At 33.7% G+C, this 72,089-nt stretch overlaps 5 protein-coding genes across 31 annotated transcripts in view; 2 read left to right on the top strand and 3 right to left on the bottom strand.

Moving 5' to 3' along the window:
* The window catches only part of LOC114265156 (lon protease homolog 1, mitochondrial-like), a 14,807-nt gene extending 12,513 nt beyond the window's left edge, over positions 1 to 2,294 (top strand). For 13 of the 17 annotated variants that reach the window (XR_014344622.1, XR_014344617.1, XR_014344614.1 and 10 more), the window contains one exon: positions 1 to 150. This exon is cut by the window's left edge and continues 145 nt beyond it. Coding sequence is in view for 1 of the 17 variants with exons in the window: in XM_082895432.1 (XP_082751558.1) it covers positions 1,974 to 2,030 (57 nt within the window). In the remaining 16 variants the exon portion in view is untranslated. Of the gene's footprint in view, positions 214 to 1,973 lie in introns of those variants that run through there. The other 4 variants (XR_014344624.1, XR_014344626.1, XR_014344618.1 and 1 more) reach the window with 2 other exon arrangements.
* Positions 2,295 to 30,564: 28,270 nt separating this feature from the next.
* Positions 30,565 to 38,014, top strand: LEJ2 (Cystathionine beta-synthase (CBS) family protein). Of its 2 annotated transcripts, none has more exons than XM_028205893.2 (8): positions 30,565 to 31,021; positions 33,148 to 33,235; positions 33,323 to 33,387; positions 33,496 to 33,544; positions 35,785 to 35,837; positions 37,241 to 37,356; positions 37,485 to 37,542; positions 37,666 to 38,014. In XM_028205893.2, the coding sequence occupies exons 1-8, from the start codon at positions 30,803 to 30,805 to the stop codon at positions 37,738 to 37,740; spliced, it is 723 nt and encodes a 240-aa protein (XP_028061694.2). In that variant the 5' UTR covers positions 30,565 to 30,802; the 3' UTR covers positions 37,741 to 38,014. The 2 variants fall into 2 exon arrangements, with proteins under 2 accessions (XP_028061694.2, XP_028061693.2); XM_028205892.2 differs by having other exon boundaries at positions 30,583 to 31,021; positions 35,785 to 35,864.
* Positions 38,015 to 41,679: 3,665 nt separating this feature from the next.
* LOC114265154 (ethylene-responsive transcription factor ERF008) lies at positions 41,680 to 42,927 on the bottom strand. Its single transcript, XM_028205891.2, has one exon. The coding sequence runs from the start codon at positions 42,348 to 42,350 to the stop codon at positions 41,898 to 41,900; it is 453 nt and encodes a 150-aa protein (XP_028061692.1). The 5' UTR covers positions 42,351 to 42,927; the 3' UTR covers positions 41,680 to 41,897.
* Positions 42,928 to 51,823: 8,896 nt separating this feature from the next.
* LOC114265153 (uncharacterized) lies at positions 51,824 to 62,375 on the bottom strand. Of its 10 annotated transcripts, none has more exons than XM_028205889.2 (10): positions 59,725 to 62,375; positions 58,379 to 58,441; positions 57,348 to 57,432; positions 57,189 to 57,260; positions 56,808 to 56,883; positions 56,529 to 56,577; positions 55,069 to 55,184; positions 54,910 to 54,979; positions 52,327 to 52,412; positions 51,824 to 52,213 (listed from the first exon to the last, which is right to left on the bottom strand). In XM_028205889.2, exons 1-10 carry the CDS (start codon positions 60,067 to 60,069, stop codon positions 52,168 to 52,170), a joined length of 1,008 nt encoding a protein of 335 aa, XP_028061690.1. In that variant the 5' UTR covers positions 60,070 to 62,375; the 3' UTR covers positions 51,824 to 52,167. The 10 variants fall into 10 exon arrangements, 8 of the variants coding, with proteins under 8 accessions (XP_028061690.1, XP_028061686.1, XP_082751506.1 ...); XM_028205885.2 differs by having other exon boundaries at positions 52,346 to 52,412; XM_082895380.1 differs by having other exon boundaries at positions 55,069 to 55,181.
* A 154-nt stretch (positions 62,376 to 62,529) lies between these two features.
* On the bottom strand, positions 62,530 to 67,639 carry LOC114265152 (SUMO-conjugating enzyme SCE1). Its single transcript, XM_028205884.2, has 5 exons — positions 67,320 to 67,639; positions 67,052 to 67,135; positions 63,507 to 63,659; positions 63,309 to 63,422; positions 62,530 to 62,815 (listed from the first exon to the last, which is right to left on the bottom strand). Exons 1-5 carry the CDS (start codon positions 67,512 to 67,514, stop codon positions 62,753 to 62,755), a joined length of 609 nt encoding a protein of 202 aa, XP_028061685.2. The 5' UTR covers positions 67,515 to 67,639; the 3' UTR covers positions 62,530 to 62,752.
* Positions 67,640 to 72,089: the final 4,450 nt, after the last annotated feature.

Below are 72,089 nucleotides of genomic sequence, written 5' to 3'. Positions count from 1 at the left end.
GATATTTGTCTTACAAGTGGAGGTTCTTATTTTTCCCAAGTGTTCTGCTGAAAACTAACAATTCATAGGGTAGTGTTTGGAATGTTTAGCTTCATCATCAATTAGTCTGGACCCAACTCTAAACCTAACAAGCTTCACCAAATTGCTTCATTGTTTCTTTGTCATATTTCTGCATGTTTGTGTAATTTTCATACTAAGATAGTTGGATGCCAAGACTCATGTTGACTTTTAGTCTTTTTTTTAGGTAACTATATGTACTTGTTCCCCAACGGAAACTGCATAATGCAATTGAGCTAGTAAAAACCCCATTAAAAAAGTTGGCTTTCCATTGGCTAGAAATTAAACATATCAAAATTTAATAATTAGATAATGTATACATAATTATAAAGCTTTAGGAGTGACGCTGGTAGTAAAGATATCTAAGCTTTCAAAGGGGGCATTGATTCCAGAAACTCAATTTGGGAAATTTAGGGAGCGTTTGGTAGAGTTTTGTAAATATGATTTGAGAGTAAGAGTTGTATTTTGAGTTTATGAGTTTTGAAATTATGATTTGAGTGTAGAAAATTTGTTTGGCTATGATTTTTGCATAGAGTATTGAATTTAGCTTGGAAAGTTTGATGTAGCATGTGAAGTAAGAAACTTTATTTGTTTATGAGTTTTCAAAACTTAATTTAAAAAGTTATAAATCATAATCAAACACATAACTCATAACTCATAACTCAATTGAAATTATTGATCAACATTTATAACCAAACTCTTTTTAAAATTCAATTCAGAAAATGAATTAATAATTTTTTTTTTCAATTAATTTTTTTTTGAAATAAAATTTTTTCAATTAATTTGATTTTTCAAATATTTTTTTAATATTAATTTTTTTCAATTACCTTTTTTTTTCAATTAATGTTTATTTCAATTACTTTTTTTCCAAATATTTTTTTTGAAATAATTTTTATTGCAATTATTTTATTTATATTCATTTATTTTTTCAATTAATGTTTTTTAGTTTATTTTCTTTTTCAATTATTTTTTTTTAATTAATTTCTTCCCAATTTTTTTTATAATATTTTTTTCAATTATAAAGTGTTTGATCCCATTGTCATAAAATAATAAAATATAAATATAAATACTTTTGACATGAATAAACATATTTTTTGGCGTTAAGATCCTCTAGAGTGAAACCCTAAAATGATCTTCTACGGTGAATGAGAGGCAGTTGACACATGTCCTACTCACCAACCAAGGGTTGAGATTTTTGGTGAGTAAATTGAAAAAAAAAATTCAAAATTCTGGGTTTCAGAGAATTAGAGAGAGAGAGAGAGAGAGAGAGAGAGAAAGAGAGAGAGAGAGAGAGAGAGAAAGAGAGAAGGGCTGAAAGAAGGAAAGAAGAGGATCCCCACCCCACCCCTAACGTGCTGTCGCTGTCGCTGCCACGTCGACGCCCTGCCCTCCATACTCCAAAGAATCACAATCGTCCATCACCCCTTCATCTTCCCTCTCCTCTTCTTCATTCTCTCTTCAGTTTTCTTTTCTTTTCTCTAAATCTGTGGTTTCTTTTTCTTTTTATTTTTTTGTATTTGTTTTTTATTTCAACAGATTCAAGTAAAAAACAGACAGATTCAAAAAAAAAAAAACCACAAAAATCTTTTGAAATATGCTTTAGAAATTAGAGAAAAAATAAGAAAAAAAATTTTTGTAAGTCATTTATCTTTCAAGAACAAATACGAAAAACAGTGCACAAAAAGCAAACTTAGAAAAGGATTTTTGTGTCCCTCAAGGTTGGTTTTCTTAGATCTGGGCTAAAAGAGACTTATTTATTTACTAACCTCTTTTGATCCTTTGGTATTTGAACAAATCTCCCCCAAAAAGAAATTTATTGTAGTTATTTTTCTAGGTTTTACTTGTTTTCGATAAAATCTTGATATGTTCATTGGTTTTGGTTAAGAAACATGTTGATTTTCTTGTTATTGTTTTAGGTTCTTTGTAAATTTTTGGTGTTAAGGAATGGTAGCTACAATGGATTCATGGAGTAGTAGCTCACTATTTCAGTTAGATTAAGAAAAGAAGAAGAATTTCAGTCAAATTCAGAAAATAAGGAGAAGAGAGGAGAAGGGTGAAACGACGCCGTTTTGGTGAGGGATTGATCTCAATCCTTGGTTTCATTAGTGAGACAGGTGTTGCGCCCTCATAAATTCACTCTATCAGATCACTCTACCATTTCACTCTAGAGGATCCCAACGCTATTTTTTTGTTTATGTGTATTAAATTTATACAATAAATATTATATTCAACCCAAACGCGTTTGTAATTTATATTTTTTAAAAAATAAATAAAACATAATTAATAACATTTTTGTAAATAGAAACCAAAAATATAAACATTACCAAACACTACCTAAACATTTATTTATTTGTTAAATTTTATCACTTTTATAAAAAAAATTTGTAAACCTATACCATTATGTTCACCTTCATTATTGTACTTACCTGTCCATTTTACTATCAATTGCACCTGTGAAAGAGTGAAACAGAGACCCATGAAGTGGAAGTACCATCAATAATGGTAGTGTGTAATGGGTTTGACATTGAAATTACCACATTACCTCTATTTCAGTAAGTACTAAATTCGTATGTTAGAAAAAAATAAATAAGACAACATGGTAATTTCACTCATATTCTGCAGATCCATCAGCTCTCTGCAAAATCTCAGTTGGTCAGCTTTGATAAAAGAAAAAAAAAAAAAAAAAAAAAAGCCAAAATAGTTGGTCAGCTTTGGATCAAAGGAAAAACAAAAATAAAAATAAAAACCCAAAACTCAGCAGTATATTTTTGACCATTTGTTTGACCGAAGCTCTTTATATCACTCTCTTAACCAACAATTCACTTCACAACTTTCAGCAACACCATCTTCATTCCAACAACTTCGTTGCTTCACAACTTTCACCATCTTCTTCACCGTCTTTGTTACTCTTTATATCAAAATACTGTCAATACCCGAACCATATAACCACTTCCTCCGCCACCTACCTCAATTAATTTCACATTTAATTAATTTCAAAAATTCAAAGGTTCCTTCAGATTTGTTCTGTAGAACTATTTTTGGAAAGTGCCTTCAGATCTGTTTTGTAGAACCGAACAATGCAACAAACCAGACGACCCGATGGTCAACCAGCGGGTCATCCGACAGGTCAACCAACCTCTCCTATTCCAGCTTCCAGCAGGTCTGAACCCGAGGCTGAGCTTTGGCTATCTGTTGCTTACCTTTTGCACACCATTTCATACATTTTGCTATTCATTTTGCATACATTTTTGTTACCTTTTGCTATTATTTGCTTACGTTCATAAGTCATGCCGAGAACAAAAAGAGCCAAACCAGAACATGGCCAAACCTCTAGCCCTCCACAACGCCAACAACAACAGACTTATCCAACAATTGATTTTCTTACGTATAATCATGAACAAGCTTATCCAAATTTTGCCAACCGACCAATTGTTACCAGGAGAAGGGTAAATCTACCTTCCCAATATGATCCTTTGTTGGTTGGCAGACTGGAGACGATGGGATGGCTACCTTTAACTAATTTACCATAAAAGGTATATCCATGTCTTGTGTATTTATTTTACCTTCACTTACGACCTACTGAGGGAGCAGTTGGAGAGAATAGTTTGACATCTTATGTGAAAGGTAAACTAATCACACTGAACCCCACAGTTTGGCACAAATTATTGGAATTCAATCAGGGGATTTGCAAAGTCATTTTCAAAGTGAGGCTGACCTAGTTAACATGGTTGGTGATGTAAGTGAGGTTTATATGACAATTTGTAAGAACCGATTTACCGGCACTAATTTACAAGCATGCCATTTAAAACCCCACCTTCGTATTCTTCATCGATGGATAGTCAAAAATGTCACTCCCAAAAAAGGACATTTTGGTACTGTTCCATTTTATAATGTTTATTTGTTATATTATTTTGAAATTGGATAAACATTAGATTTATGCTACATAATACTGAAGGAAATGGTGATTGCAAATCTTGGTACTCTCAGTGACCGGTCATTACCTTTTGGCTCTCTGTTAACCAAAATTTTCGAAGCTCATCATGTCAGCCTTGTAGATTGTAATAACCCCGACCCGCAATTAGCCACTAATCAGTAACTAAGGATGTTAATTTAGTGGATAAAATAAATTATGGGTTTATTATGTAATTTGCATGATCTTTGGCTTCCTATCTGGTACTTGTAGAAATATCTGTCGGGAATTTCGCTTTAATATGAAAATTGAAAGTCTTATCGGCATCCGAATTCGGAATTAGTTACATTAATATGTTATTTGGAATTTTTAGAATGCTATGGCAAATTTTATTAAAAATTGATTCAGTTTAGTAAAAATCGCATGTGATTAAATTGAGCCTTGATGGGAACTATTTTGGGTTAATTGAATTTCGTGCTAACCTGAATAAATTAAGGTCACTTATGTTTGATTTAAATAATGCATGATTGGTACCTAATCTAATCCTATTAATGATCCAAGATGTGATTGAGTGTATAATGTGTTAAGGCATTTTGTGGTGTTGAGTGTAAGGGATTAAAACCCTTGTGTGTGTGTGTTGGAAGTTTGCATGTGTGTGCACGTGTATTGTGCTCAAAGTGAGGTGTGTGTTGTGTATATTCAACTGAGTGAGGGAGTGTAGTAGTTTGCTCATTTGGTCCCTTGTGTTAGAGAGTTTAGCTAGAGAGTGAGAGAGTGAGCTCAAGAGTTTGAAGAAGAGGAAGAAGAAAACTTGGGAGATTCATCTCATGTTTCTGAAATCAAGCTTTGGGTAAGGATTCTATGTCTAAATTCTGTAGCTATTCCTCCATGCATCATGTATTAAGAAAATTATTGAATCATCTATTGGAATTTGAAATGAAGTTGGCCTTTGAGCAAGAAAGTGGCTTGTATGCATGTTTATGGAAGATTATACCTTTTCATTTGGGTTTTGGCCTTAAGGTCCTTGCATGCATGTGAGTTTTAAGCATATCCATGGTTTCAGAATTCATGAGTTTGTTGATCATCATTTGCATGTTTTGAGAAAATCAAGAACATAGTTTGAAAATCTTTCATGCAAGAGTTTTGATCTCAAAATTGGTAAATTCATGAGCTTTGAGCAAAAGAATTTGTAAACAACCACGTGTTCATGTTTTAGTAAAGTTTTCGAGCTTTAAAAACAAGCCATGAATGAGTGTAGCCATTGAAATCGCATTTTGAAGCTCAAGCTCTATTTTTGGAAACCCAGAATTTCACAGTCCGCTCGAGCGAGGAAACCTACCCTCGAGCAGAGAATGCGAGCCCTCAGTATTTTTTTTGCAGTCATGAGCGCTCCGCTCGAGCGACCAAAGTCGCGCTCGAGTGAACCCCTTTGTATATTGTTGAGCCGCTCGAGCGTTGGATTTGTAGCTCGAGCATAGATTGAGACCAACCAGTACTTTTTCTGAATTTACAATCCGCTCGAGCAAGAGAAGTCACGCTCAAGCAAACCCTCACATTTTGCATGTCCGCTCGAGCGGGGACCCTGTTTTCAGAAATTTGACTAAGTGATCCAATTCATGTTTTGGCATCCTCATCGCATCTTAGGTATTCCTAAGCCTTAATTAAGCCAAAGTGATGAAGTTTCGGATTAGTAACACACTAAGTAAAGAATGTACTAAGTTATGAGATTCAAGAGTGTGTTTTGATCGATGTGATAGGATAGATCAAGAACCAACATAATGAAAGCTAAGCTGTGATGGCCACATGAATGTGTAATAATAAGATACGCTCGTGTTATGTATTTTGTGGTTGTAGGTCAAGACTCGAGGGTTGATTGACCATTTACAGGAAACCACTATAAGTAACATTTCTGTAAAGATATGTTGATATGAATTATGTTCCAAATGTGATGTGTCAAGTTATGATTTCTTAAATGATATTGTTTATGTGAATGAATGTCCTATGATTGAAATCTATTATGGCATCCATAGATAGTCCCAAGTCATGGGGGACAGCATGTAAATGCGGGTCCATGACAAACATGTGATTACGAGATCTCGTTAGCCACTTCATTGTGGTGATATGTGTTTAATCGGTATCCGGAACCGATTACTCTAGTCAAAAAACATTATGTGATGTATTCTATGGGATGTACCATTACTATGTTTAGATACAAGAATGCTTATGCTATGATCTGTTTTATGCTTATGACATGTTTGAACTTCGTTCACTAACCTCTTTACATTGATGTTAATCACTGGGCTTTAGCTCACTGTGTGTGTATATATATATATATAGGTGGGCATTCTGGAGATCGAGCCTAAGGGCTTTTGTCTGGACCTGTGTCTTGCTGTCAGCCAACCATTGCGACTCACATGGAGGTTCCTAAAGTGTCATGTGTTAAAGTTCTACTGTTTCTGCATTTGAGGGTTCATTGTTTTATCGGCTGTACTTGAGATGTTTTGCTAAGTGTGTGGGTATAATCAGAAAATGATTTTTGGTTATGTATATGAAGTTTTAAATATCCTGTTTCATGTAAGTCTACACAGCTCATTGGACAACTATATTCATGTATTAGCTTCCGCTAGCTCCTTAATTTTGTTAATTTGTTCAGAGGCCTTCGATAATCCAAGGATTACTGGCCGGTTACGATGCTAAACCTATAGGGGCGGGTTTGGGTCGTGACATAGATGAAGTAGATGTGAAAATCTCTTCACCAATTTCAAAGTATACACTGACCCGAGCTGGTGGCACTGACAACTTATTGGGATCTATTAATGTTGCCAATGCACCAATAAGTGATGATCCCAAAGAACCCAATGACAATGCCATGCCACAAAATCAACAACCCCAATACTTGACTGATTATTTGGCGCTGGAACAAGAATGACACAATCAGCGCGTACAATGCAAACAACAAATGGAGAATCAGTTCAATGCATTGAGTAATAGGTTTGATGCATTTGCCGCCGCTCAAAACTCATTAATTCAACAATTTGGTGAGTTTTGTGTTGATACTGAAAGACGTGATAAAGTAACAACCAACCGCATTAATCAGATTGACCATCGAGTAACTCAGGTCTACCATGACTACTTTCTTCCACCTCCACCACCACCTGACAATGATGCTTAATTTGTTTTAATGAGCAAATTAAATGGTTGAAGCATGTTATGGTTTTTAGTTGTGTTGCAGATGTACGCATACTTTTTGTTCTTATTTGTTTATTTCCTTTTCTTTCTCTCTTAATTTTTTGGTTCATGGATGTCTTTAACCATGTTGTCGTTGTAATGTACTGATGTCTATTGTTATTTTGTAAATGATGCACCTATTTGTTTATTTTAGTTTGTTTGTATTTTATTTTCGTGTTTTTCTTTTTCATAACCAACTCTTTTCAAATTGCAATTCAAAAAATATTTATTAACAAAAAAAATACTGTTAACCAAACTGTTCTTAAAATTTAATTGAAAAAATGGTTTTATTAACAAAAGAAAAATAATAGAATTGTTGCCAATTTGGTTTTGTGTAAAAGAACAATTAATTGAAAAAACAAATGGTAACCAAACTGGCTTTTTTTTTAAAAAAAATTTTGTTTTACTGAAATTTTTTAATATTTTACCAGATCTATTATTATTTTTTATATGTTTTTAAAAATTATGGTTGATTTTGTAGAACACCAATTGAGTCATAATTTTAAAACTGTTTTTTTTTTCTAAATTATTTTATTAAACCTCCTATTTTAATATTTTACAACAAAATTATTTTTTTTTATATTTTTTTAAAAATTATGGTTCATTTTGTAGAGCATCAATTGAGTCAACTATAAATTTATTACGGTTTTTGTTTAATTATTTTTTTAAACCTCTTATTTTAATATTTTACAACAAAATTATTTTTTTTATATTTTTTAAAAAATTATGGTTGCTTTGGTAGAACACCAACTGTGTAATGTATAATTTTAAAATGGTTTTTTTTATTTATTTTATTAAACCTCCTATTTTAATATTTTACAACAAAATTATTTTTTTTATATTTTTTTAAAAATTATGGTTGATTTTTTAGAACACCAATTAAGTCAACTATAATTTTAAAACGATTTTTGTTTAATTATTTTTTAAAACCTCCTATTTTAATTTTTTACAACAAAATTATTTTTTTTTAATATTTTTTTAAAATTATGGTTGATTTTGGAGAATACCAACTGGGTAGATGAATACCAAAGTAGTTTTTTTTTTTTAATTTTTTTTTTTGGTTTACTAAAATATTTTAATATGTTACAACAATAATTTTTGTAATATTTTTTTTACAAATTATGGTTAATTTTGCAAAACACCAAAAAGGTAGATGAATGTTTAAATGTTTTTTTTATTATTACATTTGTTTTACTTAAATATTATAATTTGTTACAACAAAAATAACTTTTTTGGGGATGTTTTTTAAAATTATGGTTGCTTTTGTAGTACCAACGGGATACATGAATTTTAATATGGTTGTTATTTCCACGCCAACAAGAGTAGAGTTATCCAACTATTAATACTTTCAAATGTTTTACACATTAAAAAAAAAAAAGTCGAATGTATTAATACATACAATCAAAGTTTTGAAAACTGGACCGGACCGGCCGGTTCGATCGGTTGAACCGTCGACCAGTCGGGGTTCCGGTCTGGATGGACCCTCTAAACTGGCCAGAATTGAAAACCAGCGTTTTTAGCGAGAACCGAAAAAATCGGCTTTTTTTTTAATTTTCTTTCTTTCTTTCTATATATATATAATATAAGAATATAAGAAAATTTTAATTTGAAACTCTTTTTCAAGGGTCTCCTCTTGTGAGGAATCTCATTAAGAGCTTGATGAAATTATTGTAAAACTCTTCACCTATTTATAAGAAAAAAAACTCTTTCAAAAAAACTCAAGAAATCCATGTGGGATTCAATCAAATGTATTGGAGGGAATATTGAAATTTTGATATCCCTCCAAAATTTTTGCTCTCCTTTCAATCAAATTATTTGAATTAAAATCATATGGAGGGAATATTAAATATTTGATTTCATCTTCCAAAATTGAAATTAATAATATTTTAAAATATGCTATTATATTTTTCAGTAAAAAAAATATTATGACAAATATTTAAGATAATTTAATATTTTTAATTTTTAATTTTTAATTTTATTACTTATATTTTTATTTAAATATAATTTTAATATATTTATTACGTCACGGTTCGATTCCGGTTCAACTCGACGGTTGAACCGGTGACCCGTCCACCCGATCCCTTTTTTGATTCACTCACCGGTCCGGTTTTTAAAACATTGCATACAATACTACGAAATTGACATTATTTTTTCACATCACAAATCTACCCATGGCCAACATGATTTGCCACATAGCAGTAGCAATTGCATCCTTGAAGTTCGATTGGTACATCAACCCATGTTGCAACATGTCAACATAGTCAGCTTCGCCTCCAACAAACCCATCTGGTGCCGCTTCAGTTACCATTTCATTATCGACTTCCATGAAGAATGGGTCCATAACTGCATACAAACGGATCCAATTGTGCACTACACAACATGCAATAACGAGGGGTCCTTGTCTTGTGGACTTGTAATTTGGCATAGACTGCAATATTAGAAAGCGCTTCTTTATAACACCCAATGTTCTTTCTATGACATTGCGTAACAACGAATGTCGATGGTTAAACAATTCCTTGGGTCCAAAATAATGACGGCCATGAAACTCTTGCAAGTGATAGCGTTGGGAACGAAAAGGGACAAGAAATCCAGGTATGTACGTGAAGCCGGCATTCACTAAATAATACTTGTCTACAAGTAAATAATGTAGGCAATGCTCTGTCAAATACATGTACACAAAAATCAACATTTAAGACTAAACATGTAGTTATTTGGTGACACTCATCATGGGATGGGTGTGAGAAATTTAGATCAACTCTTGTAATTGAGTCAACTAAAATTGCGTTGTCGTGGGCACTAACTTCCCATCTAGAATTGATAAATGTAAACAACATGTCGAAGTCGCAAGCTACGAGTACATTTTGCGATACCATAGCTTTACAACCAATGTTTTAAAAACCGGACCGGTGAGCGAACCAGAAAAGGGATCGGGTGGACGGGTCACCGGTTCAACCGTCGAGTTGAACCGGAATCGAACCGTGACGTAATAAATATATTAAAATTATATTTAAATAAAAATATAAGTAATAAAATTAAAAATTAAAAATATTAAATTATCTTAAATATTTGTCATAATATTTTTTTTACTGAAAAATATAATAGTATATTTTAAAATATTATTAATTTCAATTTTGGAAGATGAAATCAAATATTTAATATTCCCTCCATATGATTTTAATTCAAATAATTTGATTGAAAAGAGAGCAAAAATTTTGGAGGGATATCAAAATTTCAATATTCCCTCCAATACATTTGATTGAATCCCACATGGATTTCTTGAGTTTTTTTGAAAGAGTTTTTTTTCTTATAAATAGGTGAAGAGTTTCACAATAATTTCATTAAGCTCTTAATGGGATTCCTCACAAGGGGAGACCCTTGAAAAAGAGTTTCAAATTAAAATTTTCTTATATTCTTATATTTTATATATATATATATATATATATATATATATAATAAGAAAGAAAGAGAAAAGAAAATAATAAAAAAAAAGCCGATTTTTCTGGTTCTCGCTAAAAACGCCGGTTTTCAATTCTGGCCGGTTTAGAGGGTCCATCCGGACCGGAACCCCGACCGGTCGACGGTTCAACTGGTCGAACCAGTCGGTCCGGTCCAGTTTTCAAAACCTTGTTTGCAACCACGGAATGTATTCTGTCTTAAGGCTGGGACCCACATATCCACCAATGTGCCATCGATAGCACCGATACAATCCTACTTGAAATATATTAGTTTGACATTAAACGCGAAACAAACCTAGATATTACTTGTAAAACATAAAAAATAAAAAACATTTAATTTGTTACTGTTATTGAAAACTTACAAGACAAACATGTATTCATACCTTGAACCATGAAAAAAACCTCCTATCATTTAAAATTTTTGTCGGTATCTCATCTTGGTTACGTGGTTTGATAACCGTTGATGCAAGCTTACACAGTGCCCGCATAATGATTTTGATGTGCCGACAAATAGTTTCAGTGGAGTGTTGAAATCTATCGGCTAGTAGTCTATGCCGGTCATTTTATGCAAAAGTGTACAGAAAAATGCCAAGCGATTCCTCGACACTGATATGCATATGTTCAGTTTCGACTAAGCCATTTTGAAGTATGCTGTCTTTCAATAAAATTAATGTTTGAATATCCATTCACATGATGTCCATCATTGTTTCTGGATGGCCAGTTAATAAACTGAAGATGTAGTCATCAACTCTGAATGGACAAGTTCGCTGCGGTCATCTACTGGTTGACGCATTCATATGCTCATTCATATAAGCAAACATCAAAAAGTCCATAAAATCTTCAATAACCTCATGCTCCTCTGATGACGTCTCCATTGCATTGTTTTCTATGTCGGATGACATCATCAAATCGACTACATGATAATAACGCATAATTATAATAAAAAAAAATTATTAACAACATGCTAACTATTACCATTATTGGTGAAATTAAAATAAACAACTGCCTACAATTTGTCGGCCTTAGTTATTTATCGAAGTAGATGGAAACGTATATGCCAAGAAAAAACATATTGATATTTAGTCATATTGTCATTACTACCTTTTCATATTGTATGCTCTGTGTAAAATTAAAAGTTTAAGCAGAAATAAGAAAACAGACATCATCAAATATTAATATGTAAAACAGAAACAATTTTAAAAATTATAGAAATAAATAGAGAAAGACGGGAAAAAAAAAACCATGTCATCAGGTGAAAAAAAAAATTAATAAGAACAACATAGACATCATCAAAACATGTTGGACAACCACAACGAGAACCGCAAGCTCGATCAAGCCACAACTTCTCCCTTCACTACAAAGCTAGAATCATAGCTAGGCGCATATGGGCAAGAGTATGCATAAAAAACCTCTGTCATTCCTTGTCTTTGAATAGTGTCAGTGCCTTAATGTACTAGACCGGTGGTATGTCCCCAAGCTCTAACAAGGCATTTTGACATGCATCAAGAGAATAGTCATCACCACCTACACTTACAGCCACTATGTCTGTTGATCGGGCACGGGAATGTTCTGTTTTTGCCTGTACATAGGCAGTGAAAGCTGCGCATACATCATCAAAGCCACTTGACCGTGACCTTTTAGAATGACCACTATCAGTCTGGCTATTTATAGGGCCCCTCTTGTGACTTTTGCCCTTCGATGGTTCTATGTACTCATCGCCGAATAAGTCAACAGTAATAGGTTCAGTCGCATTACTCCCACCAGCTTCAAGAGACCAAAATTTATTAAGCATTTCATTCCCTTCATCAGAGTCAGGGGCTCTCTGTGTGGATGCACGGGCTAAGGACCCTGTGGCACAACTATTTCAACCATTTCTTGAAAATACTCAAATCTTTTTGTCCTAAATTTATTAACATTTTTGTTGCTTACAACAATTGAACATATTAAAAATAAGCATTTTGTTCGTGTTATAAAATGTTACAAAAAAAAATTGAAAAGGGTATAGGTTAATTCAATACCTTATCCCAAAATTCATCGAGTGCAACAACTGTTCCTACGATGGGATCCCATCCCAGACCGATCTGTGCCTGCAATCGCTTGAAGGTTAGGTAATCAACTTTCAATTGCTGATATTTTTGTCTTACCTATTTCTGTGTGTATTGAAACCTATACAAATTTTGCAACTCAATTACAAAATGAGTCCAATGCCTAACTATCCACACAGTACTACGATCTGTTGTTTGATTTTTTTGTACCTCGTCTTTTAACATGTTTATTAGCTTTATTTCTATTCTGGAACTCCACATTCTTGTGTCTTGATTGTCATCGGAATTGTTGCCATCCATCTAATAACACACAAGTTATATCTAAACTAATCTGAGTTGGATATTCAAAAATAAAAATGCAAGAATCATCTCCAATTATGTTTCCGTAGGAAAAAAAGTGCATCAATTGAAGTTGTTAACATTGTTGGGAAAAACAGATACAAGAAGAAAAAGCATAATATTGCTAGAAAAAAAATATATCAATTGAAGTATTAAAAATGTTGGAAAAAACAGATATAACAAGAAAAAGCATAATATTGCATATAAAAAGTTTGTGAGAGAAGTGTATACAGTAGACGATAAGCAAAAATAACCAGAAGGAGACCAGAAGAAAAAGAGAAGCATCAAATGGGGTAATGCCGGTTGACCAAAAAGAGAGGGGGGTGGGCCGGCGATCGACCAGCCGGAAGTCCTGTGGGACGATCCTGGCGGTTGACCGGTTTGACAGATACAAACATTTCTCCTTCTCAGCTATTACATACCAGATCGAGTGAAGGATTAAACGATATACGACTAGCAGATCCATTCAAGGATATACATACCAGAGCAGCAGGAGTGGAATAGTTGTCACCGGTGATTGAGTGGGTACAGTGGGTGGATATGCGATTCTTCGATATGCGTCTGATTGGAGAATACGCTTCACAAATTTTTCCTAACACACATAAATTGGGAATGAATTTGGGGATGTTTGAGGAAATCAGTGAGTTGCAGTTTAAAATTTGAAAGAAATTTATGATGTAATTGACCTCGGTCTTGTCGTTGTTTCGTTGCTCGGAGAGTGTATCTTCCATAACGCACAAACTACAACTTACTTGATTTGTGGGAGCTAGTAAATGTAATTTATAGGTGGAGAGGGGGTTCACAAACATACTTTAGATTTGAAGGTCTCAATTCACAGAGCAACACGACTCGTAAAGAATCTTGGGTTGTGATCGTTGAAAGAGAGGAAGAGGACTCGTGAAGTTTAGTTTCAAATTTCTTTAAGGTGAAGCTTTTTAGAAGTTCAGCTTTAAATTTCTTTCACGTGAACTCTTTCAGAAATGAAGAATATCGAACACACAGAGATCTACCGTTGGAAGCTTTTACAGTGAAGAAACGAAGAGAGAAATATGCCAAACAGGAAGTGGAGATGTATTTTGAATTGTATGGTGGAATTACGATTTGAAAATTGCATCCAAACGTGAAACGTAAATGTATGGCTAGGAATATAGTTTGAGAATGCAACCAAACACAGCCTTACAGTTTTCTTGGTTATTGAAATTTGTGATTGTTTTGTATCACCACTTACATAGATACTCACAATTGGTTCCTTGTTTAAAAATAAGTATTAAATAAATAATGCAGTCGAATAATAGTTTACCATGTATCCCTTGAATCCTTGATATAACATGGTGAGGAAAAACTTGGTAATATATAGATAATATAGAGATGTTTGAAAAACCTCTGTATTATGATTTTGTTTGGCAGGAAAATGAGGAACACTGCTGGAAGTGTATCCTTGCATGTGTGTGTTTAATTATTGTCTTCTAAGAGACTGTTTTGGTGAATAGGTGATTGATGGCTTATAGATATCTTTAATTTTGGGAAGTTGCTGCAATTTCTTAACATTGCTCTACATATGTAATGACAACTACTTTTTTTGGTTTTTTTGATATATCAAATGTAGGTTTTTGTTTATAGACTACACCTAGTCTTAATTATTGTGATTTTGATGAAACAACTTTCGTATTGCTACACACGATGCCTATACTGTTTGAGAAGTACGAGGACCAGGTTGATTCGTTTTTAGAGAAAGCAATGATCGAGATCAAGAAACAGTATGCAGTGTTTCATGCCAAGGTTCTCAGTAAAATTTCAAGAGGACCATTGAAAGACAAGAAAAAGGGCTTAAGGAAGTTGAGGGTGTCACGACCCATACCTCCCCTTATAGGTTTAGTGTCGTAACCGGCCAGTAATCCTTGGATTACCAAAGGCCTCTTAACAGGATAAGATATAGTTAGGGGCTGCAGAAGTAAATATATACAATATACACTGTCCATTGAGTTGTGAAAACGTACATGGGACAAATAATTTTAAATCTTAAAGCTAAAATACAGTATTTATATGCCACTTCATGTTTTTTTTTATTTATTCATATGCCACTTCATGTACATACAACAGTAAATTTTTTTGTAAGTCAAAAGAAATTAAGTCTTATACAACCACAAAAACACAGCCTCTAAACATGATTTGACCGGGAACCTGCTCGGGAGGCACAAAGACTGGCTGACCAAAAACTGAGCCGCCAAGTCCTCAACTCTGAGCCTAGTCACGTGCTTGATCACATACATATATGAAATAAATAGTGAGCAGAAGCCCAATGAAAAATAACAGAGTAAAGGGTTAAATGCATTATGTCCCGTAATTGAGTCCGTGCATAGAACCGATTCATATTCATGATCTCATTCAATGCATATTTATATAATTTAGGAATCAAGCTTGATCATTCATAGTTCATCTGTTAGCGTTAACAGATCATATACAGAACATCATAGATCATACTTGTCAGTTCCATAGAAGAACCTCCGACCGAGTACGGATAACTTGCCAGTTTCATAAAGGAACCTCCGAACTAGATACAGATAACTTGCCAGTTCCATAAAGGAACCTCCAGCCGGGTACAGATAACGTGCCAGTTCCATTAAGGAACCTCCAGTCTGGGTACAGATAGCATACTTGAATCATAGCATTAATGTCATATATATACATATATATATATATATATCAGAGACGAACAATCATTCATAGTGCATAAACATAGCATTCATAGGACAAATCTTATTCCATATACAGAAAATAATGTAACTTGAACATAGCTTTACTAAGTTATTACTCACAGATAACCAGTGGTTCCAAATAGACGAGTAGAGTATGCAATTCACTTAACTTGAGGCGCGTGACCTACACAACATGACAGATACATACATTGAAACACACGCTCGGATTATACGTAACTTATTTCATTTGTCATTAGTGTGTTTCTAGCCCTTATCCTCATTATAGTGTTTTAATCTTGGCCTAGGAATTCCTAGGATGAAATGAGGATGCTAAAATGTATTTGAAAACATTTTTCAAAACTTGTTGAAAACAAGGTCCACGCTCGAGCGTGGCTTTCCTCACTTGAACGGACATACAAAATGTGGGGGTCCGCTCAAGCGTAACTTTCTTCGCTCGAGCAGTCTGCAAACTTTGAAAAAGTACTGGTTGCTTGATTTTCCCACTCGACGGATGCTCAATCCCCGCCCGAGCGTAAGATTCAGACCGTCGCTCGAGCGTGACTTTCATCGCTCGAGCGATCTGCAAAAACACATGAACTTCTGGGAGCATGCATTTCACGCTCGAGCGGACTTCTGGTCACTCGAGTGGAAGTGCAAGATTACAAGGTCGTCGCTCGAGCGTAGAATCCGACGCTCTAGCGGAAGTGCAAAATCTGGAATTCCTAGATTGCACTCCCCAGCTCCAAGCTCGAATTTTACACCCCAAAACTCATCTTCTTAGGCCAAAATTCTGGAGAACATCTAAGAACTTGTAAAATATCATGGTTTAAAGATCATTTCATGAAATCAAGGCCCAAAAGTATGTCAAACATGCAACAATTCAACTTGAAATGTAAAAACATGGTATAAACATGACATGCATGTGTTCACTTGAGTTCATGGCTTCTAAAACATAATCAAATGTGATCCATTGATGAGAAATGTTATGAATTCTTCAACTTATGCTAGAATTACAACATGCATAGGGAAAATCTTTGAAAACAACTTCAAAATACTATAAATATGCATGCATGTATGGAATGACTTATCTTTATTCAATTCTAGCTCAATCCTTACATGAATTCATCTAATTCACTTGTTTTCATACATTATTCAACTACATTACAAGGCCAAAGACTAATACTCTTACTTAGAGTCTAAATTGCACAAGTAAGGAAGCTTCAATTCCCAAATTCTTTGCAAATCTCTAATAATTCCTAGCAATTGTCCCCTATCCCAACTTTTGATCCCAATTTTCTTCTATCTCACACTCTCTCTCCCCCGTTTTTACTTGTGTGTGTGTGAGCTCAAATGTATTGAAATGAAGAAAAAAAAGAGTGAAGGCATATAAAAAGCCTTATATAGCCTTACTTAATGATAATTAATCAACGCTAATTAAGTGGGCATTAATTTAATCGTTCCAAATCAAATTTTGATTAAACCTACCATAATGTTCAAAAAATTTCAAACAGCACATAAATCAAGTCAATTTCTGAATCGGATGCTGATAAGGCCTTTAATTCGCAAACTGAATAAAAACATGAACATATCTTTCTACATTAAACAGATATAAACACAAAATAATGAAATGCACATGTAATCAACTTAGGATTTCTTCTTAATTACTTGTTAGGCATACTTAAGTATAAATTAACGCTAATCATGAGTCGGGGTTATTACAGTCTTCCCCCCTTAGAGAGTTTGGTCCTCCAAACTCGAATTACCTTCATTCTAGAAGAACACTGGATTCAAAGGAAACAACTCAGGGTATCTTCTCATCATGTCTTCTTCTGTCTCCCAAGTTGTATAAGTTCCTCCATGATTCTGCCAGTCAACCTTCACTAATGGAATTTTCTTGTTTCTCAATCTTTTGATTCGATGGTTCATAATTTGCATCGGCCTCTCCTCATATATATAATTATCTGTTAGAAGTACATGAGTTGACTCAATCACATGTAGTAAATCTCTCAAATAATCCCGAAGCATAGAGAGATGAAAGACATTGTGCATGTTTTCCATCACTGGAGGTAAGGCTACTCGATATGTTACTAAATTAATCTTCTCGAGAATCTCATATAGCCCAACATATCTTGGCGCCAGCTTGCCCTTAGCGCCAAACTAGGTTTGCCTTTTTATAAGGGTCACTTTTATGAACACATGATCACCAACTTCATACTCTCTATCTCTTCTCCAGACATCCGCATAACTCTTTTGTCGACTCTATGTGGTTCTTAGGCGTTGTTGAATCAATTTCACTTTCTCAGTTGTTTGTTGCACCAGGTCTGGTCCCAATAACGGTCTATCACCTATTTCGACCCAACAAATCGGAGATCGGCATTTTCTACCATACAAGCTTCGTAAGGAGCCATACCGATACTTGAATAGTAGCTGTTATTATACACAAACTTGACCAATGGTAAGTAGGTTTCCCAACTACTTTGAAAGTCTAGAACACATATTCGTAACAAGTCTTCCAAAGTTTGAATGGTCCATTCAGATTGGCCATCTGTCTGTGGGTGATAAACATTGTTTAGCCTCAATTCAGTTTCCAGAGCTTGCTGTAGACTCTACCAGAATCTTGAAGTGAACTTAGGATCTCTGTCAGACACAATAAATACTAGTACGCCATGTAATCTTACAATCTCATTAATATATAAGGTAGCCAACTTATCCGCATTATACAATGATTTAATAGGTAAAAAAATGTGCGGATTTAGTTAAACGATCAACAATTGTTCAGATAGAATCCATACCTCGAGATGAGCGAGGTAATCCCACAATGAAGTCCATGGTGATATGCTCTTATTTCCATTCTGGTATTGGAAGCGATTGTAGCAAACCAACAGGTCGTTGATATTCAGCTTTGACTTGTTGACAATGCAAACATTGGACCACAAAATCTGCAATGCTCTTCTTCATTCCAGGCCACCAAAAATTCTGTTTCAAATCATGATACATCTTTATATTCCCTGGATGCATAGCAAATTTCGAACTGTGAGCCTCAGTCATGTTGCGTTTTCTCAAGTCAAAACAATCCAACACACAAAGATGACTCTGAAATTTCAACACATTGTTGTCAAATACAAACCTGGGCCTCGATTTTGAGTCAATTTCATTCACGATCTTGTTCAAGAACTCGTCTTGCAGTTGTTTCTCTTTAATTTCTTCGATGATTGCAGGCTGGGCAGAGATAGCAGCTAAGATTTCACCTTGTTCTCACAATACAACTTCAATCTCACCTTTTTTCAAGTCACATAACAATTCTTTCTGATCGGTAAGTAAACATGACAAATTTCCTATTGACTTTCGGCCCAAGGTATCTGCTTCCGTATTAGCTTTTCTGGGATGATATAAAATTTACAGATCATAGTCTTTGATCAATTCCAATCATCTTCTCTGTCTCATGTTCAGTTCTTTTTGGGTAAAGAAGTATTTTAAACTTTTGTGTTCGGTGTATACTTCACAAGTCACACCATACAGATAATGTTTCCAAATTTTCAAGGAAAACACCACAGCTGCTAGTTCAAGGTCATATGTCGGGCAATTCTTTTCACGTGGTCAGAGTTGCCGAGAATCATAAGCAATCAACTTACCATTTTGCATTAATACACAACCCAAACCTTTATAAGATGCATCGCTATAAATCTTAAACCCATCAGTTCCATTAGGCAAAGTTAAAATCGATGCGGTTACCAATCTAGTCTTCAACTCTTGAAAGGCAGACTCTCTTTGATCGTTCCAATTAAATGAGATATTTTTCTAGATTAACTAAGTCAATGGCATAGCAAGTTTTGAAAAGTCTTTCACAAACCTTTTTTAGTTTCCTGCAAGTCCCAGAAACCTTCTAACTTTTGACACATTTGTCAGTTTAGGCCAGTCCACAATAGCTTTAATTTTCTACGGATCCATTGATATGCCATCCTTGTCGATCACATGTCCCAAAAATGCTACGCTGTCAAACCAAAATTTGTACTTGAAATTTTTTTCATATAACTTCTTTTCTCTCAAAATTTGTAAGGTAGTTTTCAGATGATTCTCATGTTCTTCCCTGCTTTTAGAATAGATTAGTATGTCATCAATGAGTACAACAATAAACTCATCAAGAAATTGTTTGAACACCCTATTCATCAAGTCCATGAAAGCTGCAGGTGCATTTGTTACCCCAAATGGCATGACTAAAAATTCATAATATCCATATCTAGTTTGAAAAGTGATTTTCTCCACATTTTCTGCCTTGACCTTCAATTGGTGGTACCTGGATCTAAGGTCAATTTTAGAAAATACTTGGGCTCCCTAGAGTTGGTCAAACAAATCATCTATTCGGGGTAGTGGGTATTTGTTCTTTACGGTTACTTTATTCAATTCACGGTAGTCTATACATAACCTCAAAGACCCATCATTTTTCTTCACAAATAAGACTAGAGCACCCCAAGATGATGTGCTTGGTCAGATAAATTTCTTGTCTAAGAGTTCCTGGAGTTGAACTTTCAACTCTTTGAGTTCCGAAGTTGACATTCTATAGGGGGTCTTGGAGATAGGTTGTGTTCCAGGTACTACATCAATTGTAAACTCAATCTCCCTATCAATTAAGTCCCCTGGCAGGTCATTAGGGAACACATCAGGAAAGTCACAAACTACAGGAATAGTCTCCACACTGGTACCATTCAAAGACGCAATCATTACATAGTACAAGTAGCCTCAACAACCTTTTCTCAACAATTTCTTAGGTTTCATAAATGAAATCAAGTATGGTGAAGGAACCACCCCATTTCTAGTAAAAACAAATTTGGGCATACCAGGTGGTCTAAACACAACAGATTTACTTGCACAATCAATGGTGGCATAGTATTTAGTCAGCCAATCCATACCCAGAATACAATCAAAGTGATCAATGCTCAAGGGCAGTAAATCAACATACAATGTCATTTCACCAATTACAATATCACATGCTGGATAAACATAAGCACACGTCATAGAACCCCCAATTGGTGTAGACACAGATAATAAATAATTCATAGGTTCTAACAGTCTAGTTAATTTTTGAGAAAAAAACATGCGATACAAATGAATGCGTAGAACCAGAATTAATCAACACATAAGCATTCTGAGCACAAATAGAAATTGTACCTGATATCACAGATTCAGTGTTCTGTACATCACCAGGGACCAGAGCAAATACCCATCCTTGTCTTAGTGTTTCGTTTCTGGTGTTACCCCTAGCATTAGTTCTTATATTGGTTCTCGTTACAAGAGTAGATCCGGCTGAACTTGCTGCTGGATGGTTTGCATTATCGAACCTCATTGGGCAATCTCTAAGCATGTGGCCAGTCTTGCCACACCAGAAGCATGCACCCGATATACGATGGCACACGCCTGTATGTTTTTCTTCCACATTCAGTACAAGTTGGCTTAGGCCCATTACTTTGGCTCGAACTACTAGAAGTTCTAGTATTTTGTTTTTTGTTCACAAAGAATGAACGACCCTTCCGAAAATTGGATCCGGATCTTTTGTTTCGCCATTCAGTTGTTGGTGTCTTAGCTTGGTTCTTTGCCGCCAAAATGACTTCTACCATTAATGCCCTATCGAGCACATTCACGTACGTAGGTAGGTTCAGGACTCCTACCCAATCTAATATCTCCAAATCCAAACCACTTTCAAATTTTCGTGCTTTCTTGTAGTCAGTATCCACTATATATGGAGCAAACTGAGCCAATTCAGTAAACTTGGCTTCATACTCAGCCATTGACATTTTGCCTTGTTTGAGTTCTTGAAATTCATATACTTTTTGATCTCTGAAGCATTGCGGAAAATACTTCTCATAAAAGATCTCGTGGAATTGAGCCCACGTCATGTTTTCATTGGCATTCCGAATCAGTAACCACCACCTCCGGGCTTTATCTTTTAATGTATAAGTGGCCAAGAGAACTTTTTATGTTTCAGAGCAAAGAAATACTTCAAACAATTTTTCCATTTCTAATAGCCATGTTTCTACCTTCAGCAGTTTAATATCACCCACGAAAGTTAGTGGTTTCATCTTCATGAACTTCAGAGTCAGGTTGATTATATCACCGTTATCTGGCTCATGTTGCGCTGGTGGAGGTGGGGGAGGCAAGGGTTACTGCCTCTGTTGTTGTGTCATGGCTTTGGTCAATGCTGCAAGCATCTATTCCATTCGGCTCATGTGAGCCTCTGAAGATTCACTCGTATCATTACTTCTTGCGTTCTCCATAGTGCTATAGGGAACAAGGTAATAATAAATAGAGGAATAATCTTGTTCAGTTCTTTCAAGTTCATTTGTTTAGGTTCAATTTCAGTTTTCACGTTTATAAAGATTATCACGCACTCACACATGCAGATAAAATGTCCCTAACTTCTTACTAGGATACCCTAAGCTCATATGGACTCGTGTGTGCGGTAGAACACGTGCACTGATACCATTCTGCCACGACCCATACCTGCCCTTATAGGTTTAACATTGTAACCGGTCAATAATCCTTGGATTACCAAAGGCCTCTTAACAGGATAACATATAGGCCTCGTTTGGGAAGTGGCTATTTTAGTAGGCTATTTTAGTTTTTGGCTATTTTAGTAGGCTAAAAATTTTTCTGTTTAGGAAGATGATTGGATTTTTTTGTGGTTGGATATGATGTTTGTGAGAGAAAAAGTGAAATGATTATGGGTTTGATGTGATATTTTGTCTTATTAGCTATTTTAGCCTAATTTGCCTTTTTGTGATTTTTAGCCTAAACTAGGCTATTTTTTTTCTTTCCAAACACCCCCATAGTTAGGGGTTGCAGAAGCAAATATATAAAATATACATTATCCATTGAGCTGTGAAAACGTACATGGGACAGATAATTTTAAATCTTAAAACTAAAATACAGTATTTATATGCCACTTCATGTATATACAACAGAAAACCTTTTTGTAATTCAAAAGAAATTAAGTCTTATACAATCACAAAAACACAGCCTCTAAACATGATTTGACCGGGAACCTCCTTGGGAGGTACAAAGGCTGGTTGACCAAAAACTGGGTTGCCAGGTGTCACGACTCGTTCCCCGTACCCAAGAGTTAAGTATCGTGATGGCCAGTAACTGAAGTTACCTCCGACCAATTCTTAAACAAATTAATAAACGCGAGCGGAAATAATATTTAAGTGAGGGTACCAAAATAATCATTGGAGTTTCTATTTTTATTACAAAAGTTATTGACTAAAAAGGCCGATATTTACATATAAAAATATCATAAAGGTGCTGCGAGTATCTATTCTGCAACCCCGCGTCTAATACTTTCCAAAAGCTATTTCTGAATTGCATTGTTTCCTAAAAATTGGTAAACAACTATAAGCACATGACAGAGTGAGAAATATTATGCCAAGAGTATAAGGGACACAAAATAACCATGGATAGTTATCTAACTAAAATAATTAAGATAACTTAGTCTGAACAAATAATCATTTAAAAATCAACACTAAGATTATGTAAATAAATAACTATAACCACGGTACCGAACAGAACAGAGGTTACCAGAGTGACATTCAGAACAGAAGTACGGATTCAAGAGGTGGCTCGTACGGATTATAGAGGTAGTTCCCACAATAGCGCAACACTTATCTCCGCACAACACTTTACTCCGCACAGAACAGAGGTCAATAGATCCATGACAACAGAGGACCACAAAGTGACCAAACAGAGGCCAATGGTATTTAAATCCCCCAAGGCGTGGGACTCACGTGGTGGTACTTACAAAATATAATTGTTTACAAAAAATCATTGTCAAATAATTATTAAAAGTTAAACGAACATATCCACGAGTTTCATTTTAAGCAAATAGAGTTCAAAAAATAATCAATGTAATTAAAATATAAATATAAGTTACAAAATATAACTTGTATAAAATGAATAATGGTAACTAAAAACATAAGTAAAATATATTATGATAACTCAAGGTATAACATAACTCACTTTAATATTAACCCTTACTATTTTTTTATTATTTTTGCTACCCTCTCACGGCTGTTCCTTTGCTCTCTTTTTTCCCTTCTATTTCCTTTGTCCTATTCACTAACAACCCACCTATCCTTTTATATATACAACCTGGGGGGGTTTGCATTAATGGCCCAAATTGCTGAATCACCCACCCTAAACATAGAGAACCCAGATGGTTGTGGTTTTATTAGTCCAGCACACATACGCTAGATTTGTTATTATTACTGTTAGATTTGTTATTATCAGATTTGTTTTATTTATTTTATTCTCAGTATTATTTATTTCTTATGATTATTTATTTATTTAACTTGTGATGTCATTTTACTTTGGCCCAATTTTTAAAATAATTATATACCCTTTTTTTTCCGATAATATATAATCCCTAATTTAATTACACTTTATCTCATACACCCATAACATTTAATATTTTATTTTACTCTTACGGAATATTTAATTAAACATTTAGAGTTTTTTTCATTTATAATTCAATAATACTAAAATTAAATTTAAGGGACAACTTAAATTTTTGAGTTGTTACACCAGGTCCTCAACTCTGAGCCTGACCACGTGCCTGATCACCTATATATATAAAATAAATAGTGAGCGGGAGCCCAGTGAATAATAACAAAGTAAAGGATTAAATGAATTATGTCCCGTAATTGAGTCCGTGCATAGAACCGATTTATATTCATGATCTCATTCAATGCATATTTATATAATTTAGGAATCATGCTTGATCATTCATAGTTCATCCGTTAGCGCTAACAGATCATATACAGAACATCATAGATCATACTTGTCAGTTCCATAGAGGAACCTCCGGCCAGGTACGGATAACTTGCCAGTTTCATAAAGGAACCTCCGGACTGGGTATGGATAACTTGCCAGTTCCATAAAAGAACCTCCACCCGGGTTCAGATAACGTGCCAGTTCCATTAAGGAACCTCCGGTCCGGGTACAGATAGTATACTTGAATCATAGCATTAATGTCATATATATATATCAGAGACGAACAATCATTCATAGTGCATAAACATAGCATTCATAGGACAAATCTTATTCCATATACAGAAAATAATGTAACTTGAACATAGCTTTACTAAGTCATTACTCACAGATAACCGGTGGCTCCAAATAGACGAGTAGAGTAGGCAATTCACTTAACTTAAGACGTGTGACCTACATAACATGACAGATACATACATTGAAACACATGCTCGGATTATACGTAACTTTATTCATTTGTCCTTAGTGTGTTTCTAGCCCTTATCCTCATTATAGTGTTTTAATCTTGGCCTAGGAATGCCTAGGATTGAATGAAGAAGCTAAAATGTATTTGAAAACATTTTTCAAAACTTGTTGAAAACAGGGTCCACGCTCGAGCATGGCTTTCCTCGCTTGAGCAGATATGCAAAATGTGAGGGTCCGCTCGAGCGTAACTTCCTTCGCTCGAGCGGTCTGTAAACTTTGAAAAAGTACTGGTTGCTTGATTTTCTCGATCGACGGATGCTCGATCCCCGCTCGAGCGTGAGAGTCAGACCTTCACTCGAGCGTGACTTTTGTCACTGGAGCGATTTGCAAAAAGACATGAACTTCTGGGAGCATGCATTTCACGCTCGAGCGAACTTCTAGTTGCTCAAGCAAAAATGCAAGATTACAAGGTCGTCGCTCGAGCGTAAAATCCGACGCTCGAGCGGAAGTGCAAAATCTGGAATTCCTAGATTCCACTCCCCAGCTCCAAGCTCGAATTTTACACCCTAAAACTCATCTTCTTGGGCCAAAATTCTAGAGAACATCTAGGAAACTTGTAAAATATCATGGTTTGAAGATCATTTCATGAAATCAAGGGCCAAAAGTGTGTCAAACATGCAACAATTCAACTTAAAATGTAAAAACATGGTATGAACATGACATGCATGTGTTCACTTGAGTTCATGACTTCTAAAACATGATCAAATGTGATCCATTGATGAGAAATGTTATGAATTCTTCAACTTATGCTAGAATTACAACATGCATAGGGAAAATCTTTGAAAATAACATCAAAATGCTATACATATGCATGCATTTAGACATGGTCATCAATCTGAACCGTCCAAATGTTGGGCCAGCCTTTGCATTGGTGGTAAACCCATATTCGTACGTTTGGAATGATCCTAACCGTCTGATTAAAAAGCCTTAATAAAAAAACACACATAGGCAACAATCCAAAATCAAGCTGGCTAAAGTGTGTGATACCGTATACTTTCTCTATCGTGTATGCTTTTGATATCAAATTGATCTATTAGTGCTCTCATGCTTTCTTTCTCTGTGTCATGGCATTGATGTGATGATCCATTAATCATGCGATATGGACTCCGCCGTTAACGGCTTTATCATGCTATCTATATGTGTTGATCCATTAAATGAATGTAAGGATAGCATGTTGGTTTGTTCATCAAACAAGCATGATTCAACTGCTGCAAACTAGTTAGTTTGTTCATCAAATTCATGCCGCATGGCTATACTATACACTCTATAAATAGAGGGTCTGCAAGAGAAGCCATAAGCCTTCGTGCTCTAAAATCATGTATGGAATGACTTATCTTTATTCAATTCTAGCTCAATCCTTAGATGAATTCATCTAATTCACTTGTTTTCATACATTATTCAACTACATTACATGGCCAAAGACTAAAACTCTTACCTAGAGTCTAAATTGCACAAGTGAGGAAGCTTCAAGTCCCAAATTCTTTGCAAATCTTCAATAATTCCTAACAATTCTCCCCTATCCCAACTTTTGATCCCAATTTTCTTCTATCTCACTCTTTCTCTCCCACGTTTTTGCTTGTGTGTGTGTGAGCTCAAATGTATTGAAATGAAGAAAAGAAAGAGTGAAGGCATATAAGAAGCCTTATATAGGCTCACTTAACGATAATTAATTAAGGCTAATTAAATGAGCATTAATTTAATCGTTTCAAATCAAATTTTGATTAAATCTACCATAATGTTCTAAAAATTCCAAACAGCACATAAATCAAGTCAATTTCTGAATCGGATACCGATAAGGCCTTTAATTCGCAAACCGAATAAAAAAATGAACAGATCTTTCTACGTTAAACAGATATAAACAAAAAATAATGCAATGCACATGTAATTAACTTAGGATTTCTTCTTAATTACTTGTTAGGCATACTTAGGCATGAATTAGCGCTAATCATGGGTCGAGGTTGTTACAGAGGTAGTCAATGTACAATAGACATTTGGGTTGTTGTAAGTTTGTGAATGATTGTCGTGTCGTTTTGCCTATCTTTGTTAGTTTCATGTTTTCATTTTGTTATCTGTTGTTTCTACTGTGGGTTCACAATTTGGATGTATTTGGATATTTTAGTGAGTTTAGCCTTTTAGGTTTTTTACACTGCTTCTAAAAGCAGTATCAGTAGTGATTTTTTTCCTGCACATCAACTTTAGGTGATTTCGTATCAATGTTATTAGTTTGTAATAGTGGTGCCTGAGGGATGCCTCTTGTAAATCTGTAAATCTTATAAAAAAAAATATAAATGATTTTCAATTATTTTTGCCGTTCCAAATTTGTCGTTGCCAAAAAGTATAGCTTTCTCGACAAACAACTTGTCAGTAAATATGTTGTCCAAAGTTTATTTTTGCCCACTCATATTGTGTTGCTAGAAGTGTATTTTTTGCCAATGCCAATTCGTCGTTGCCAAAAGTAAAGCTTTATCGACAAACAAATCGTTGGCAAATAGCAACATTTACCGACGTAAATGTGTCACCAAAAGTTTACTTTTGCCGACTCATATTTTGTTGCTAAAAGTATATTTTTTGCCCATGCAAATTTGTGTCGGGAAAAGTGTTGCACAGTCATCATATTTGAATTACTTTTACCGACGCAAGGTAAATTGCTGACGATAGATGAAGACTTTTATCGACGACTATGTTTATCGCTAAAGGCATTACTTTTACCAATGCAATGATAATTTCGTCAGCAAAAACTTTTGCCGACTCACTTTTGCCTACAGATTGCCAACGTAGCTTTGTGTGTCGGCAAAACTCTTTGCCAATGAATTTTCCCTTTTAGCAACATATTTTGTTGCGTCACGAAAAATGTAATTTCTTGTAATGCACCCATCCACTCTGCATTGCTCACCTGAAGTTGCAACTGAAGGGATAAAGGCCCCTTCATTTATGGACAAAAATTCAACCTCCTCTCGTCTAGCTTTGGCTATCACCGTTGCTAAGTCAACAAAACTATGGTTGAAAAGGTGATCATTTCTCGCCTTCCATATATTCCAAGCTACCCATACCATCGAACAAATCGTAGTCTTCCCCCCAACTAGATGCACCAATGATTCAAAGTAGTTCCCAATCCAATTCTTCACCGAATCCATTCCGAGCATATCACATCTCAGACACAACCCACTCCCAAACCACACTCTTTTTGCCCATTCACATTCAAACAAGAGATGGTCCAAAGATTTTGTCTTTTTCAAACACATAGGACAGTGATCCGAATTAGCACAATATCTATGATGGAGATTTTGTTTGGTTGCCAATGCGTTATGGTAAATTTTCCACATAAAGTGTTTGAGCTTTGAAGGTAAGTTCAAACTCCAAACAAACTTCCATTTTTTCTCAGACCAACTCGAAGAAGATGATGCCAAGTTCGATCCCAAATGAGCTTGCTTAATAGCTTCTTGATACCCCGATTTCACCGTATAGCTTCCTTTCGAATCATAATGCCACACAAGAGTATCATCCCGATCATTAATTGAAACTGGGATTGAAAGAATAGCTTCACAATCCTCTTCGGAGACTAGCAATCTAATCTTCAATTCATCCCACAACATTCGAGAAGGATCAATCACCTCATTTACCCATTGCACCAATACCCTATTGTTCCTTACCGATTGAACTTTGAAGCCTGGATTAGAGGGTATCCATTTATCATCCCATATATTAATAGACCTTCCATTCAGAACTTGCCACCGTAGACCTCTAAGAATTTCTCTCCCTTGAAGCAAACTAGCCCATGCCTACAAAGGTCGTGGTGCTCTTGACGCATGACAAAAATCTGAGTTGGGCCAGTGGATTCCTTTCATAATTTTTGCTAATAGAAGCTGTACAATTGAGTTGAAAAGTTTCAAATGATAAAACCAATTAGTATGTGACTTTAAAAATTATTAATTCGTCGAAAAACTGACTCAACTCACATATTTATATAAAATAATTTTGCACTCGTTGATACACAATTTATTCCTAACCCAATAATCATGAAAAATACTCTATTGTCTATTTTTTAATACAAATATTATGCAATTATTATATTTTTATATCAATTCTTTAATAAAATAATAATTTATAATTTATTTTATTACAATAGTGAAATTTTAAGATTTTTTTATAAATTTTTAAATAAGAAATAATTCTATAAAATAAACGTTTTGAATAATTAAAAAAAATAATGTTAGGTTTCATTAAAAAAATATTATGAAAAATTTCACAAAGATTTTTCACCCTTTAGATTAATTTGTGGTGTTTTATTATATGTATAATTTAAGGGAGAAAATTTTTTATGATATTCTTTTATAAAACCTAACATTACTCTAATAAAAATAATAATGTTAAAATTTCATATTTAACTACATAGAAATAACTCAAAATTATCATGTTTTATTTCAAATTTATTTTACATATCAGTTTTACATTATACAAATTCAATCTCAACTACATCACTCTTATTTGGAATAAAATCTAGCATTTTTATTCCGTTTGGTAACACTTCGTTTTCAGTTTTCTGTTTATATTTACAAAAATTTTAAAAATTCAAATAAAAACTTTTTTGGTAAATTTTTGATTTATAAATCAGTGATCTCAGTTTATAAACTTAGCCAAAAAATGTGTTTCCATTCTGAGTTTTCAGTTTTTTTTTTTTTTTACCACCCAACACTAGCCACCACCCGCCACCATTTTCCACCGCCGTCTTCCGCCACCACCACCCACCCCCCACCACCACCTGCCACCACTACTCACCACACACCGGCCACCACCACCCACCTACCACCCACCACCCACCTGCCACCCATCCCTCGCTGCCACCACCACCACCCACCTACCATCCACCCGCCACCACCTACCACCAGCCACTACCATCCACCGCCCGCCACCTACCCACCACCACTACTCACCACCCATCTGCCACCACCATCCACCACCCGCCACCACCACCCACCCGCCACCTACCATCGCCACCCACTCGCTACCACCCACTACCCGCCACCGTCACCCACCCACCCACCCACCACCACCCGTCACCATCCGCCATCCGCCATCCACCACCACCACGCACCACCCGCCACCCGCCACTACCACTACCATCACCACCACCACCACCATCCACTCACTACCACCCGCCACCCACCCACCTACCCACCCACCATCACCACCCGCCACCTACCCGCCACAACCACCCACCTACCACCCGCTATCTGCCACCGCCACCCACCACCCGCCACCGCCACCCACCTGCCGCCACCACCACCCACTCGTTACCACCCGCCACCGCCACCCACCCACCCACCCACCCACCACCACCCGCTACCCACCACCCACCGTCACCACTTTCTACTACCGTCTTCCGCCGCCACTTACCATCACTTGCAATTTCTCACTTTTTTTATATTTTTAAATTTTTTTAAATATTTTGTCAATTACCAAACGTATTTGTAATTTATATTTTTTTAAAAATAAACAAAAAAATCAATTTATAAAATTTTTGTAAATATAAACTAACATATACGTTACCAAACAGAGAATGAGTCAATACCGGATCCACACCCCAGTTGGGCCTCCCGCGCCGCACAAACGTGGCGGTATCTCGAGAATCAGAGAGGGTCGGTGGGTCGGTGCAGATTGATGAATTGATCTTCGATATCCGGTGGAGACTTGAAACCCAAACCTGGCTTTTACTCGGCCCTTCTCTCGGAGAACACTTGACAGAACTCTTTTTTCACACATTCTCTCTCTCTTCTAACCAAAAGCCCAAACATGACCTCAATTACTCCGCCCCAACCCCATTCACTTTCTTCCCTGCGCACCACCTCCTCCGCCGCCGCCTACCACCACCGGCTGCCAAGTTGCCTGCTCTTATCTCATCGGAACCCTGGACTTGCCCTTGCCTTTACCTCCGCTTCAAGTTGTTTCCACCGCCTCTTGAGATCCCGCAGATCCTTCGCCGTCGCCACCTTGATGGCCAATTCGGTACCGGTATGTCACCTTATATGTCTCCATTTTATCTTTCTTCACATCATTATAATTTACAGCGTTTGCGTATATCTCTTTATATGTAATTTGAGTGAATTTTGCAAAATTAATCTGCATACCCTACTCGTATTAATGTGTTTTTTTTTTTTTTTTTCTAGTTTAGTATACTGATTTGGAAAATTATTTAAGTTGGGTTGTTGGGATTTGGGAAGGGATTTGAAAAGGGAAACAAAAGTTAGGTATAATGTAAATAAGATATGCAAATATTTCATTTTGTTTCACATATCTTTTCCCTATTCTCTTTTTAAATTTCTTCAAATCTTCCAACTAAAGACAGTGTAATACTCTGGAGCGTGTCTAGGTGCTCCAACTTAGTAGTTATTGGTTTAAATCATGGATCCGCCATTTTTGTGTTAAAATTTTAGGAAACAAAGTGTTAAGTGTCAATTTGTTAACGGAAGAGGGCTGATTTCCCCCCCCCCCCCTCTCTCTCTCTCTCTCTCTATATATATATATAATCATGAAGTTCTAAACTTATTGTCTCTTAATTATTATGATTTTGAAGCAGTAAAAATATTGTAGAGGGGAATTTAGTTTTTTTGTTTGATGCATATTGTAATGTCAGGTACTGCAATTTACATTGCAATTTTTTTTTTTTTTTTCAGAGCTTATTTAAGTTATTTTAACACTTCCATCTTGAACTTTGCTACATTGCCAAGTTGTTCCAATCTCATGGGTAAATGGTTTGATATTAATCAGCACCAAGTCTCCTTGTAAAGACTTGATAAATGCTTGTGAATGATTGAGAGTTAGTAGGCTGCCCAAGTGGATACAAAGAGCGAGGTGGCTTCCTCCACTTGGTTTGGCAATTTGTAAGTAAAGAGAAGAGACTATGATCTGGTATTGACTTCAAAATCTTCAAAGGCCTCAACGATCACAGACGTGGTTGGGTGTGATAAATATGAGATCATCACATGTCTTCACCTGGAGAGCTTTTCTTGTGGAGATTTTTCTCTTTTTAAGAACAGTTAAGATGAAAGTCCCTCGAGGTAGAGGGGACAAGTGCCTTGATAAACTATACCTGTAAGCCACACATATCCCTGCAAGTCCTTGCACTGGGTTATGGGATTGCTTGGGGTACATGGGTCATACTCCCCATCTACTTTGGCATGATAACATCAGGTGCCATTTAGGGATAATGTAGGTGATCAGGGACTGAGACATAAAAGGAACACATTTGGGCAAACGGTCATTTGGCAATCGAGCGTACCGAGCGTGTCATCATGAGTGGGAGGGCTAACAGGCTTGAGTGGAGATTTGTTTGGCCAAGCTGAGGTATAATGTTGAGTGCGTCTAGACGAGCACACAAAGTACCTTAAGATCATCCCTGAGCACCCAAACTCGAGGCTAAAGTACCGCAGCATTAGCCTTGACCAGTGTGGCTCAATTTGTGGTGAAATCTAATTTGTCTATGTCGTGTAATCTCACGAGGCTGACTCGCAATCCCGACTTCATAAAGAGAATGACATGTTATATTGCATTTTTTTAATCATCTTTGAAGGAAAGATTTATATATAACAAATAATATATATAAATTATGTAATTGTATGTGTCGTGTGTCCTACATTTTTTTTGAAAATTGTCGTGTTGACATGTTCTTGTCGTATCCGTGTCATGTTGCGGGTTCATGCTTCTTTGCTCTTAAATAAAATAAACATTAGGCACATGAGTGACAACAACCCAAAAGATAAAGGTGGTGAAATCATGGGTTGGCCATGGTAAACAAGAATCCATGCCTCATTCTCCATGGTTGACAGCCAAGCATCATTTTGCGAAGCTCTAGAGAGGAAAGCTCTCAATTTTTAAGAAAGAAACCTCTATAATTGCCCATATGGTTTACTCGTTGCTGCACCAACCTTTTATTGTGAATATCTTAAATGGTTGTTATATAGCTTTCAGTATGATTCTCAAGGTATGGTAAGATTTCGTCTTAATTCAAGCATGTGTTTGTTGGGCACGGAATTTGGTTTTTTCAAAAAATGGGTATTTTTAGTCTTATTGCATTATTTTATTTTGTTTGTGTAATTGTTTTATTTGATCTTTTTTTTCTTTCTTTTTTTTTTTGGCAGCCAAGAAGTGGAGTATATACTGTCGGTGATTTCATGACCAGGAAAAAGGATTTGCATGTGGTAAAGCCTACAACAACTGTAGATGAAGGTATTTCTGGCTTTTTTCGTTTTGTTTTTCTAGTTTACTTTACATTTTTTCTCTTCCTTTCTAACATGTCTGCCCTTGTGCTAACAGCTCTGGAAACTCTAGTTGAAAACAGAATTACTGGTTTCCCTGTGATTGATGACAACTGGAAATTGGTAATTTTTTTTTGCCCCTTTATTTGTCATCATATTAGATTCTTTTACTATACATTTATGCAGTAGTTTTTGTGCTTTGACATTGTTCAAAAACTATTCTTGGTGTAGGTTGGCCTTGTTTCGGATTATGACTTGTTAGCATTGGACTCCGTATCAGGTAGATCAACAAACTGAATTTGACCTTGTTGTCTGATGTTGTTTTAGGAAATTCTAGGTCAAGTTTTCCTCTTCTTGGTTCTTATCTTTGTTGGTTAGACGCTTAGAATATCAATTGTTTTTTTTCTTGTTTACATTTGATTACACATCAGGTATGAGTGAAGGTGATTTAATTTAATCATTGTATTTTCATTTTGTATATAAATATATATATATATATCATGTTGCCTTCCTTGGTTTTCATGTTGTCTGGATTTATTGTTATTAAATTTCTGAATATCATGGACAGACTCAGTAGGGTTGCAATGCATCTTTCTCAATGGCAAGAAATTATTTGGCTGGCACAAGGATGATCTCCACATATTCTATCCTCTCATAAGAAGAATATGGTCCTAAAACAATATGTAATGTCATTCAGGTGGATAGGTTGGAACCTAAAGAAAAGTTACCATTATAACGGTGATGATGAAAGTTAAGGAGAATACCCACCTCACATGCACATGTGCAATCAGATTCTCTATCATCATTGAACTTAGTTGAGTTTTCAACTGCCGAATTTAATATTATAGTATCTATGGAAACTTGCGCTGTCAATTTTGTTGTTATTTCTTAGACTTTTGTTTTGCTCAAAGCCTATCCAGTTTTGTTCATCAAGTTCCACCTACCGTTGCCATTAGCTGACTATTTCTATTACCTCAGCTTGATGACAGAATTGTTACCTCAGTTTTGTTCATCATGTATTGGTGTTTTCCTTGCAGTTAATTGCATGTGTTGTAAAAAGGTTACTGTTCTTCCTTAGCTAAGTGTTGATATCCAATAATTTAGTAAAACCTGCCTGGGCAAAATACTGCAGTGCGCAGGATATTATGCTGCCTCTCTGAAAGAGTCCTTGAGCAATCTTTTGAAATGTTCACACTTCACACTCAACTGGGGCATAGTTGGAAAATTACTAGTTGTGGACCTTGTGGTTGGTTCCATGCTAGTATGTTACTTTCAAGTTTCATCTAGTGGCACAATAATAATTTGAAGTGAAATCCACTCTGCTGAAGTTGTTCCACCTACTGGATAACTTTTTTGTTTATTGCACACTGAAATTGTCTGTCAAACAGATTAGAGGAGTTGCGTAAGTCTACAATTTCTTTCCAGTTGGATTGCATTTCTCTGTCAAGATTGAAGTTTTCATTTTTCTTTGATGTTTCATTTCATGCTTAATATGCTTTTCTCTGACCTTTTGCTTACTCCATTTATTTATTTTTTTTACAATTTTAAAACATGTAATGCTTACAATACTTAATAAAAGATTACACAAATGTTTCCTCCATTTCTTTTGATTGGTGTTGTGTTTACATGTTTTATAGAATGATTTTCATCTATGTTACATGGATTTGGGTATGAGTGTCGGGTGAGGGTGCATATCTAGGAGTTGAATCCGTCAAATCTCAAGTTGAAGGATACATGGACTCAAGTAAGAAGTATAATATTTTTCACATTTTTAATATATTTTATAGATAAAAAAGCACTCGGCACAAAAAATACATATAACGACATTGTTAAATACAATTATATAACAAACTGAATTGATGGATGTGCTTAGCAAGTGCATACCTAATGGAAAGTATCAGACACATACCATATCCGTAGCCAGGTATCAATTGTCCAACATGGGTACTTAATTTATTTTGAAGAGTCCATGTAACATAGATTTTCATTAGGAAAAAATTGTCTCAAGTGTCCGAGACCAATGACTATGGGCTTTGAGTAAGCCATATCTTTTTGTTTACACTTGCAGACTCCATAATTATGGGTACTATTGGTTCAGATTGTTGATCCTGCTGTTTTTACATCTTAAGTTACATAGAAAGGCTTGAAGATGATATACTCTTGTTGGCCATAAATGGACTCAACATATACTTGTCAAAATACACAATCTACTTGAAGCTTATCTGCCATGGCTTGGTGGTTTGTGCCACAATTCACCAGATGATGTGTTTTGGGATCTTGTTCAACAAGTGTATGGGTACAACTTGTCTCATGGTATGTTTTATGTGAATTCTTGCGAGGATCAACAGATATGTGCCTTCGTAAAAATAGTTCATCTTCAATTGAGTGTGTTGTTTGCTTTTGGTGGGTTCCATCTATTTTATGTTGTTATCAAACTATTCTATACAAATGTAAAATGTTTCTGTGCATCAAGATAGACTATCTATTCTAACGTGGTCCATTTCTTCATTCTTCTTTTAGGTGGTGGACGGACTGACATAAGTATGTTTCCAGAAGTTGACAGCACTTGGAAAGTATGTAAGAGCCATCTTTGTTTAGAAGTAATCTCTCATGGTTGTTAGTGTCTCACAACATATGCATCAGGATTATATGTATATATATATGTATGGATGTATGCATTCTTTTTTGTGGCTATGTATAGTTCACTCTTCTTTTTATCAGCTCCAGATGTTTGTAGTTCATACTTTCGTTTTGTTGCATTAACTTTTTAATTGTTGATTCAGTGGTTCAAGATTATTTTACTACAAAAAATTGATTGGTGCTTGGTTAAGGCAAATAAATGTTTGCACGTCTTTGGGTATACAAAAACCATTAGATATGTTGATGCTCTGAACAAGTTAAAATTAAGAAAAAGAAACAAAATCAGTGGATAAGCATTCCTTCTACACAAGGGTTGTTCTTTTAGTCACCTGCAGATTTTTTTTTTTCTTTTTTCTTTTTTCTGGCAAGCAAGTCTCCTTTAGATCTTTAAAAACCAAGCATGAGGTAAGTCTTGTACCCTTAGTGTGTTCAATTCAATCCATACCCAAGGCTTCAAGCCCCAAAGGAAGTAGGACAACTTATCTAGAATTGGTTGACATACTCTCAAATGTTACCAGTGTGCTTTTAGATTACACAAGACATGGATAAAAGATTTGGTATTCTGACCACTACCTTCTCTACTATGTGCATTGATGAATTATGAATCAATAGGGGCGCAACTTGGGCGGACTCAACTCGAGCAACCCGAACCCAGCCTGTTTTTTTTTAGGGCTTGGACAAGATATTTTTAAATTCAGTATGGGGCTTGGGCAAATATTCAGAAGCTCGAATTAAATTTGGGTGGGCCTGGACAAAGATATCAAATAACCCGAGTAACCCAAAGCCCGAATTATACATATACAGATATATAAAAATATTATATATATATATATAAATTATTAGTCATTACATAATGTTAAAGTAATTTAGATTATTAAATCATATTGAATATATATTATGTATACAAATAGCATAAAATCTTATCTTTTTTAATTTTTATTCATAAATTGTAAAGATTACTATAGCGGCATCTCTCTTATATTATATAAATTATTTGTTTTGATGGTATTAATGATTTTCTATTTAAATAAATAAATAAATTGGAATTGATTTACAATTCGGATTTAACTCGGGTCGGGCTTGGGCAAGCAACCTTGGGTTGCAATTCGGGCCTGGGCGGGCCTAAGCAGATCTCAGCATAACTTGGGCTGGGCTTGAATAACCTTCCAACCCGACCGAACCCACCCGAGTTGCACCCTTATGAATCAACTAGATAGGAGAAGCAGAATGGACTTGTTTGTGTGGACTTCTTTCTTTTCTTTTCATTTTTAAAGCTGAGAAATCCTATAGGGAATTAGACAATCTAAGTTTTTTTATCTTTACGAATACCATGCAGACATTCAATGAGGTGCAGAAGTTGCTCAGTAAAACCAATGGGAAAGTGGTTGGTGATTTGATGACACCTGCACCAGTCGTTGTTCGTGAATCCACCAATCTCGAGGATGCTGCTAGGTTCTCTCTCATTCTGACTCTTGACATTATTGTCATTCTTGTATTATGTCTCCTTGTTTCTTCCCTGGCTGCAGATACCTTTATGTTAACTAGATTGAATCCGTGGACTGCTTTATTTGATGTTTCAGATTATTGTTAGAAACAAAATATCGCCGACTTCCAGTTGTAGATGGTGAGGGAAAACTGGTAAGAGAAATCCTTTTTTCCTTTTTTTTTTTTTTTTTTTTTTTTTTTTTTTTTCCTGCCTGCAACTAGTTTATTATCTTTCTTCTCATTGTTTCCTGACTGGCCGACTTTACCATTCTAAAGGTTGGGATTATTACAAGAGGAAACGTCGTTAGAGCTGCCCTTCAAATAAAACATGCTAGTGAAACCAAAGCATGACATCCAGGAAAACACTTTTAATCCTGAAGAATTCACTGCATTTGAATTCGGCAAACAGCGATAGTACTTCCAATTTTTTCAATCAAGAGAGTGAAGGATCTCCATTGTTGTAAACGTACAATTTTGGGTTATGCATGTATAAAACATCATTGATTCTTCCTTACTAAAATTATATGGAGAGAGAGAGAGAGAGAGAGTACTTGTTGGGGCCAAAGCTGTTATCCTTCCTAACAGAATGGAAAATAAAAGGCAGGAAAATACTTTTTCCATAGCATGATAGAAGCTTTTGTAGGATTATTATAAATGTTGGTGGTTTTTGTGCATTTGATGTGAAAGCTACGAGGCATTTATTTAAGTTAGCTTTCGTTATACATTTCTCAATTATTCACTTTTTATTAAGTGTTTAGCGTGTTAGCGAGTGCTCTAATGGAATCTGTTAATAACACTCATGTATAAGTCATTTATTTCTCTGTCATGTCACCATTGTCTGGTTCTTGAAGGGACTGTTTTTGTCGCTTTTTATTTCATTGATGGTAGTTGTTAAGCCAAGTTGTTGAGGATGTCTCTATACTTTTTTGACCTTGAAGGGGCTCATATGAGGAGAGGCAAATTTTATTGGGCATGAAAAATATCAGGTTTTGGAAGATTTGGTGCACAAAACCAGGTTCGTTTTAAGATCGGGGCCCCTGCTGGTCCCCTAACTATTTGACTTTAACGCCTATGAACTGTCATCTTTTCACTAATAGATACACACTAGTGAAAGAATTAGGTGAACGATTTTCACATCTTTTTTTATTGCTGTTTTATGCCGACTTGCATGGGTTGTTTCTATGCCCTTCATTATTATTATGGGAGATTTGGCTACGAGTCCCTTAGACCTTTCGTTTTTTGTCAAAAGGACCAAAAAAAAAAAAAAAAAAAAAAAAATTCAATACTTGCAAAACACCTTCACAACTGCTACAAGTCCCTCAGACCTTTTGTTTTTTTGTCAAAAGGACAAAAAAAAAAATTTTAATACTTGCAAAATTTCCTCACAGCCCTTTTTTTTTTTTTGGTTAACAGGATAAAATTTTATTTTGATTCATACTCAAATTTTACTTTGAATCAAGGTAAAATTTGCTATTTCGCCTATGAACAAATAAAAAAGAAAGGAATGAACAAAAAACAGGATTTATAGGGGAAGGAGTGAACATGAGAGAGAGAGAGAGAGAGAGAGAGAAAGAGAAACAAAATCAAAAAGAGAGAGAACGAAATATCAATTTTCAAATTTAAAATAATAAATCTCAAATTTGAGGTCATCAATCTCGTATAAGATAGTGAAAACAAACAATGATTGTAAGAATGATAAGAAGGATGTTTTAAAATACTAAGAATTTTTTAAAGCACTCATATAATTCTTATCTTTTGACAAGATAAGTGCTTCGATAAGAGATCTATGACCAAATTTTCCTTATTATTAGTTAGTAAGATATGTTGCAGGAACACATTTTCTCCTTTCTACTAGTAAGGTTGTCAAAATGTATATATATATATAATTTTTCTTTCGAAAAATTGTGTCTAATCATTTGTTGTAATTTTTATTTATAGTGAAAAAGTTTTGATTACTCAAAATTGGAGTGTTTTTATGATGTATATAAATTATCAAACTTTTGAAATAAATTGAGGACTACAAATACTTTTTTGTCAGGTTTTAAAAATGAGTAAATATTATTTTTTAAATTTTAAAAATAATAATGAAAATTACACCATAAATGATTCATCAATTCATGATTGTAAAAAATTCTTTTTTTTTTTCCATTCTATCCCACTTTTACTGCAGTGAATCAAAAAGGGTAACTTCGGTGAAGCAGGAAATTTGGGATCCAAATAACTCAGAACAGGGAAAATGGTAGAGATTGTTGTTAATGAAGGGATTTTCTTGAGGATTGCAAAGTATGCTGCACTCGAGACATGCTATGGAAATAACAATCAAACCCTCATTTTTATTTGCAAACAAAAGCATGCTCTACACATGCGTGCTGTGTGCATTTGCACTGGGTTTACATACAAAATACAAGTACCAAAGAGAATTTCCCCTTGAACATGATTTTTACTGTGGAATTATGTCTGCAACTTACATGTCAACTGTCTAACCAAGCGAATATTCCTGATGTGAGAAAATTTGTTAATCCATCAGGTCAAACATATGCAAAAAAAAAGCACAAAAGATCAAAGACCGTCACCTTTATTTAAGGAAAAGGTTAAATATACATTTTAAAAAATATTTGAGACTTAAAAAAAAAAAAAATTCACAATTCAACTCACAATAATGTGATTTGACAAGTGTTAGCTTTTTATTGATAAGACACCCAATTATATGGAATCTATCACTTTGCTACTTCATTATAGATGTATTTGTAGATACAAAATATAAATCTTTTAACATTGTTATTACACCCTTGCATTTTACCTCAATCAAACTCTTTGCTTTGCGCTTACCATCTAGTTACAATGTGGAACGGAACATATAAAAAAATTTCATCCCAAGCTCTCTCTCTCCCCTTCAACCTCTTAACGCCTTCCTCTCGAAACCCATCATGGTCATTTCCTCCTTTCACCCTTCTCTCTCTTTCACCCCACCACCTTCTCATTCTCTATCTGAAATCAGTGCAAAACCCCACTGATTTCTCACTTGCAGTATGTCTCTCTAACCAACTATAAATTGATTGAGCATTATTGTGCAAACCCATTTACTCATCACTATATATTTGTGAATAATACATACATATGGAGAGAGAGAGAGAGAGAGAGTAGGATATGGAGTTGGCTGTAGGTGGTGGGGAAGAGTTCATGGGTGCTAAAGAAGAGGTCGAGGTGACGATAGATGGTGGGGAAGACGGGACGGGGGGTGGGTGGGGGGGGGGGGGGGGGGTGGGTTGTGGGGTTGGGGAAGAGTAAAAGGGTGGTGGCGGACAGCGGTAGGGAAGGCATGGTGGAAGGCAACAAATGATGGGATGATAATGAATCAAAGTGAGAGTTATATAATACTAAGATTTACCCTTGATTAAATTTCTTTGCATTATATAATAATAAACTCAAATAATAATCACATAATCAAATTCAATCAAATTTTTTTTTTCAATCAAATTTTCCAAAAAGCTACTGAGACAGAAAGTTTGATATTGTGAAATGGATTCATCATAAATGTAATGAGTTGACTATTATAACAAGAGACCAAATTTGGTGTAATTTGACAACTTGAACCCTCTGCAACTGCTGGTGCCCACAATCTCATCACCACCACCCCCAACAAAACAACAATGCAGAACCAGAAAAATACCTAACTAAAATCTTATCAGCACTTTTATATTACTAGATTAGTACAACTTAGAAAGCATGTATATATGTATATATGGCCACTCCCACTTGCACCAACTCAAAACAAATGTAGGCCCCCCTTACTGTTCCCCTCCCTCACCATCTCTCAACCCCACCCCCACCTTCCTCTTCACTTTTTAGTTTTGGTACCACCACTACCACTTGTACCACACTAAAAGTTACTAAGCCTCCACTCTCCCCCCACCACTCCTTCCTCAATAAATTTTATTTTACTTTTAATAAATTGAAAAAAAAGATCTTATTAGGGATACATAAACTATATATAGAATAGAATCATACTCTAGGACACAATTTTGCTAATAATGTAAAATGCGATACAGATAGTCACATGTAGTGACAATAAATAATATTATAAATACTCAGAAAAATATCTTGTAAAATACTCTATTACATTCATTCTCGGTTTAAATCATATCACACTAATTTTAAATCTATCACATACCCTACAATTTCAGGATCTTTTTGGATACTTTCTGATAGAAAAACTTATAAAAAATAATAATAATAATAATAAAACCTCAAAAAAAATTCATGCACAAATTGTTATTGAAAAGAACGCAATAACTAAAACAAGTATTCACACTAATTCTTCTTTAACATGTTACAGAACATCAAAATTTCTTTATCCATATTAAAATAACATACCAACTAAAAAAGAAGAAGAAAAAAAAAAAAACCCACAGAAATTACTGCATCCTAGCAGATAGCAAATAGTAGAGTAATACATTCTTATATATATATATATATATATATAATATTATATCTGGACTCACCACCAATCACCAGTCATCATCGGCATCCGGGTCTTCGGGTTCGGGTTTCTTATTCAAGTCAGGCTTCTCTTCAAACCAGAAGGGTTTGAATCCAGAGGAAGGTTCATCGTGGTGGTGAACAGTCATGGAAGTCTCGAGTGCGAGTGCATCGACCCTAGCACCCACCTCGATCGCTTTCTTCCTTATCGACGCCGCCGACAAGTCTCGATCACGGTGGCCTCCGCCGCCTTCACCAACCAAGTACTCCGGAAAATTGAGCCTCGCCGACGGCCCCCTCAGGTAGTACACGGCGGTGTCGTAAGCCCTCGCCGCCGCCACTGGAGTCGAGTAGGATCCTAACCATATCCTCGACCGCTTGTTCGGCTCTCTAATCTCCGCCACCCACTTCCCCCACTTTCTCATCCTTATCCCCTTGTACGGCCTCTCACTCTTCCTCTTCCCCCCTCCTCCTCCCTCCATCTCTTCCCCACCTCCTTCTCTCTCGCTCTCGCTCTCTATACACAATTCAAGAAATTATACCGATTGAAAAAGGGCATGAGGTTGTAACAAGTGGCGACTACCTGGATTCTAGGGTTCTTGTCATCTGGGTAAGCTCCACGTTGATTTTCTTCACACACACAGGGAGGAAAGAGGTGGAAAGAAAAAATTCAAATGCACCGACAAGCTCTCTCTCTCTCTCTCCCTCCCTCCCTCTCTACGATTCGATGTACTTGCAATTTTTTTTCTCTCTCCAAAAAGCTTACCTTATTACTGTAAGTTAATGGCCGCCACTTTGAAGGAGGAGATGCTTTTTTCCCCTCTTTGTAGCTGAGTTTTTTTTGTCTGTTTGGCTCCAAGGAAAAAAATAGGACAAGAAGATGGAAAGGATACTTGGTGGAGGAGTGATGAGTGGGCTTCTTTGTGGGTGGGCTAGTTGGAAATGAGGAATTCGAAAGGCAGTTGTCAATTGCCCTTGTGGTGTAGTGAGAGAATGCGATTTATATATATGTATGCAATAATTGTGTGTCATGGTTTTTTTTTTGTTTTTTTGGGGAAGGAAGGAGGTGGAGGACGGTAGGTCGGTAGGTCGGTGGATGGATAGATACCGTTATGACTTGACTTTGCCTCCATGGCAATAAAATTATTGTGAAAAGACAGATATGCCCTTCTAAACGGAGAATTATTTGGTGCTTATCCAATTGTCCAATACACAATTATCATTAATCACACCTCTCTTTACCATCAAATAACTTTTCCTTATAAACCTAGTTTTTTTTTTTTTTTTTTTGTGAAGATATTGCAAATAATTGGAACAGAGATTATTATTATTATTATTTTTTTTTTTTTTTACTTTTTTATGATAGTATAAATTTTTTGTATACATATATAAGTCTTTTTAGACTATCGATTTGGTCCCATGATCTTGTAATCATACCTTAAGAGTGTGGTAAGAGGAAGGTTAGAAATTCAAGCTAATGGAGTAGCAGCGATCCCTTTAACCTTCGTTTGAAATGTAAATTGACTTTTTAATTTTTTAACTATGTAAAAATACATGACTTCTGGTGACATTTTTAATGGTTGCCAAGTGTTAATTTGAGTCACTAATTTGGTTATCTTATAAATAAATTCTCATTATTTATTTATAGAAATTTCAAATGAGATTTAAAATAAATGGATGATAGGACATTTTTCAACGTTTTGTGTCTTGGTGTATGTATTCATATAAGTTTAATGTTTAGGGACTAATGATAATTTAACACGATATGAGAGGTAACTTAACTATTAGGTCATTTAAATGGAAGCTTCAAAAAAAATTTATTGTCGAAGGTCCTAACTTTTTAAAAACTTAATTGAATAAAACTTCATTTTGATGTTTAGCCTAAGGTCTCAAAAAATTTTGAACTGCCACTGCATCTCATTATCTCTATCATTGTGCATTCTGTTTTGTCGAGAGGTAATATGGTAATTTATAACAAAGTTTAACTAAAATTGATCAAATTATCACAAAACAAACCATTAAAATAGTTGAGGTTGGAAACACTTTCCTTAGAGGTCAACAAAAATCTCGTTTGGGATGAGCTTTTTAACCTTTTTATTTTTTATTTTTGTGAAAAAAAAATAAAATGATTATGATTTGGATGTTTCATTTTGTCTTATTGACTTTTTCGTATATTTTATTTTTTTTGTGACTAAAATAGCCAAAATAATCTATGCCAAACATAGCCTTATTGTAATTTAATTTTATTAACAAAAACTAGCATCTTATAATCTTGACAAAAATATATATATACAAAGTCTTTTATACGTTTGATGCAAATCATTAACAATTTCATAGGTAAGGGTGTTTTGAAAAGATAGTTAAAAGTTGATTTTTTTTAATTTTTTAATTCTTTTTTTTTTGTGAAAGAAGAAGTGGATTAAAATTGAGAAGTGACTTTTTAAATTTTTAATCAACTTCTCAAAATAGGTTGTAATACCTTTTCTATTATACTATTAATTTGTAATTTGTAATTTTTTGTTTTTTATTTTATTTTATTTTTTTGTTGAGATGACTTAGGTAATTTTGTCATTTAATGACTAATGATGATGCCACCATGAGTAAAGATGAGGCGCCCTGTTTTGTTGTGTAGCATACATTGCGTTAGTGGAGGATAAAATAATAACCATTATCAGAGCCCAAAAAATCTCAAGCATTTTTCTATAATATATTATATTTATAGTTTCTAGGCTGCATTTGCGTGATTATGTACACGTGTCTTCTTTGGATTCAATTGATTATATTACTAACAAATTGACAAGTCAATGAGTAGACCCAAAATATCAGATTAATTATTTAAGAATTTTATTAATATGTATTTTTAGGGTAAAAAATTATATATATGTATGTATATATTTAGACCAAGATAATTATATTAAATTGAAAAATCAAAAAAAAAAAAAAATTGTCAATTGGTACTAAACAATGACCTTTAATATAGAGTAAGGCCTAGTTTGGGATCTACTATATAATCCATCTTTTTATCTTTTTATTTTTTTTTCATCACATCACCTCTCTACTTTTCTGCACATCTTTTCGTAAAAAGACAAAAAGTACAATTTTTTAGAACACCTCAAACCAACTCTAAATAATCTATATTTGCATTTGACAAACATTGACTCCACCCAACATGAAATTCTTGAGGCCACAAGCTATAGAAAAACTCATTTCATAAGTCTTGTTCGGATAGGGAGGGCTTTAATTGATGCGAGAAAGTTGGTTCAAAACACCCTACATAACAAAAAAAGTTATGTAACATAGTCTTATTAATTTTTTTAGACCACATATTAATAAGAAGTTAAAAGAGATTATATATTCTACATGAAATAAAGTGTAATAAAAAGATAATTTACAAATGCACTCGTTGAGAATTGTTTAAAATACGATTTACTCCCTCTGGTCCTGAAAATTACATTTTGCCTCTTAAAGTTTCTAATTTCATAATAAATGACCTCTTTTATTAATAAATCATCAATTTAATTAATAGTTTTCAATACTATCTATAAAAAAATAATAATAAGAAGAATTTTTAATAAGAATTTCATTTTTTAATTAATTATGTTAAATAAAAAATTCTAACAATGAGCTATTTGTAATTTTCTAAATCACAAGGAATAATTTGTATTTTGAACAAATTTTAGGAGTGCATTTATAATTTATCCTAATAAAAATGTATACTTCTAAAGTTTTTTTTAATATGTCTACTAAAATGCACACATTAACAAGATCTATTATTAATATATATATATATATATATTATTTTGTACAAATCCGACAATTATGAAGAAGGATTGTAAAAGTTTGTTTGCCTGCATTGTTAGCAACAACTCTTTATGAATCATTGATCAAAATGCTTGTTTTCTATGCTTGGGTAGGTGTTTGGTATACCATAAAAGATAAGGAAAATGAAAATGAAATGATTACCAAGTACAAGTTCTTATATGATAATGATAATGTTATAAAAAAAATTCGTAAAGGTTAAGTGATGAAATGGTTTTTTTTTATTTTTTATAAATGAGTAGCATTATATGCCAACATCATCTTATATGTAAGTCCTATATAAAAAGCTTATTTGCATGGATAACATCAAGGGTAAATTATACCTGTAATTTTTCTTGAATTAGTTTCATTATTTGAAGTTCTAATTTTATTAGTTATATATTTTTAAAATTTTAATTTTGTGTAAAATTTGTTCAATTGATAGTGCCTCCTTAAAAATTGAATTAAAATCAAGGGAGAAGATCGTTCATTATCTCCTTGAAGTGATTGAGATTTGAAATGGTCCATTAAAATTTTTTATCATTGATTTATATTCAATTTCTTAATAGATATTATCAATTAAACTAAATCAACATACTTGAAAAATTAAAAAATCAGAAATGATGGAGACCCCTTTTTTCCTTGACCCCCACAGCCCCCACAGACACATGTGCAGTGAGAAACAGGAGAAAAATAAAAATAAAAATAAAAAAGTAAAAAGTTGGTCAATCCCAATATATTGGGGATGGTGGGGGTCAAGAAAAAATGAGGTCTCAACCTTTTTCCTTAAAAAATAAATACAATTAAAATTACTATGACTAAATTAATGTATAGATGAGAAAATTTTATGCATTTTAGCAGATTCTAATTAGTAGGGCATCTAGTTCCAAAAATAAAAATAAAAATAAAAAAAATAAGTAAGGCATGTTTTCAAAATACACCATTTTGGTTGTAAGCTATATCTTACTTTAAGAATGCTAAAAACAATTAAAAAAAATGTGTTTCCTCTCATATGAAAATGGTACAAGCTACAATAATACGGCATTTATAGAAAATTTTACACATTTTGGTGGATCTTGATTTGTAGACCATGTGATCAACATAATACCAATTTGGTAATGAATTTTGAAATGGGCCCACCGGCCGCACAACAAATGTATTAGAGAGAGGGGGTGTAAATGTGACAATAATGGTATTCCCTGCACTTTTGAAATATAATACATACTAGTGTGAAAATAGATAGTGGTTATAGCTGTGAAATTGTTTTGTGAGGTAATTTTCTTTTTAAAAAAAAAAAAAAAAGCATGACATAACTTACTTTCACACCAAACTGAATGTACATATCATATAATATAGTATAAATACTGAACATAAAATGCAACATTTTTATTTACACATACATCTCCCTTATAGTTAATTTGGGATATGCAGCCACATGAACTTTCCACCCAAAAACAATTAAAAGTTATTTATTCATTTATTTTTGTTGTGTTTTGTTGCACCAACTAAGAAAACTAGTCTTTATTATATTGTTTTCATTGTTTTTTTCCTCACTAGCTTAGATAATGGCTTAGAGAGTTCAGAATTAGGGCTAGAACACTAAAAAATCCCATAACTTCCTCACAAAAATGGGCATTACACCTTAATCCATTTGTACAATCCAACAATAATTTGAAAGCATTAAACCTAAATTTTGATCCATATCAGAATTGGCAAGAATCAATCCCAAAAAAAAAAAAAAATCCATTCATATTGAGTATGCTATGATTGAGAATGATACTAAAGGTCTTGTTTGGGAAATAAAGTTTTTAATTATAAAATTAAAATGTTTCTATAAGTTATTAAATTATTTTTTAAAATTTTTTTGATAAAAAAAATCAAAAAAGAGTAGTACTATGAATTATTTTGGACATTTAATTTCTTTGGATTCCCACTCATAAATTTTAAAACCCTTAAAATTTCTTTCTCTCCCAAATAATACCAAAATTATCCTTAAATATTCTACCCATTAAATGCATACCCTCCACACTCCCAAAAAAATCTCTCTTCCAAAAAACCCTAAAAAAATCCATTAAGAAGAAAAAAGAGTCTCATCCTTTTTAAAACCCACAAAGAAGAAGAAGAAGAAGAAGAAGAATATTGTCTCTGTCGGTTTAATTATTGTCACAGTTGATATACTCTCTCTCTCTTTCATTGCTTCTTCAAAACTGAAACTACCAAACTTGAAAAAATAAAATTTCTACGAGTGTTAAGAATTTTAACCGTTGAAAGTGTTAACAAATTTTCATGTTCAGACCTGCATTCCCGAACAAATAATCTATGCTCGGGAATGTGTTCACGAACAAATAAATAATGTTCGGACCTGTATTTCCAAACTTGAAAAAAATGAAAACTTCTACAAGTGCTAACAATTTTGACCATTCAATATATAAGAAATTTTTATGTTTTGACCCTTCAATGTAGGTAATCATATGGTTGTCACCGTTATCGTCAGAATATTGCCACCAAAGGGTTTTCAAAGTTTTGAGGATAGATAGGTTTTGAAGATGGATATGGGTGGTGATGGAGGTGAGTGATCTCATAAACCTAATTCATGATGTAGTGGACGTGTAGGTTTAATTGGGAGATAGGGTGTCTCAAAATTAATGATATATATGTTTCGTAATAATTTTATTTGAGATTATCATTGTAATAAAATAAAAATAAAAAACTAAAAATTAAGAGGTTCAAAATAATTTATGAGATGCTAATAATAGCAACCTTAAAAAATTATTAAAAAAAAAATCAATTTCCAGACAAATCTTAAGGTGGAATGGTGAGGAGGACCATTTGACTTTTATGCCCTTCCCCGAAGATTCTGAGAGGTCAAAGAAAGGTGGTTTTAATTTCAAAGGAACTGTGCATGGGAGGGTGATGATGATGGTGATGATAAGGGCACATGGGAAAATCATATTTTTAGGTTAATTGTACTTGGTCATTTTGGTCTCTTGCAAAGTCTTGTGTTTGACATACACTGCGAGTCACGGATCTATGTGGAAAAAACCACATAAACAAATCTGATCTTGTGTGTCAGCCTTCATGCATGCATTTTTAACCATGGTTAAAAACTGATCTTGACATTTACAATTAGAGGGAACAAATAGAGATGACAATGACAATTTTGTAACTAGTTATTTTGATTAATATTTTAGTTTTTTAAAAAATAAAATAAAATAAGTTGATTTTTAGTAATGACTTTTTCACTATTTTAAATAATTTCCAAACTTACATAAAGTCTGTAAGAGTTCAATTCCTATTTGATTAATTAAAATATTGTTTGTAATAAACTTATTATTAAGTAATTCGTTAGCTTTTGTTCAAAAAATTTAAAAAGCCATCAACTCGTTTGTTATGAATTAAAAAATTAAATATCATATCAGTTTTTTTCACTCAAAAAAATAATAATAATAACTTCTCAAATGCATTAATAAAAGAATCCTTGAAAATTATAGCAGAAACAAATCTCTAAAAAATATTAAAAAGTCATTAAAAAAATCAATGTCAAACACCCACTAAATTAAGTTTGAATAAATTTTAAAATTAAATTTAATTAACCTATTACTCGACTCTGTTCAATTTACTCTATTAAATTTTGTTTGAAATCGGCTCGAAAAGTAAACAAATTAAATTTGAATATATCTTGGCACTAGATTTCAAGTCAAGCATAAATAACCTATTTTGACTCAACTAGACTTGTTTACAATTTTAATGTCACATATTAGGGGTTGTTTGGAATAATCTAAATAAGTGCACTCTTTGACTTTTTATGAAATATGGGTTGTTTATGGATTGGGTTTGAAGTGATGTGATAGAGAGGTGATGTGATTTAAATAAGATGATGTGACTTAAATAAGATAGTAACTTTTTGACTTTTTTAAGTTATGGCAAACAAGGCCTTAATATGTACTTTATAAAAGATTTATTTTAGCTAGTCATTTTAAAAATTGTTACTTCCTGATTTATATTATCTGATGAGATAGGAAAATGGAAGAGAGCAAAGATCCATGGAGAAATTGGAGAGGGAAAAATTGATAATCCAAAATTTCTCCAGGACGAGTTCACATTAGAACAATTCCTATCGAGTAAATCTCATATATCTACAATCTCGATTAATTTTAAAAAACATTGCGATTAGTCACAACTAAACTAAGATATCTAGATTTACAATTCATTCTAAGATTTAATCTTCTTTAATGTTAGAATATCTCTGAATGTTGATTTTTTTTTTTTAATGATTAGTTAGCTAGTGTGATGGATAAGAATAAAAAATAACTAGTCTTTTAGAAAATCAATTAGAATTGAAAAATGAGATAAAATTGATTATTTTGATTAATAGTTTTTATTTTGAAGTATTGGGCTTTTAATAATTCAGAGTCACCGCATCATTAATCATTTCAATCAATGACAATCTTTTCTACGAATTTGGAGATCCTATTATGCCTTATCAATGTAGTACATGATAATGGCACGTATTACACCAAAAGGATGGGGCAGTAGGCAGGTATAGATGGGCCTATGTCCACATTTCATATAAGTGGGGGGAAAAGTCAAAATTAGGTGTAGAAAACCAGGGAAGAGGACATCGACTTCAACGTTGTTGACTCCACCAAGATTAATCAAATTTTGATTACTTTGTCAATTTTATTTTTATGGCCTTATTTTTAAAGTTGGTTATTTTAACTGATTGTTTAATTTTGATTATTTTAATTTGACTAATATAGTTATGTTTAAGAAGTTGGCTGGCCCTTTTTATAACGGATTTGATCTTTGTAAGAAAAAAAAAAATTATAAATTGAATGTAATATTTTACTTTATTAATTATTTTAATATATTTTACATTTTAAAAAATTATTTTAACTCAACTCTCGTTCTAAACACCCCTCTATTTTGTCCTTTTTTGTAATAGAAAAGTATAATGAAATGATGATCCTCTTTGAAGGAAAACTTGAACCCAATCATACTAAACAAAAAAAATTAATTTTTCTATTTTAGTTCATGAGATTGAATTCTTTTGATCTTTCTGTGTTGTGAATAATAGTATATTTTTCATTATCGCATCCTATATCAATTTAAGTTGACCAAACCATTTTTAACATTCTCTCAAATTATCTTTAAATGGTGTTATACTTATTATTTCACAAATATATTAATTTTTAATTACATTTTTCCTAATATTACAGTACATTCATTTAAGCATTTTTATCTGAATTACATTCATTTTATAAATATGTTATTTCATATTTTTCCAATATTTTGTCCCATAAAATAGCAATGGCTTATTAGTTGTTCTATAATAAAAACATCAAATTTATTAATATTCGTTGATTACATAATATTTCAGAAACATTCCTTCATTAATCAATTTATTTTTGATTCTATGAATCATAAATTATCAAAATTATGAAAGAAAAAGTGAGAAAAGGCAGACAGCATGTTGAACATCTCCTAATTGCGCGCCAGATCGGACTTGCGAAGGTATTAGTTGACATAATATATTCAAAAATGCCCATTTAGTGTAAATTTTTAAACTCTGTTTGGATTATAAATTTATGTAAAAAATTAAAAAAAAAATTAAAAAATTTAAAGAATGTGAATAAAATATAAAATAATTTTTCTCCATTTCTCTTATATTTATATTTTTCTTTCTAAATTCTTATCAAGGTGGCAAGTTCAATGCTTGGAATGTTAGAATAAGAAATATGCCATCATTAGCTAAGTCCAGTTCATTTCCAGGCTTCTAATAGTGACAGACAGCCATCCGTAATTCCAGTTCATTGCCAGGTTTCAGAAAGTGCCCCACTTTCAGACTTTTCATAAGGGGTTTCAAGACACTGCTTTGTTTTCTTGTTTTTGTTTTGTTACAATCACTAAGAAGAGAATAAAGAAAGGAAAATTTACATCTGGCAAAGAAAAGATGATGCTAGAATCCAGACATCACCCCCATAAAAGACTTTTTCGTGTAACTTCAACCAAGTTAAAAGCTCGTAACCAAAAACAGAAGTACAAATCTCGCTTTCCCACATTCTCAAAATATATATATAGAACTTATTTAAGTTATTTATGTATCATAAGCTATAAACAAAAACCACACCAAACATTCTGAAATAAATTTCCAAAATAAATAAAAGCTTTAGCATGCGCATAAAAGTTTCATTTCTTAAAAGAAAAGACAATAGAGAGGGAAGGGGGCACTAGTATTTTGACATTGTAACGTGCTAAAATATAACATTTGCACGATCTGCTAGAAATGTAACTATGAAAACACAGGAAACAAACTTATTTGTCCAAGCTATGAATTGTTATAAAGGCCCGATGTGATTCAAGGGAAGCTAAGATCAATTAACAACCACAATAAGCATTTAGTCATCCTATATCTTGGGTGTAAAACCCACATAAAACGCGGATTCACTAGAGCGATAATGGCACAGGAAATCAACCACATCTCCTTCGATGCCCTTGTATTTACCTCGACTTCTTGCTACGCTTTCCCATTCGTGATTTAGCATACCTGAATTGCTCATTAAGCAAAAACTTGGATGACACAATCAATAGAACCATGGAAGGAAAGGAGAATAAAAAATAATTAAAAAAGAAGCAGCTTAGTGTGTTTCTGAAGGATACTCCAACCGCATGGCCTCACCAGGTAGCGATGAGTACAGAATTGTGCCTTGAAGATGATTCCGTGCTTCGGTTGAACAGGCAGTATCCTGCACATAAAGTGGCATGTAAAACTAATAATAACTTCCCTGTGGATCATACAACATAAAATCAACAGAACAAATATAAAGTATTTAATGCCTTTTGCCTGTGCTGCATGCAGAAAGTTGTGACTGCACCATCATGTTGAAGGAAAATTAATTCCCGTGAATCTGTGATACTATAATCAATTTTCATATATATTTTTTTTTCCTCCCTGGAAAGTGGGCTCGATTACACTGGCCAAGTTTATCATATGTAGAGCATCAATTCTTTCTTTATTTCATTTTCTAGTTTTAAATTCAAGAGACAGAAAGAGAGAAATAGGAAGGGGAAAAAAGAAAAACATAGTATTATAACATGCTTTGGCAATAAAAGACTGGTGATCAAGAAATGATTGGAAAAACAAGCTTAACTCTAGAACCAGGACCATTAACAAATCTATGAACGCAAATAAAAATCGAGGAGAATATAAAAGAAGCCCTAGATGGAAGAATTGTAAACATAAAGGCTCACTTCTTTAATAAACACGTCATATTCTGGTAAATGAAGACATCCTGATTGCCTATTGAGCTCATAACAAAACCAATACATTTACATAGAATCAGACCAGCTAGAGCCAGAGCTTTAAAACTCAACCCCAAATAATTAAGAACCACCACATACTCGTATCAGGAAGTTTCAATTCACATTGGGTCAGATAATCAGCAAAATCAAGAAGAGAAACATATATATATATATATATATATACTAGTTTCAAAAGGCCCGTATTATTACAGTATATTTATGTTTTATATTTTGATAATTTTTTTAAAAATAAAATATTGTTTTATGAAATTGAATAAAACAAATCATTAGGTATATGATAGAATTATGTGGTATGATATGTATCATTTTTTGTTTTGTCATACACCCAATGAAATAGACTCCAATTCTATTACCATATCATTTTGGATGAATTTATGAGTCTTTAATATTTCTTCCAAATTTAAAAAATAAAATAAAATGGTATGTAACTTTTCTCAACAGATAAATATAAAACAAATACTAAGATAATTCTCTCATGTTAAAAAAACTATTAAGATAATTCACTGAATTAATAAAGAAGCAAAAAAAAATACATATATATACAAATGATTAATTTTATTAATACATAAATTATACTCGCATAACAAATGATCAATTTTATTAAGAAGTAAATCATTAAGTAAATTAACAATTTTTAATGGTATGAAAAATACTTTTCAGTAAACCATTTTGTTAATAAATAAATCATAAGTCAATTAATAGTTTTTAACGATATAAGAAATATTTTTCAAGAAACAATTTTGATAATTTATTATTGCATAGGATAATTTTTTTTTTCCCTGAGTATTGTGTTAAATTAAAATTTATAACAAACGATAGTTATAATTTCTAGTATTATAAGACTGATTCATATTTTAAACAAACCTTGTGGGTATATTTGTAATTTCTTAAAAAATAAAATATTTATATTTCATAATTGACCAAGAATATTTGTAATTACGAAAAAACCTTCACTCAACATATAGTTAACTATTAGTAAATTATTCAAAATGAAAGGGCAAAATCAAAAAGAAAAGACAAACCTCAAGCAACTAAGCGGTTCTTATATATATAGATTTATATATATATATATGACCCCAATGGAAGATTAATCAGAACAGGTAAACATTTGAATGAAGGCATTAAGCACATTGCTTCAAGTTGTCTGTTATTAAGGAAATGTTGTGACATGGGGGGACATTGATGATCTCACACTATTTCAGCCTATTTTTGTGATATATTTCAGCATCTAAGAACAGTAGGTAGAAACTGACACTCTCATCCAAACATATGCTAAGGGAACGCAAATAGAAAAGATGGCAACCGAACATATGGGTTGCAGCTGTATGAGAGTAATATACCAGCAAAATGGTGGCGAGAGAGCAGTTATCCTAAGACCACCAGCTATTGCGTCAGATGTACATAGATCAGCAAAATGGTGAGGGAGCATTTATCCTAAAACCACCAGCTATTAGCTTGATTATCATCTCCTCCCACCCCCAAAGGAGAGACGGAGGATTAAGTCTGAATTTGGGCATGGGTGTGCACCTTTTTTGTTGTTAAATGACATGGATGAAGCCTTATCGGGTAAGAAAAATAAAGGAAAAGAAAATCAGTCAAGGCAGACCAAATCTTATCTCAAAATTTCACTCATGAAGAAACTTTCAGTTCAAACTCACCTCTAGCACTGAGAATCAGCCGTTCAATGCCCTAATCATTTTCCTAACTAGGCCTTACTGAGGAGGACCATCAGCGCACAAAGATTATAACATACATCAATTTCAGAAATGCCTCAAAAAGAAAATAATTTGTGTTGATCACTAAACTGAGATATGGAAGTAAACGACAAGGAAATACCAAGTTACATGGTTAAATTTTATGAAAGAAAAAATTCTACACTTCTTTTTTGAACAAATTAGTTCAATTATGGCAATAAAGCACCTGAAAGTCGACAAAGGCAACCGGAGTTCCATATGTGCTCTGCATCTTCAATTTCAGAAATCCAGGGCAACTGAGAAAGGACAAAAACAAACAAAATAAATTAAGCTCTACAAGCTTCACAGATTAGGAAAACAAAGAAAAAAAATAATTGCTCCAAACCTTGAAAATACTTGAATTAGCTCTTCCTCTGAACAAGATGGCCCCAAATTAGCCACAAATAGTGTTGGACATGGGGTAACATTTTGTGGACCATGAGGTGCTGAAGAGTTGTGCTGCTAAGGTAGGAAAAATCCCCAGAAGTTAACTCTTCATAAATAAAATAAAATGGCGAATAAAGATTCAAGCAAGCATTATTATTTTACTTAAGGAGGAAATGGTGGAAGACAGTTCATAATATAGATATTCATACTTTGAAGCATAGTTGTCAAATCGAGATTCGTATCGTGAATCGAAATGATCTTGTACCGAATCGCGAATCGAATCGAATCGTGAATCGTAAAGATTCGGTCACTTTTTTTAAATTACTTAAAAATATATATTTACACATTTAGATGTTAAATATATCTTATGGATATGAAATATTTAGACTTAAATCAATGAAAATGTTATTTTGCGTGATAATCACATAGTTTAATAGGTAAGAAGTTAACAAAGATTCTTATGTAAGATCACTATCTTACTTAAGATCACTATCTGACTTTTTTTCTTTTTAGATATTTTTTATCAACCATTCTTAATAAAGATAATAACCAAATAGACAAATTATCAATTTCCAAAATAACAATAATTAATAACGATATTGATATTTGGACAATAAGCATACGTACTTTTCTAAGTAACAGTGAGCAAATAATAAGAAAGAATTATTTAGAATATTTTATTTTAAAGCCTAAAACATTTTCAAAGGCATAACAGACCTCACATATGTAATATTCAATTATATTCAATTTAATAAAATAGTAATAGATAATTCATATTGTAACTTTAATCTTACACATCTTTAGAAGATATATTATGAATTTTTAAAGGGAAAAAAAATGAGAAGAAAGGTTAAAAATATGTTGGGTCTGACTGAATCTGATTGGATTCTATTAAAAATTTCATGATCACTAAAATAACAACAAATTATGTATATATGTTGTGGTTATTTTAGTATTAAACGCTATTAAAAGTTGTATTATGTCATTTTCACTAAAAACATGGAAAAAAAAATAGTCGAAAATATGCCGGCCACAATAATTTAAAAAATTACATGAATCATAAAAAGTGAATTGAATCGTAAATCGATTGTGAATCGTGCGATTCACTAGAGATTTACTTCCAAAATAGATTCATCCATAGATTCGTATCGATTTTGCAAAAAATTTGAATCGAATCGTGAATCGAATCGCGAATCGTAAGATTTTGATAAAAAAGAGATTCACTTATAGATTCGTATCGATTTTGCAAAAATTGTGAATCGAATCGTGAATCGAATCGCGAATCGTAAGATTCTGATAACAGAGCTTTGAAGAGCGACTCATCCAATTTCTCTTTAGGAGCATAATGAAATGGAATGAGAAATTTATAGAAGCCGAAATTTAATATTACCAAATATAAATCCAAAAGTAAAACCTTACCAGTTTTGCAGTGGTCTCATTCACAGCCCTACCATCAAAGTTCACATGACTGAAACATCAAAAGAAAAAAATGAAAAAATAGACAAGGTTTCATAGAATTGTTCTATCATAAGGCTGATAGTGTCCTCCAACTGCAGGGAATAGGGCCTGTAATAAACTGCTTTTACTAGCCCTTGACCTATCAGCTAGAAACAATTATTTCAAATAAGAAAATGTGGTTATTCAGCTAGAGTAGTCATTTCCAAGTAATAAAAATGTGCTTTAAGTAGTACAGATGACCTTTGTGTAGGTGGATAACCAATTGTGTTGTAAGCAGAATTACCAATTCCAGGCATGTGAACGCTGCCAACACCTGCTAGTGCCCAAGCGTGCAAAAAATGTGCAATGTGAGCTTTTAGAATAATGTGTCTCCAAGTGACTAACTAACTAGTATTCCAAGCAACATATCAGACAAGCACCCATGACAACATCCAGAAATTAAGCAAATGGTGAGAGAGGGGCTCTGAGGAGGGGACATAGAGATCAACCTCATTCGATTTAAATAATTCAGTAAAAGTGATAAAATAAATAAATAAAAGAACAACTGTTTAGACAAAGAGCTCCTAATGGAAACACTCAATTGTCCATATTGTTCTGCACAGTTCAGGGTAACCATCTTACCAGTATCAAGAGTGGCCCTTGAAAATGCAGCAGATCCTTTAATTCTCTTCTCCAATCCAGGTTTTTCATCATCTAATCAACAAGTTCAAACAATTCAGTTCTGCAACATTAAATCGAAAGTAGAACATAAGCAGCAGGAATACTGGTGAGGAAACATACCAAATCTTGAGCGCTTAGATCTCGAGTTAGATTTCGCAAGATCAATATATAAGGTGGACCCCTTCTCAAGGTCAAACACCATTCCCTGCAGAAAAACATTTGTAATCAAAAGATTTTAATGTGTGGATTCTATTCCATGTACAAAGTTTTACAGCATGACAGCACCATAACATCTCTACATAAAAACCTGTAACACTATCAAAAGTTATCTGGTGTTTCCCTTCTGGATGGAGCAGCCAAATCAAAAATATTTTTCTCACAAGTCCCTAAAGCAAATGCAAATTATATGACGAAATGACTAATACTGGCTATCAATTGATGATATTATCATTGAAATCCACAGAATGCATTCAGAATTTACTTATACTTGTCCATGAGCTTCCCCAGTTTTTGTGTTCTTAAACAGAGTTATAAGGGTACCCAAGGTGTTTTGTACCTATCATGATTCAGTAGATAAGAACACAACCTGATATACTGGCTATACATAGGATATCACCAATATGTGATCACTATTTTCATTCAAGCAAGTCTATTCAGAGCCCTCCAAGGCTTCAATTTGTATTTTCCTTAGGTCTTCATTGATTCATTTTTTTATCTTCAGGCCTTTTCTCACAATTAGGAGTGGTTTTTTTTTTTTGTGTGTGTGATATTAAATTAGTTTTAGTTTTTGTTAAATTTTTTCTTGTTTTTTAGATGGTGGAAGTAGCTTTTGTTAATTTTGATTGTTTGTAGATATAATATTAATCTACATAGCAAATATATATATATATATTTGGTTGTATCCCTGCCATATCTATGTCTCCATTATTTTTGAAATTACCATGTCCCATGTCCGTGTCTATACTTCTTAGATAAGAACTCTTCATGATATATGATCCCAGTGGAGGGCAACTTTCATTATAATAACTCTTCAAATGATTCAATTCCCCAAGAACCATCACACATTATTTTCTACTGTTGATAATAGGGCACTAAATAACCATGTACAGATTTCCAACCAATAAATAAAAATGTGAGCAAAATGTTCTTACATTCAGTGCTTGCATTGCTGCAATAGCTGACTGTTGATCCATGAATACAGCAAAAGCAAATGGCTGTGAACACCCAAGAGCATGTTAGAGATCAGCAACTCATGTGCGAAATGGGATATACAAATGTATATTACTCACAATTATGGCATAAGCTTTACTCAAAAACATGAAGAAAATCATGAATAAAAATTATCCCTAAATCATGGTTCACTATGGAGCACTTCACATAAAGCTCAATATCACTAAAATCCACTTAAAACCTCATAGAGAAAGGGAGCACAACATTAATATTGACTTTAAGGGTTAAGTCTATCAAACGAAAAGGTTTTATCATTTTAAAAGAGCATGTCCCAGTAAAAAAAATAAGTATTTCCACAAATCTATTTTTATAAACCAACCTTGAGCCATTGCTTCCAAAAGCTTCAACTCACTTCTTAGCCAGAGATGAGCCTTCAATAAAAATTGTCATAATTATAGCTCTCATGGAATTTACTCAAATCCCCATAGGAAGCAAAGGAATTAGGACAAGATGATAATACATGACAGGACCCAATCTAAAACGTGTGAGGGAAAGCAATAAAAGGGGTTGGATTATAGTCCTAATTCCTTCAGCTGATGGCTAATCAATTAATCCTGGCACCTCAAAAGGGGGAGGTTCAAAAGTCAAGCACTAGTGGGAACACGTGCATGCATGTCTTGCTTATTAGATAGTAAATAAATATTTCTCTGTGGTTTAAAGCTTTGAATACTTCATGAAAATCAAAATAACCCATTGCATGTTAAAACTACACTTAAAATTAGCCAAAACTGATATATCTTAATGATGCTAGCACTAGCCACAGCAAGAAGATAAAGAAAACAAGTCTGTCAGCTGAAAGCCCTTTTACGATCCCATTTGCAGCAATAATTCCATTCTAGATCGATTTCCTCCGTATGCCATGCAGCCACCAACATATACATTCTATTACCTCTGTAATATATTTATACATATTTAGTACGGAATGCATCGCCCCCCTTTACAATTTCAATAAAAATTCCTTTTAAACATGCTTCTTTATATAATTTTAATCTTATTTTTCATTTTTTATGGCAATAAAAATCGATACTTTTCCTTTTGAATTTTTTCTTAGTATGTATATATATATACATAGATATAGATATATCCGGCCCTATGTTAGAATCCTAGGTCTGTCCCAGGGACATCCAACATGAACGAGTCAATTGATGGCTTTAACGACTTGAAGCAATTTTTTTTCCTTCTAAAAATCAATTCAAAGTTAATAAATGGAAACTGATGCAGTACTCATATAAAAAATAAAAATAAAAAATCGAAAGAAGAGAAGTACCTGTGAAGTAGAAGAAGGGCTACGGAGGTGAGAAGATTCGTAGCCAGGGAACTCACGAAAGAGGTTGTAGATTTCGCGAGTCTTGACGTCTTCGGGAAGGCCAGCGATGAAGAGTGTGCGGACCTGGTCGTGAGAGGAATGTGGATATGGTGGAGGAGCGTAGGAGGCGATTGGAGGAGGAGGTTGGTGGTGAGGGTAGAATTGTTGCTGGGTCAGGTGGTGGTGGTGATGGGGGGGTAATTGATGAGGCACCGCCGGCAGAGGGGGTTGCGCCGCCCCGAGCGGTGGCGGAGGAGGTTGGTAGTATGGGTATTGAGGAGGGTAGTAAGCTGCCATGTCGTCCATGAATGATCCCCCAACGAGATCGCCTCTGTCGAGCCCTAACCAGTTTTTGCCTCCATTTTTACGCACTCTTCTTTTTTAACACACTGTTGCTATATTGGGTGTTTGGCAAGTTGGATTTTTTTATTTTTTATTTTTTATTTTTTTGGTTAAAATTCACAAAAAATAAATAAATAAATCAATAAAACAAGTTAAAGTAATTAATAAAATAAAATGACACATTAAATTCATAACCATTTCACTTTTTCTTTCACAATATCATATCTATCTAACTACAAAAAAATCTAACTATCTTTCAAAACATAAAAATTTTAACTTACTAAAATAGGTAAAAACTAGAATAGCCTACTAAAAATATCCCAGCAATTTACTTAAATTTTATCCTAAAATATTATTAAAAAAATCATTTCATATTTTAGGAATCTTTTTTCCGTTTATTTTTCCCATCAAACTCTTTAATCTTTTTTCTATTCTATTAAAATAAAATGTTTAATTATTTTTAAATTTAAATATTTTTTTAATAATAAAATAATAAAAAGCCAACCAAACGCTAGCAGCACTGTAGCGCAGTAGAGGAAAACAAATAAGGGTGGTCGACTAGGCGGTCGACCGGCTAGGTAATTTCTTGGCATTTTTTTTCTTCAACTACAAGGCACTTACGAACATCCAGGGGACTTTCCCTTCATGCCTCAACAAAATAAAATAAGAATTTATCATATATAAATGAGCTAATAGGGAGTCATTATAACAAAAATTAGTTTAAAGAATTGTTTAGGAGAGCTGTGGGAGATGTATAAAGTGATTTCAATCCTTTAAAATAGACAAGGGGTGGGTTTAAGGGAATTGTTGAGGATGATCTAAAATAACAACTTACCAAACACGGTATTCAATGATTTTTTTTTCTCTCTCTCTGTGTGGCATGCGTTTTGGGCATGTATTTGAAATCCAAGGACTAACCTAGTTTAAATACGATCGGATCGAATTACCCTATTTTCGGAAGTGATTAAAAGCCAACTTTTTAACTTTTAACCCATTTTAAATCATATTATTTCTCTATTTTTTATATTTTCTTTTAAAAAGAATTAAAAAATTAACTTTTAACTTTCTAACCGCTATTGTGACGTTAAAACCAACGCCTGTCTTGGTTTTATTTTGGCTTTTTATTTCGTATATCCTCAAATTTTCCTATAAATATTCAATTCCCTTCATCTTCTCACAAATTCCAACTCTCTTAAAATTTATTTTTCACTAAGATTGTAAAGGAGCTGAGTAGTAAATTATTTAAATTTTAACTTCAAATTTGAAAAAATTTCAATATATGTTTAAATTTAATAATTCTTTACTTTTTGAGCCAATATTATTGATTATTTGAACAAACCTTCAGCTTTCTTCAGATTGACTTATGTTATTTCAAACAAATTTCTTATGAATCAGGGATTATTTGAGATGACCTAAATAAGTACACTTTTTATCTTTTTACGAAAAGATGTACAAAACAATAGAGAGATGATGTAATAAAAAAATAAAAAGATAAATTATTTTGATGTTGCCAAACTTGACCTCAATGTTGCTACTTTTCTCCCATCTTTATCGTGGATTGCCTGCTCTAGCAAAACCACCCATCAGAGTCGTCATTAACGATCCTTAAGGTGTATTCTCAAAAGATCGTTAAGGTGTATTCTCAAAATACCTATATATTTACAGTTGTGACAATAGGGGCGTGATTTGGTAATACATCAATTTTCCTATTATTAGTAGATACAATGATTTCTTTCACTTCAAAATCCCAAAATCAAGTTGAGAACCAAGAGGAATCAATTGTTGCTGGGTTATTTTGATTTTCAAAAATCAAGGTGCTCGACAAACAAGGAAAGACTAGTTATGTGCAAGTCATGACCATTCAAACAAGAAATGAAGAATCCACCAACTAAATGAGAATTAAAGAGAAGTCTTCCTTTTCCTGCATTTCAAGAAATTCCAGAAAGCACCCCTGTAAAAGTGCACTTATTCCACTAACCTCACCGTTGGTCTCTCAATGAAGAGATCCTCAACGACAACCACAATCCCAAACCCAATCCTTCCTAACCACCACATGGTTCAAAGGCACCTCATTGACAGCTTATCAGAGAAGTAACAAAATCATCTAGTAAAAAAGTTGCCAAAAAAGACATTTGGTTCTAACAAAACAACCATAAAAAGAACAGGTGGGGAAGCAAGCACTACAAAAACTTTAAATTTCTAAGCTTCAAAAGCAGGTACACTAAGCACGAAACTAACTGGATATGTTATTGCACAAATCCAAGGTGCCTGAACCAGAACTTAGATATGCACACATGTACACATGCGTATATGTATTATAAATGAATGTTCTTTAAGATGGTTTATCCATCATTCCGATATTATTTAACCATTGGCAGTGTAGCAGCTTTGCTTGTTCTTGATCCTTTTGAGAGATCACACATGTTAAACACAAATCACAGTATAAATAGCTGATGATGTAAAATGGAGATCAAGTTCAATACTAAAACAAACACCAATGAGCATCATTGGCCGGTTCTACTGTTATATACCAACAAAAGTTAAATTCAAATCGAGAAAACAAAGGCAGTTCAACCATGCAGTTTACATTGAGTCGACCAGATGGTTCCCAAGTATCAACAACCTTTAGCAAAACCAGATTCAGTATTTAGACAAGAGACGGGTATTGCTTGGCCTGCTGTCGGACACGTCTCTTGTACTCCACAGCATCCTGCATAAGATTTTGCACAACTTAGCAAGAAATAATATCAACTCACAACCTAGCCTCCCATATCAACTCAAGAATTAGGCCAATATTTGACATACTTTAACCTTTTCCTAGAATGGAAAATGTATGAGCAAATCTTTCGCCCTAAACTCATCCAACAATGCAAATTCCTTGAACATTTGCTTCTTAAATAGGAGCAACCCCTTGGTGGGTCCTCATTCTTAAATTAATCAAGCTGCATGCTGTAGATTCAAATCTTGCCACAACAAACACCTAGGACTTTGCCATCTTTCCACTGAACATGCACTTTCTCGGTATTTCATTCATTTTTCATCCAGGACAAAAACGACAAAGCCCTTCCACATCTTGATGTACTACAACATGATTATAAGATGACAACACAAAACCCTTCCCCAAACATAGTTGATTTTGAAGAGAAATTACAGAAATGCCAAGGGTGCTCAGGTTTTATTATTTCTAAGAGAAGCAGAACTACCTGGATGAAGAGATGGTATCCTTCAGTCTGTGCAGGATCAGCAGGGTTGGGTTGGTCCAACAAGTCCTGGATGCCAACAAGAATTTGTTTCACTGTAATCGCTGGTCTCCATCCCTAGATACAACAAAAATACACCAAATAATCAGGGGCTCCACATATTTGGCCAGCATGTGTTAGAAAGATGCAGGGAGTACTTACACTATCTTCGTTGAGGATCGACAGGCAAACAGTTCCAGAGGGGTAGACATTAGGGTGGAAGAAACCCTGGGGAAATTTACACTTTGGTGGTTTGCTAGGGTAGTCTTCACTAAAGTGGAGTGTAAGTGGGTAGTAACCCCCCTCCCAGTCAGTCTGCAACAGTTATAAATTATCAATTGTCCACAATGCAATTCAAACAACAATGAAAAACATGGTAATAATTCAAGAGAAGATGTTTTTAGTTCCTTTTACTGGTTCTCTCTCTCTCTCTCTCTCTCTCTCTCTCCCTCTCCCTCTCCCTCTCCCTCTCCCTCTCCCTCTCCCTCTCCCTCTCCCTCTCCCTCTCCCTCTCTCTCTCTCTCTCTCTCTCTCTCTCTCTCTCTCTCTCTCGTTTTGAATAAGCACATAAAAACTTCAGATATCAAAGACAAAGAAATAGAAAAGAGAAGGCATGGAACCATGAATAAACTTGCTGAACAAAGTTTATCTTGAATATAACCTGTACACACAATAAACTGTAAATCAACAACCAAACAATTGCAAAAAGAAGAGTAATATATTACATATAATACGATGACGGAGTACAAAATATTGTCTGAATTCCTCCATTATTTGTGATACTTGTTCTCAATCTAAATTAAACCCTCTGAGCTACTAATGCAAAGAGAATGCTATAGTCCAAGACTCAAACTCACAAAAAAAAAGAGACTAAAAGTTCAACTGGTGGGTGTATTCAAAGTTCAAATATAAGACGTATAAAGGACCATTATGATCCCTAAAACAAAAATGTATGACTAAATAAATGTGGATTGCAAAATCATCCCATCACAATTATTGAGAATATTTGGGCAAATGTTAGGTAGAAGAACAAACCACACAAAAACATAGGTTAGCATTCACAATAACTAAATCATAAAACACAAAGGATTTTTTTTTTTTTTTAAATAAAAAGAATCATTCTTACAAAAGTTTCCACTAACCTGGTATCTCTGAAAATACACATGAATTCTTTAATTAACTTTTTCTTTGTTGGAGTGAAAAAAGCACCTAATAAGGGGCGTCAAGAAGACTTGACCCAAGTACATAGACAGTACATAAGAACATCTCTTTATCTTCTTCATTTGCACTGCATAATTCTTTTAGAACCCACAACCAGACCTTGCTAGCCTAGATTCTAGCTTTAAAAAACATCTTTATCAAACCTTTTGCATCGTCTATTCTAGAACCATGAAACAACAAAACCAACCAAAGTGACCATTCACACACCTCAAACAACCCCAAATTCTGCACACGTTGGACAATTTTCCTACTTTACATGCCCCTTGTCATTAAAAATCTCCAAATAAAACAATATTACTCAATTTCAATATTTAACATCCATAAAAACCAAATAATGTCAAACTATCTCATATGACTTTCAAACATTTTTTTATCATTCCACGCTACTGCTATATTCAAACAAATGCATCCATATCTTTTCTTTTAATAACAACAAAACATTTTCCATTTCCCTACCAATAATTGAACCACCTTTGGTATGGCATGGAAGGAATACCATTGAAGACAACAGTTGGTAATACCAATGCATTTATATCTAATTCTGTTCTTCCTCAGCAAGACAGACAGGTCCATCTCAGAACCCTCATTCATAATATTCAATTATGATTTTATAATAAACATGAGGTCTCTTAGCACCTTACAAGCTTTTATGACAAAAATATGACTGCTTTCATAGCTTCCTTTCCTGTTCAATTCAGTAAACATGTATTCATCACTTCACTTTAACATTTATACACTGTCTAGACAAATCTCCAAAATCAGTCAATTTCATTCATCCTACTCGAAATTTTTAGTCAATGCCAACTTGTACAAACTTATCAGAAAAAAGTTGTGGTTTTCTTAAAAATCTTCTCCTTTTACTTTGTTGCAATTGCAATGATAAATCTAAAGTATTCACTCTACATGCAAATAAGGATGCAAATTGGTTTGGACCACCCCCTCTATATAAGCACCATAGTTGACTCTCTATATCTCTCTCTCTCAAATAACGTATGCATACTTTTTCCCTTTTTCGGGTCTCCAGAAGTCCTTTTTAGTGCAAGATTTAGTGATTCAGTGAATTCCATAGACAAAACATGTGTTGGTGTTTAAGTTAGGTGTCTAGGTGTGTCTTAGTACTAAAGATTGAAGATGATAACCAAGACAATGCATGCTCCGAGCTTCCGATCCAATCTTAGGTATAATTAACATCATGAGAATATTGCATTAAATTAGGTCACTTGGTTTCTGAAACAAGTTGTGAATGACCAAAACATCAAAACGATTACATTCGAGCTCCAATCTTGGGTATAATTACATGAGCATATTACATTAGTTTAGGACACTCAGTTTTTGAAACGAGCTGTGAATGACCAGAACATCAAAACCCCTACATCTCAATATCATATGCCTAACTCTTTTACAGGGTTAGTCAATTTCATATTATACGGGGTTTGACATTAACTTGACCTGTTTATTTATTGTGTCATCGTGTTGTGTCATAATTGGGTTCATGTCAAAAAATAATCAATCTTTCGTATACGGTTTGTGTCGCATCATAAACTCCCACCCTTACTAACCACCTTTGCAAACGTCATATAGTTCATCCAATCACCAAAAATTTAAAACCTAAATAGGAAAGGCTCATGCCATCTGGCCCTCATGTAGCAAGAGCCAGGCCTTGTTCAGTATTTATTCCACTAAATTTTCCCATTATTGCTGAAATAGACATTTGTAAACCCCTATAAATATAAAAAAGTAAATTGTGAAAATAGAGGCTCATTCAATCTATCCAACGAATTAATTAGTATGCAGTGAGTTCATCTTTCTGCATTATAACTCCTTTACTATAACACGGCACCTATTGGATACATCGGAAATTAACAAAAATATTTATTTGGCAAATAGCATTCAGTGATAAACAATGCACAAAGGTGCAAAAAATTCATTATGGAGAGTTAAATTGTTCTTAAACTGTAACTAGTCATCACAAATTAAGCTCAAATGGTCAGCCTTACATTCCACATCCACACCACGACAAGTTCATATTCCACCATAATATTGATTAAACTAGTTAAACATTGCACAAATGAGTCTCTAATAGTTTGAACTTCATACCACCCGAGATGCAGCAACATTCAATGTCTACATCAAAAATGAGATGGCATCTCATGGTGAAGGTAAAAATTTATTTAAAATTTCAAAGGGGGTCATGGCTTTGCAATAATCACGTAAGGTTGCTCAGTTATTAAAATCACGCCAAACACGCTTATTCTCCCACTTTAACCCTAGAGTCCTAATTCAGTATCAAAGCCAAGTAATTCAACTAAACAACTAGTAACATGTACAAATGGATCATAAACCACCTAGATTAGTAAAAATAAATTCATAACAAACACAAGGAAGAAAAAAACAGATAGCAAAAGTAAAAATTAACAACAACGAAATTGAAAGAATAGAAAGCAAAATCACATAGCGTGGCGATGTAGAAGACGACGATCACTTACCCCTGCCTTACCGGGGATAGTACACTGCCACACCATCAGATTCACCGAACCATCAAGGAGAGTCTCCGGCTTAGCAACGAAACCCTAGTCAAAATAATTGAACACGACACATCAATCGCACACAAAAAACAACAAATTGAACGAAAAATTAGAACACAAAGTAGGTGATAGAACATCAAAACACATATACATATAGTAATTTGACAAGTGATCTATATATATATATATATATATGAACATATATGCATAGATAGTGTGGGGATCGAACATGGGGGTGATTCTTCCGCCAGGCTTTTCGTTCCTCTGCGAGACGACCACGAGCAATACCTCCCGACATTTCTCTGTTTCTCTCTCTACCTCTCTCTCTCTGCAATTTTTTTTTTTTTTTTTGGGGTGATGAGCAGCTTTCGTCTTCTTCAGTTGCGCATTTATAAAGACTCGTCCTTTGGGCAGAGTAGAGCATGAGATGAAATTCCAGGGTATTGGCGAATGTACGGTCCAGATTTCATCGAAGACGACCGCGGGGGAGTAACCAATGGGCTTTGACGCCGTTGTTTCGTTTTTGTAAAATTCGGCCTCATATTAATCAATTAATGTATTGATTAATGCAGTAATTAGTATGTGACATAATTTAAATTTTTTTTAATATTTATCATTTATATAATAAATGAAATTAATAATAATATAATCATTAATATTAATAACACTACAGTTTTGCCAGAGGCTTATTGTATAATTTCCCAATAAATGGTCAATGAATGTGAATCCACACTTTTCCAATCTGGCGTGAAAACCACGCCACTGTGAGCGCTTACGTCACTCACGTTTGGAACGTTGCGTCGTGTCCCTGGCTTGTTGATGGGCCGTATTTTTCTCCTGTGGATCGATTTGTCATACAGATTTTATAGAAGTGCAGTGAATTTAGCCCATTACTCAACCGGCCCATTAAAACATTGTCACGTGATCCGCTTACGCTTATGCAGCAGGGAGCTTGGGCCAACCACTTTATTCGTTTTCTTCCCTTCGCTCTGCCAATACAAGCTTTCATACTGAGAGACTGAGGGTGTGATTGGTTTAGTTTTGGATGAAAAAAATTTTAGTGTTCAGAAATTTTTTTAGGGTTGGTTTGGGAAGTGGATTACCTTTTTGACTTTTTTGATTATTTTAGCATGTGCTAAAAAACTTGATTTTTGAAGGATTTTTTGACTTTTTTAACTTTTTTTGTGAGAGAACAGTGTAATGATTATGGGTTGGATGTGATGTTTTATTTTTTGTGACTAAAATAACCTATTTTGTCTTTTGTGGCTAAAATAGCCAAAAAAGTCCCATATTCTTCTTTCCAAACAGTGCCTTAGGGTTGGTTTGGGATGTTCTAAAAAAGTACACTTATTGACTTATATGGGTTGGGTTTGGATTGGGTTTGATGTGATGTGTTAGAGAGGTGATATGATTTAAATAAGATGATGTGACTTAAATAGGATAGTGACTTATTTAGGTCATGCCAAACTTGGCCTTAGTTTGTTTGATTATATGTTTTGAAAATGGTTTTGAAATATGGGAGTTTGGGATGATTTGATATTTTGTTGTACTTGAGTAGATGTATGTGAAAGAAAAATTGATTGACAAGGAGAGAGGAGAAATAAAAAGTGATTGATTGATATGTAGGAAAGAGAAAATAATTTTAGAAAAAAAAATTCAAAATCACAAAATCAAACAAAATTTTGAAAAAATATCTTCAAAGTTACTCTAAAAAACAAACCAAACAAGGTCCGAGAGTCTGAGACTGGTATTTTATTTTATTTTTTTATCTTATTTTTAAATTTAAATCTGAATTTAATCATTATTATGTTTGGATTAATAGGGTTAACACGGTTTCATTTCGATTATTGTTTTATTATAATTGTCTTAATTTTTTATAAATTATATATATAAACATAATTATTTAAATTATCCAACGAGAACTTGTTTGTGATAATCCTTACAAACTCAAACATAATGGTCAAATTTTTTAAATTTAAATTTGAGATTTTTTTTTTTTTTTTTTATTTTTGTTTATCGCCGCCTTGAATAAAAGTTGCTTTTAACGTGATCAGTGGTGAAGGTCATCATCATGGTCAGTGTTTCGAGGAAAGGCATGAAAGGTGTACTTGTTGCGGTACAGGTAAACCCCCCACAACACAACTTTACACTAAAAAGCACTTTTCAAATCAAGTTTTTTAATTCAAGTTAAAATAATTAAAAAAAATTAAATAGTTAAAAAGTTGATTCACTTTTCAAATCAAGGGGTTGTTTGGCATAGACTATATAATCCATCTTTTTATCTTTTTTTCATCACATCACCTCTCTACTTTTCTGCACATCTTTTCGTAAAAAGACAAAAAATACACTTTTTTAGGACACCCCAAATCAACCCTAACTTTAAAAGGGTTTTGAGAAAATAATTAAAAGATATTTTTTTTATATTTTTAAACTTTTTTTTTTAGAGAGAAGTGGATTAAAAATAAGCCTTAACCACACAAATTTACACTTACCGTTTGGGAAGATGGATTTGGGAATTTTTGACTATTTTAGTTACAAAAGACCAAATAAACTATTTTGGTCACAAAAATAAAATATCACATCTAATTCATAATTATTAAACTATTCTCCTATAAAAAATTCAAAAAAGTTAAAAAGCTAAAAAAGTTCTTCACAAACCAAACTTTTTAACCCAAGCTAAAATAGCCAAAATAGTCAAAAGTCAAAAAGTCAACCCACTTTCCAAACGAATTAGATTATTGGGATTTGACTATTTTAATTAATTTTTTAAAATTTTTATAAAATAATATTAAAAAAATAAATAAAAGTGATATAATAATTTATAGTAATTTTTAATAACTTCACTATTTTAATTAAATTCCAAAAGAGGCCTGAAGGCTATCCCTTGATGCGTTGGAGTTTTTTTGTCCAATTCTACTCGTGATTAAAACAAAGGGCACTGAACGACTCCAATTGAGCTAGCTGGTATGTGATGGTATAATAAGAGGAACGTATGAATCTAAAAATAATAATAACAAGATGACCACACCTATATATATTTACAATTCATTTCCAATGTACCAAAAATATATATATATTTACAATGGGTTCTGTTAAGAAGAAGAAATGTCAAAATATTTATAATTGTACAGTTTTAATATATATCAAAATGCTTTTTACATATACATTTTTTTACACATTTTGGCCCCGTTTGTTTCCAGAGATGGAATAGAGGGGATTGATAGTGAGGGGATTAATAGTGAGGGGATTGTTAGTGAGGGTCGTTTGTTTTCAGAGATAGAATGGAGAGGATTGATAGTGAGGGGATTAATAATAAGGGGATTGTTAGTGAGGGGATTGATAGCGAGGGGATTAGTAGTGAGGGGATTGATAGTGAGGGGATTAGTAATGAGGAATTGTTAAATTATTTTTATATAAAATAATAAAACAAATAAAAAAATATAAAAAATTAAAAATTATATTTTAAAAAAAATTTCCAATATATAAAAAATAAAAAAAAATAAAAAAATTTCTAATCCCCTCACTATTTTTCTAATACCATCTCTACCTCCTCACTATGAATCCCCTCCCCAAGGGTATTAGTAATACCAAGGGTATTAGTAATACCCTCCCTATCTCTCAAAACAAACAAGGTATTAGTTAGTCCAAGGTATTAATAGTCCCAAAGCTATCTCTCAAAACAAACACCACATATACTAATCCCAAGGTACTAGTAATCCTAATCCCCTTGCTATAACCCAAAACAGAGCACTAACAATATTACTATGGCACCGTTTGGGAAGAAGTTGGTTGGGCTTTTTTGGCTATTTTAGCCACAAAAAACAAAATAGGCTATTTTAGTCATAACAAACAAAACATCACATCCAACCTATAATCATTACACTCTTCTCTCACAAAAAAAGCCAAAAAAATCAAAAAGCCAAAAAGCCCTTCCCAAACCAAACTTTTTAGCCCAGGCTAAAATAGCCAAAAAAGCTAAAAAGCCAAAAAGCCAACCCACTTCCCAAACGGAGGCTATATGTTTTTAGCAATTTTCATGCTATTTACATAATTGCACTATAAATGGATCATTTTCTCTGCATTAATCTGGTGTTGGCTTTTGATGCTCTTCTGTACTTGAGCACATGGTGCCTTGATCAAGGTTTTGTTTGGGAAGTAGTCTATTTTGGTTGGTTAATTTTTTTTTTTTTTTTTTGACTATTTTAGTTTGACTAAAATCAGGTCCGGTCTTGAGATCTTCAGGGTCCAAAGTCGATAATTGACTGATACATTTTTGGGGCCCTTCACTTTTTTTTTTTTCATTGAATGGAAAAAAAAAAAAAAAAATGAAGGTAAAGGACAAAAGATTTGTGTCAAAGTCACAAAAAATACTTAGCATTACATTACAACAATTAATAAGTATTGGTTGATTCTTGCTCTTCTTACATTTTTAGAAATAAATAAATCAATCATACTTACATAATTTAGTTTTTTTGCAAAAATCATTTTCAATAGATAACAATATAAATTATTTTAAATGGGCCTTTCAATTTTTTTAATGAGTCAATTTATTTTAAATTAGTTTGGCCTTCCCTAATTTTTTTTGAACTTAAAACATACCTAATATATTATACTAAACTATAATAGAAGGGAGCCTTTTTTTGGGTCTATAGTCAATGGATAACAATACTAATTTTTTGAATATGCCTTTTAATTTTTTAATGGGTCAATTTATTTTAAGTTAGTTTAGGCCTTCTTCAATTTTTTTTTTGACTTAAAACATATATAATATATTATACTAAATTATAATAGAAGGGGGTTCATTTTTTAGTTCTATTTTAAGGGGCCCTGGGCCATGCCCTGGTGGCCTTATGACCAAAGGCCGGCCCTGACTAAAATAGTTGGATTTGAGAAGTTGATTGACTTTTTTTTTTTATAGTTGATTCGATCGTTATGAGAGAAAAAGTGAAATGATTATTAATTGGATCTGAAATTTTATCTTATTAACTATTTTAACCTA

This window comes from Camellia sinensis, chromosome 1 (genome assembly GCF_055761805.1).
Source record: "Camellia sinensis isolate YWXY chromosome 1, ASM5576180v1, whole genome shotgun sequence".
NCBI lineage: Eukaryota > Viridiplantae > Streptophyta > Magnoliopsida > Ericales > Theaceae > Camellia > Camellia sinensis.
The sequence above is the reverse complement of the archived record's forward strand: the minus strand, read 5'-3'. Positions and strand labels throughout refer to the sequence as shown.

Excerpts from the sequence above, each read along its gene's own strand:
- LOC114265154 (XM_028205891.2), bottom strand. The coding sequence starts at position 42,350 with ATGGAGGGAGGAGGAGGGGGGAAGAGGAAGAGTGAGAGGCCGTACAAG.
- LEJ2 (XM_028205892.2), top strand. The coding sequence starts at position 30,803 with ATGACCTCAATTACTCCGCCCCAACCCCATTCACTTTCTTCCCTGCGC. Across the intron at positions 33,236-33,322 it reads TACAACAACTGTAGATGAAG|CTCTGGAAACTCTAGTTGAA; the intron begins GTATTTCTGGCT and ends TTGTGCTAACAG. Across the intron at positions 35,865-37,240 it reads AGAGCCATCTTTGTTTAGAA|ACATTCAATGAGGTGCAGAA; the intron begins GTAATCTCTCAT and ends AATACCATGCAG.
- LOC114265153 (XM_028205885.2), bottom strand. The coding sequence starts at position 60,069 with ATGGACGACATGGCAGCTTACTACCCTCCTCAATACCCATACTACCAA. Across the intron at positions 56,884-57,188 it reads AAGGGCCACTCTTGATACTG|CAGGTGTTGGCAGCGTTCAC; the intron begins GTAAGATGGTTA and ends CTTGGGCACTAG. Across the intron at positions 54,980-55,068 it reads CTAATTCAAGTATTTTCAAG|TTGCCCTGGATTTCTGAAAT; the intron begins GTTTGGAGCAAT and ends GTCCTTTCTCAG.
- LOC114265152 (XM_028205884.2), bottom strand. The coding sequence starts at position 67,514 with ATGCTCTACTCTGCCCAAAGGACGAGTCTTTATAAATGCGCAACTGAA. Across the intron at positions 67,136-67,319 it reads GGCGGAAGAATCACCCCCAT|GGTTTCGTTGCTAAGCCGGA; the intron begins GTTCGATCCCCA and ends TATTTTGACTAG. Across the intron at positions 63,423-63,506 it reads CGATCCTCAACGAAGATAGT|GGATGGAGACCAGCGATTAC; the intron begins GTAAGTACTCCC and ends TGTTGTATCTAG.